At 41.4% G+C, this 72,089-nt stretch overlaps 1 protein-coding gene across 1 annotated transcript; it reads left to right on the forward strand.

Moving 5' to 3' along the window:
* Positions 1-12,720: 12,720 nt before the first annotated feature.
* On the forward strand, positions 12,721-52,715 carry LOC122931770 (oocyte zinc finger protein XlCOF6-like). The gene is made up of 2 exons (XM_044285830.1): positions 12,721-13,779; positions 51,669-52,715. The coding sequence occupies exons 1-2, from the start codon at positions 12,721-12,723 to the stop codon at positions 52,713-52,715; spliced, it is 2,106 nt and encodes a 701-aa protein (XP_044141765.1).
* The last annotated feature ends 19,374 nt before the right edge of the window (positions 52,716-72,089 follow it).

Raw genomic sequence — 72,089 nt, forward strand, 5'->3', positions numbered from 1 at the left:
GTGACAGACTGATGGGGTTGGTTTTCAGGCGCCATCTGTGCGCTTTCTGCAGAAGACTGGGTGGGAGATAATGTGAACGTGCTGGATCCACTGTCGGCCACCCAATTGACTAATGCCTGTACCTGCTCAGGCCTTACCATCCTTAGAACGGCATTGGGCCCCACCATATATCGCTGTAAATTCTGGCGGCTACTGGGACCTGAGGTAGTTGGTACACTAGGACGTGTGGATGTGGCAGAACGGCCACGTCCTCTCCCAGCACCAGAGGGTCCACTAACACCACCACGACCATGTCCACGTCCGCGTCCCTTACTAGATGTTTTCCTCATTGTTATGGTTCACCACAACAACAAAAATATTATTTGGCCCAATGTATTGTATTCAAATTCAGCGGGATATAAATTTGAGGCCTAGTATTTAGGCGCTGGGTGACCGGTATGGATTTAGTGACAGAATTGGACTTGGAAATGCACAGTAGCGTGTGTGTGAAGTTATTCTGAATGACCCTATGTGCACCTTGAATATTATATACCCTTTTAGGGATAGATTTCAAATAGCTCTGATATAGCAGAAACCACTAAATTATGAAATTGCTAAATTGGGAATTGTATTTCAACCCAGAACAAAAAATGTGCTTTGACGGACACTAAATAACTTGCCCAGCCACAACAGTACAGCGGTAACGACAGATTTAGCGGGATATAAATTTGAGGCCTAGTATTTAGGCGCTGGGTGACCGGTATGGATTTAGTGACAGAATTAGACTGGGATATGGCCAAAAAATAACCACACTATTGCTGGTTAAATGCACTTGGTGACGGGCGCAGCTTGCCCCTGATGTAGTATATGACCAAAAAATGAACAGACTATTGCTGGTTAAATGCACTTGGTGTCACAGCTTGACCAACCACACTACTGAGGGTTAAATGCACTTGGTGACGGGCGCAGCTTGCCCCTGATGTAGTATATGGCCAAAAAATGAACAGACTATTGCTGGTTAAATGCACTTGGTGTGATAGCTTGACCAACCACACTACTGAGGGTTAAATGCACTTGGTGACAGGCGCAGCTTGCCCCTGATGTAGTATATGGCCAAAAAATGAACAGACTATTGCTGGTTAAATGCACTTGGTGACGGGCGCAGCTTGCCCCTGATTTAGTATATGGCCAAAAAATGAACAGACTATTGCTGGTTAAATGCACTTGGTGTCACAGCTTGACCAACCACACTATTGAGGGTTAAATGCACTTGGTGACGGGCGCAGCTTGCCCCTGATGTAGTATATGGCCAAAAAATGAACAGACTATTGCTGGTTAAATGCACTTGGTGACGGGCGCAGCTTGCCCCTGATTTAGTATATGGCCAAAAAATGAACAGACTATTGCTGGTTAAATGCACTTGGTGTCACAGCTTGACCAACCACACTACTGAGGGTTAAATGCACTTGGTGACGGGCGCAGCTTGCCCCTGATGTAGTATATGGCTAAAAAATGAACAGACTATTGCTGGTTAAATGCACTTGGTGACGGGCGCAGCTTGCCCCTGATGTAGTATATGGCCAAAAAATGAACAGACTATTGCTGGTTAAATGCACTTGATGTGACAGCTTGACCAACCACACTACTGAGGGTTAAATGCACTTGGTGACGGGCGCAGCTTGCCCCTGATGTAATATATGGCCAAAAAATAAACAGACTATTGCTGGTTAAATGCACTTGGTGTGACAGCTTCACCCTGATGTAGGCTTTAGCCAAAAAACAACCACACCATTGAGGGTTAAATGCACTTGGTCGCAGCTTGTGCTGGCGCACCACAAGACACAAAATGGCCGCCGATCACCCCAGAAAAATGTGACTGACAAACGGTCTGGGCAGCCTAAAAACAGTGAGCAATTGAGTATCAGCAGCTCAATGATGCACAGCTGCAGATCGATCAATAATCAAGTACTTTGGAGGAGTTAATCTGCCTAATCTCGCCCTACTGTCGCAGCCGCAACCTCTCCCTACGCTAATCAGAGCAGAGTGACGGGCGGCGCTATGTGACTCCAGCTTAAATAGAGGCTGGGTCACATGGTGCTCTGGCCAATCACAGCCATGCCAATAGTAGGCATGGCTGTGATGGCCTCTTGTGGCAAGTAGTATGACGCTTGTTGATTGGCTGCTTTGCAGCCTTTCAAAAAGCGCCAAGAAAGCGTCACAAAAGCGCCAAGAAAGCGACGAACACCGAACCCGAACCCGGACTTTTACGAAAATGTCCGGGTTCGGGTCCGTGTCACGGACACCCCAAAATTCGGTACGAACCCGAACTATACAGTTCGAGTTCGCTCATCCCTACTCATAATTTTTTTTGTTTTTCTGTTGATAGAGCTACATGAGGACTTGTTTTTGTAGGACTTACATTACTGCCATTTTGGGCTATATGCAATTTTAAATCATTTATAGAGCATTTTTGGATAGTGGAATAAAAAAAAGCAGTATCTTGGTATTTTATTTTGATGGTTCACCCCGTAGGATTAAAGAGTGATCATTTTATTTTATAGTTTATTATGCCTTAGCAATACCAATTATGTATAGTACCTTTCTTTCTTTTATCTTACAAAAAATATATGGTTTTGGAACAAAAAAAATATTTTTCCCATCTCTTTTTTTTTAAATAGATCATTAAATTTTATTGATGATTGTCTAATATATATGGGTATCTTAATAACAGTAAATACCCATATAAAGTTGTCATAGATAGTTTATTTCACTTAGAATCATTCCTCCTCTAGATTAAATCTATAAAAAAATAATGTCTTTTGCATAATAAAAGTCGTACAACCTGTTATACTGGATATAATATGGAGTATTTCATATATGTGATTCATAGATGGAGAGTCATGTGGATGCATGTTTGGGATGTAAAATGCTCATTGTTTAAACTGATTCTCATATGAAAAGGTCTCGGAGTCTCCCAGGAGTCTCTTACAGATGCTAAATAGGAGTGTGAACAATAGGTCTCTACCCTGCAAATACAATGTGTAAATGAAGGACCATCTCAGGAGGCCAGAACATGCTAAACTAGTTGATGAGGAGGAGGCACCATTATTCTTCCATTGTATATTGTAATGAGGGAAGCGAGGTCTGATGATATAATGTTTCATTGATTATGAAGGCGGGACTGGGCGTCTCCGGGGGGAAGAGGAGGAGCAGATAGCTATAGCCACCAAAGGGGTATAAAAGACCCAAGCATGGCTCAGAAAGCTAGAATTCACCAAGGGAATTTACTTGTATCACTGTTTTGCTGAGGAGAAGACACTGACTAGAGTTCAAGTCTTAAGTGTGTGGAGGGTCCCTGTCTGGTAAGTATCTCTGAACTGACTGTAAATGGCATGAATTGTAAGATATTGTAAATTTGTAATCTGTGTTTTTTATGAGGAACAGTGGAGCTGAAGTATTAACAGAATGGGCTGATAATGTGCCAGGTTCATGTGTTGAGTACATCAAGTTCATCTCATCTACCAACATGAGCACAAAAAAAGTAATCATTTTGTGCCTTGCTCCGGTCAGTGTCTCATGTTGGCAGAATTATCATGACTTTTCATGGCCTTTCATGTTCTTGTTTTAGCCAATTCTTGCCTCAATTTATTAACATTCTAGTTGCAGATATTAGTTGACCATTATTCCAGCTCCAGTCTGCTATAAATGTAGCCATTTCTATCTTTACTTTGAAGTCTTAAGATGTAGGTTAACTTTTTAATGTGTCACAAAATCCTCTGGACACTTTACTTGATAGCAGTTATACCCAATTTGGTTTCATCTTCTTTTTACTGCACATATTTCTTTTCTTTATACACATTGTGGGGGTTTAGCTCTATCTCCAGGGTCTCACAGAATTCTCGCTGACAACTGTGTTGATTGTCCAAAGAGTGCATTTATTTTTGACACCTTTGACGCCAGCACCAACAAACACTGTACAAAATGAAAACCTGCCTGTCTGAGCTCTACCTAAACATATAACATAAATCCCTGATTCGCCTATACAGAGCGCAGTTCACACACTGTCTCTGGGGCGGCTTTCTCAGCCAGTAGTCCACCAGCCCCCAGGCTGTAGCACGGTCAGTCCAGACTCATGGTCTCTCAGCGTTGTCCAGCTGAGACTACACTCACAGAGCCCCAAGCAGGACTGGGTTTCACAAAAACTCTGTCTCCTTCCCCAGACTGGGAGACACACCCAAGTCCAGCATCAGGATTAAATGCTATCCCTGGACATGGGCATATTCCAAAATCCCGGACTGGAGCATGGGGAACAGGAACCCACCCAACATTTTGCTGGTTTCCAGTAAAAGCCCGCCCTGGACTAGCTGGAGCCAGCTAAGCTAAGTAGCTTGGTGTCCACCAACTAGCTTAGTGGCCACCTATATCTAGGGCCTTTACTCCACCAAGGCCAGGCCCCTTGGTGACACACTCCTGGTGCGAACAACACCCCTTTTTCATGCTTCCCGGGGATTTACTGCACCCATCGCTATTCACATTGCCACAACATTTATAGCAGTCTGAAAGTCTGGGTTTCAAATATAGCTGTTTGTGGCAAAATCATAAGCTTCAGGTGTAATCTGAAGGTCTACAGGAAATGTAGGACACAAAAGCTTTTTTTGCTTACAGTTTTCTTATTAATTAGGTGGCATTTATCTCAGCATGCTGAAATTCTGTTGCTGTTTTCTGGTATTTTTAAATCTCTTTCACTGTAAGGAGAAAAAATATGACAGAAAAGTGGCATAAACTATCCACTGTTGGATAGTAGGAGGATCCACAGATCTGTGAAGAGTTGGTATTAAAAGCTTGTCAGCAGATAGGAGCCAAATGCTCAGTTGTGTTTTCAAGGCTTAAAGTGTGGATAGAAGCTCATAACCTGTGTTGAGCGAGCATGCTCAGCCGAACTGCTGAGCATCGCTATGCTTGGGATTAGAGATGGCCTTGTGGTTCACCCGGCGGTCGTTTCGCGATGAATTTCGCGTGTTTGCGATTCGCCAAACATGCGAACATATGGAGAAATTTGCGCCCCCGCCATATTCTTTTACATTGTGAAGAACTTTGACCCATGACACATCCATCAGGTGGTACTGGACAGCCAATTGAGACATTTCAGCACACGGACATACCCCCTACCTGATCTGGCCGCCATTTTACATTCAGTGTTTTGCCAGTGTATGGAGAAGTTGCTGTGTGGAGCAGGGACAGGCTGTTAGGGACACCAAATGCTAGCTAATAGGGCCACAAAAGTCCTTTTAAGCACTAGTATAGGTGTGCTATCGATATGTGTGATACACAGAGGGGTGCGATATACTTATAATATACTTTTATAATGAGTCAAAAACAGATAGATCTATATAGTGATCACCTGGAAGTCAGGGGCCTGGGGGCTAGGGGCTTACTAGGGCCATTTTTATATAGGGTAAGGTTCCGGACAGGGTCGCTGTTATCAGGGCGGGTGGTCTGTGGTTAGGCTATCAGGGCCAGAATAGCACCCCCCTGTAGGGCAATATCAGGGACAGTTCTTTGCCCCCCCCTGTACTTCAATACCACATCATCATCTAGCCCAGGGATAGATGTTTTTTTTATTTCCCTCCTGGATTCATGAATGTGCACTGGAACCCCCCGGATTGTGGTAGGACATATAGTTTCTGATTTGGTGCCGCCGAGCATCCGATTTAGTGCCGCCGAGCACTTGTTATTGCCTACCACAGCTATGCTTTTTGCTTAACTTTAATAATTAAATTTATTTTCATTTTGAAGGATATCTTTTCCATTCACACGTCCGCAAAATGGGTCCGCATCCTCTGTCCGCACTACCGCATCTGTGCTTCCGTTTCCGCAAAAAAATAGAACATGTCGTATTCTTGTCTGCAATTGGAGACAAGATTAGGCATTTTTTATTATAGTGCCGGCGATGTGCGGTCCACAAATTGCAGAATGCACATTGCTGGTGTCCGTGTTTTGCGGATTCGCAAAACACTTACAGACCTGTGAATGAACCCTCATAGTAAAATTATTAAAGGTTACGTTTTATCTTCATGTAAATTCTAATGGATTGCCTTCCTTGTACAATGTTATAATATAGTTTCTATATTAGAAAGTATATTATAGCGCATTTGAATTGTGTGGCAGTTGTGTGCCGTTCTGCTGCGATACTGCAGGTATATAAAGGGACAAGCATTATTGAAACACATTTTTTCTACTGGTGTGATATACCAGTCCCCCCCAAAAAAAAAACTGATTGAAGTGGGTGTTATATACAAATATACTTTCTTTATAGTGTATTTGGGTACTGTATAGTGCATTTGCGCATGCGCGTACGTAAACATTATAACAAGATGTAACAAGAGTAATAGTATTGTCATAAGACTATGAGACAAATAGATAGCGCCGTTCATCTTGTTGGGGTGCTAGTAAGTGGGGCACACTGCTCAAAAGAGTCCACACACTGAGTATCACTTAGCCTATAATAGCCTGTGCTAACACTGAGGTGTACATCTTCTAGCACTTTATCTGCGGTAATATAAGCTTGCTAGGGTGTATCTAAGGACTATTGCCCTGCTTGCAATGACTCATAAACAGCTCCATCTATTGATTTCATAGTCTTTTGACAAGACTATGAATCCAATAGATGGCGCTGTTCATGAGTCGTGTAGATCGCAAATATTCTAATCGTGAATTTTTATTGCAAATTTTCCACGCAAAAGGCAACCCTAATAATCTTGTCATAAGACTATAAAACCAATAGATTACGCTGTTCATAGAAACATAGAATGTGTCGGCAGATAAGAACTATTTGGCCCCTCTAGTCTGCCCAATATACTAAGTACTATGAATAGCCCCTGGCCCTATCTTATATGAAGGATGGCCTTATGCCTATCCTATGCATGCTTAAACTCCTTCACTGTATTTGCAGCTACCACTTCTGCAGGAAGGCTATTCCATGCATCCACTACTCTCTCAGTAAAGTAATACTTCCTGATATTACTTTTAAACCTTTGCCCCTCTAATTTAAACTATGTCCTCTTGTAGCAGTTTTTCTTCTTTTAAATATTCTCTCCTCGTTTACCTTGTTGATTCCCTTTATGTATTTAGCAGTTTCTATCATCTCCCCTCTGTCTCGTCTTTCTTCCAAGCTATACATGTTAAGGTCTTTAATCTTTCCTGGCAAGTTTTATCCTGCAATCCATGTACCAGTTTAGTAGCTCTTCTCTGAACTGTCTCCAAAGTATCAATATCCTTCTGTAGATATGGTCTCTATTACTAAGCACAATACTCCAAATGAGATCTCACTAGTGCTCTGTAGAGTGGCATGAGCACCTCCCTCTTTCTACTGGTAATGCCTCTCCCTATACACCCCAGCATTCTGCTAGCATTTCCTGCTGCTCTATGACATTGTCTGCCTACCTTTAAGTCTTTTGAAATAATGACCCCTAAATCCCTTTCCTCAGATACTGAGGTTAGGACTCTATTGCTGATTTTATATTCTGCTTTTGGGTTTTTACCCCCCAGGTGCATTATCTTGCACTTATCAAAATTAAATTTTAATTGCCAGATGTTTGACCATTCCTCTAGTTTTCCTAAATCCTTTTCTATTTGGTGTATCCCTCCATGAACATCAACCATGTTACAAATCTTTGTGTTATAAGCAAAAAGACACACCTTACCATCGAGGCCTTCTGCAATTTCGCTGATAAAGATATTAAACAATATGGGTCCCAGAACAGATCCCTGAGGTACCCCACTGGTAACAAGACCATGGTCTGAATATACTCCATTGACTACAACCCTCTGTTGTCTGTCCCTCAGCCATTGCCTAATCCATTCAACAATATGGGGATCCAAGCCCAAAGACTGCAATTTATTGATAAGCCTTCTATGTAAGACAGTATCAAAAGCCTTACTAAAGTCTAGATAAGCGACGTCTACTGCACCTCCGCCATCTATTATTTTAGTCACCCAATCAAAAAATCAATAAGATTAGTTTGACATGATCTCCCTGAATTAAACCCATGCTGTTTTTCATCTTTCAATCCCTGGGATTTTAGATGTTCCACAATCCTCTCCTTAAGTATGGTTTCCATTAATTTCCCCACTATTGATGTCAGGCTTACTGGCCTATAGTTGCACGATTCCTCCCTACTACCTTTCTTTCAACATTTTCTAATTTCCAATCTTCTGGGACGACTCCTGTTACCAGTGATTGATTAAATAAATCTGTTAATGGTTTTGCTAGTTCACCGCTAAGCTCTTTTAATAGCTTTAGGTGTATCCCATCAGGCCCCTGTGACTTATTTGTATTAATTTTAGACAGCTGACTTAGAACCTGTTCCTCTGTAAAGACACATGCATCAAAAGGTTCATTAGTCTTCCTTCCTTCCTTTGTAAAAACGGAACAGAAGTATTCATTGAGGCAGTCAGCTAGTTCTTTATCTTCTTCCATATAACTTCCTTCTTTTGTTTTTAATTTGGTAATTCCTTGTTTTAGTTTCCTTTTTTCATTTATGTATCTGAAGAATGTCTTATCGCCTTTTTTCACTGACTGAGCTAATTTCTCTTCTGCCTGTGTTTTAGAAGCTCTTATAACTTGCTTGGCCTCTCTATGCCTAATCTTATGAATTTGCCTGTCATGCTTGTTTTGGTTTTCTTTATAATTACTTAATCCTGTCTTTTTGTTTTTAATGATTTTGGCCACTTCTGCTGAGTACCACAGTGGTCTCTTCCTTTTTTTGCTTTTACTGACAAGCCTAATGCAATTATCTGTTGCCTTCAATAGTGCCACTTTTAAGTAGTCCCATTTCTCCTGGACTCCATTAAAACTGTTCCAATCTGACAGGGACTCGTATACCACTAATCTAATTTTAGAAAAGTAATATTTTCTAAAATCTGAAACTTTTGTTTTTGTGTGGTGTGACTCACTGTGACTTGCTTATAGTAAATCACACTGGCTGGTCAACACTAGATCCAAGGTTTCCCCTACAGTAATATCAGATGCCAAATTCTCATTTGTGAATACTAAATCTAAAATAGTCTCCTTCCGGGTTGGCTCCTCAACTACTTGCTGTAGAGATAATCCCAGTAGGGAATTTAGAATATCTGTACTCCTGGCAGAACTAGCTATTTTGGTTTTCCAGTTTACATCATGAAGATTAAAGTCTCTTATAATGATAACTTCCACTTTTAATGTCATTTTAGCTATTTCCTCAACTAGTCATCTAATTCTTTGACTTGGCTAAGTGGTCTATATATCACACCTACACAAGTTATCTTATCATTATGGAGCTGCAAGGTAAACTAAACTGACTCTAAATTGGTCTCGCTAACTTGTATTAAATTCGATTTTATGCTATCTTTCACATACAGGGCCACCCCTCCCCCTTCTTGCCTTCTCTGTCTTTCCTATATGGAGAGAACCCTGGTATTGTTATATCCCAGTCATTACTCTCATTGAACCATGTCTCAATAACAGCCACTAAATCTATATTCTAAGATGCCAGATGTTCATTGATCTTATTCCCTAAACTGCAAGCATTTCTTAACCTATGTGCTACTGGCATCTTCTGGCATTGTTCCAGGGGGCAGTCAGACTGCTGGATATTCATGAGTCATGAACAGCGCCTTCTATTGGTTTCATAGTCTTATGACAAAACTATTACTCTTGTCATAAGACTATGAAACCAATAGATGGCGCTGTTCATGATTAGTGTAGATAGCAAATTTTACATGCAAACAAGGCAGATTCTTCCCATTTGCATGACCTTCCCATATGCCCATGTTTATGCAAATTAGTTTTTAAATGAAAAAAACTGTATAGAAAGGTTATTGAATATTATATAAGGACAATCAGAAAAATGTGCCTCCCTAATGATATTGATCTAGGTGCGCAGGTCAACCCAAGGCATCCAACAGATCTGAAGTAACTTTGAGGCTTACTGGCTCTCAGTCAGATGAGAGGTGGTTTGGAATGTCTCATAGTGCACAAGGCTGCTATTGTAAAGTATGGTGACTAAGCCTGTCATCTGTCTCATGTATAGATTAATGACTTGCATATACCTGGCTTTTGGCATATAGCCTTTGTGTGGTTGTTTATTGTATGTAGTAGATAATAGGAGTCCAAGACGCATCCAGCTATCCTCTTAATGCTGTTTCCAAACCATTTTGATGTGGTTTCTATCAATGTCTAACCTTTTTTTTTAACTAGACACCCTCTTCTCTTTCGAGCAGGGGGTGCCTGGGGTTCTTTATTTGACTTCCATTGTGCTCAGGTGCTCGGTAGAACACATAAGCATGCCATTGTGTTCGGTCAGAGCACCCGAGTGCTCGGTCAACACTACTCATAGCAAAACTGAATATCAGGTTAAGAATTATACTTAATTTTAATCTACACATGGTCCCAAAAGACATTTGAAGGGTTTTTATAGGCTCTAACTTACTAAGATTAATTTTAAAGTTAGAAACCTTACCCAATATATGAAAAGGATTTAGAACATAGAAAATAACAGAAGAAGGGGCAGTGATTAATAGTAATAAATGATCTATAAATGCCGCAGTGAGTAATAGGACCAACTCTTAATCTAGAAATTTTAGGAGATTCTTGATTTTTTTTTTTTTAATGAGGCTTTCCATAACTAGTATAAATAAGGGGGCAGCCTGGCCAAGTGCCATTGTGAATATGGAATGTATCAGACAGCGTAGTAGTGTAAAGAAACAGATGAGATAAATGCAGGGGACAAGAGAATGTCTCTAATACTCTCCACAGGAAAATTCCATCCACTCTGTCTAATGCTTTTCCAGCATCTGTATTAGATGTCCCTCTCCCTGCTCTGAACCAATAAGAGCTTTTAATACTTAATGCAGGTTGTATTTAATACAGTGAGGGGGTGAGATGTTATTATGGAGACATTTGGGAAAGCTGGAGTCTTGGGCAGAGAAATTGCAAATAAAGTTATATATGGAAAATATAGAAGATTGTGAACTTGGTAGAAATGAAGTATTTCTACTATTATATTTTCACTAATAAGCTAATGGGTGAAGCTAACAAGTAAACATGACTTTAACAACTGATGACAGGCAGCTGCTTCCTATTCTGCATATGTTAGGGTGGGTTAACATTAGTGTTAGGGATTCCGTTATGGCTTTCCGTTATAACATGGTTATAACAGAAAATAATGGAATCCATAAGACGGAAGGACGGATCCGTTTTTCTGCCCATAGACTTGTATTATGACGGAATGCAAAACGAAAGCCTTTAAAGGGCATTCCGTTTGCTCTCTGTCCTAATAGAAGTTTTTGGGAATCAAAACAGATCCGTCTGGGTCCCGTTATGCAAGACGGAAAATAAAATCCTGTTGACTATAATTTAAGATGTCTGTATTGCTTCTATGTCCCTCACCATACTTAGCTGTTATCTATGATGCTTATGGACATATTGAGACATATAGGGGGAATGTATCATTTGCAGTGTGTTAAATGTCTGTTCACTGTTCACTATTGTATTTCATGTGAGCTTGTTACAGGATATTTTGATTCCACTATACTATTGCTAAAACTAATAAACATAATAAATATATTTTTTTAATTTTATTTTTTTCTGAACTAAAAAGGGGCAGGATGTTTGTATGGGTGTACGTAGTGTAATTACTATTGCTAATACTAGTAACTATCGCAATAACTTTTTTTTTTATATTTGTTTTCTTATTTTTTTAATTATTTATTTATTTATTTGTATATTATTTTTAAGTGAATTAACCGATTTCTGCCACAGTCAAGTCAGGAAAAGGTTCATTCCCAACATGTAGGCTGACATTTCATTTTAAAGCCAACATAATACATAATAAAAAGCGCTTCCTCAATGTAATATGTGCTTGTAGCAGAGTGCTTCAAGTATGTATTACAAGCACGCCGCTCCTGCTGGCCACGGCACATCTTCCTGTGACTGCAGCTGTCTAATGACAGCCGGTAACAGTGATCTGCGGTGGCATGGGCCGCTGGGAGATGGCGATGTAACCCAACGCTTTTATACGTCACGTTACAGATAAATGCATAGCGCCGCGATGTATAAAGTCGTGCGGCGGTAGGAAAGTTGTTAAAGTATCACTTAACATAAATAAGGAACAAAAGTGGTCTAATCTGTAATGTTTACCTACTTTTTACTCCTCGTCTTAAAGAGGGACTTTCATCAAATGTCTGAAAATTTGACGAAATGTTATATGTGCCCAAATTTTTTGCCACAAAATTGGTGTAGAAAATGTCACAAATGTTCCTCATATTGTTTGTAAATTTTTAAGATGTTTTCTCTGGTAAGAAATAACTTTGATAACTAGAAGAGGTAGACTACAGTTTCTATGCACCCGAAGACTCCTAACTGGCACATTGTACCAACAGCTAATTGTGCTAAATAAAATCTGGTAACAACCTTTCTTTAATCAGCAATTTTTACCTATGTTTAAAATGATGAATAGTGTTTCTAATTTACTGTAGATAGATTTTACTTGCTACTTCATGCTACTCAAATAGTTCTTACACCTTTGCACTTTGTGATTTACTATGAAAATAAAATATCTCATCTTAAAAATATGATTGCTTTTTTCTAGGTGAAGACTGGGTGAGAGGCTTCCATAGACGTCTAATTTTACCTCCGTCTTATGAACGAGAAGATAATTAATCACAGATTGTCACTAGTAAATTAGAAATAAACTGGGTGAAATGTCTGCATGTTCTCAACATGGGAAACATTTTGAACATAAATCGTACCTTTATATGCGGAAGAGAATTCGTAAGGATGAAAGGTCATTTCCATGTTCAGAATGTGAGAAATTTTTTATTACAAATGCAGATCTTGTGGAACATCAGAGAATTCACACAGGAGAGAAGCCATATTCATGTCCAGAATGTGGGAAGAGTTTTAAGCTTAAGAAACATATTGTGAAACATCTGGAAACTCACACAGGAGAGAAGCCAAATTGCTGTTCAAAATGTGGAAAACAATTTGCCAAAAAATCTAATCTTGTTCAACATTTCAGAACCCACACAGGAGAGAAGCCATTTTCATGTGCAGAATGTGGGAAGGGTTTTAGTAACAAATCACATCTTAATGTACATCTGAGAACTCACACAGGAGAGAAACCGTTTTCATGTCCTGAATGTGGGAAACGGTTTACTAGAAAATCACATATTGATATACATCTGAGAACTCACACAGGAGAGAAGCCATATTCATGTACTGAATGTGAGAAGTGTTTTACTATGAAATCAAATCTTAATAAACATCAGAGAATTCACACAGGAGAGAAGCCATTTTCATGTCCTGAATGTGAGAAGTGTTTTAGTATGAAATCAATTCTTATTGAACATCAGAAAACTCACACAGGAGAGAAGCTATATTCATGTCCTGAATGTGGGAAATGTTTTATTGTGAAGTCACATCTTGATCGACACCAGAGAACTCACACAGGAGAGAAGCCATATTCATGTCCTGAATGTGGGAAATGTTTTAATGTGAAGTCACATCTTGATCGACACCAGAGAACTCACACAGGAGAGAAACCATATTCATGCCCTGAATGTGAGAAACGTTTTATTGAGAAATCAAATCTTGATCAACATCAGAGAATTCACACAGGAGAGAAGCCATATTCATGTCCTGAATGTAAGAAGTGTTTTACCGAGAAATCAAGTCTTGTTAAACATCTGAGAATTCACACAGGAGAGAAGCCATATTCATGTCCTGAATGTGATAAGTGTTTTACTGAGAAATCACATCTTGTTAGACATCAGAGTACTCACAAAGGACAGTAGCAAGTTTCATGTACCGAATGTGAGAAATGTTTTAACCAGAAATTAAGTCTTGTGAAACATCAGAGAAATCACACAGGAGACTGATAAATAGAATGTGGGAAATGTTTTAGGCTAGGGCTACACGACGACATTTGTCGCACCCATGTCACGCGGCAATTTTTATAATAATAGTCTATGGTGTCGCACTGCAACATGTGACATGCTGCAATGGCGACATGACAGTCGCAAAAAACCTATCCAAAATTGATTTTTCTGCGACTATTGCGTCACAGTATGTTGCATGTTGCATTGTGACGCCATAGACTATCAGTATAAAAATTGTGGTGTGACATCAATGCCTAAGTGTAGTTGTGCCCTATATGTTGCTTGACTTATTGTCGCGTGACACATGTCGCCGTATAACCCTAGCCTTAGTGATAAAACAAATCTTGTGAATCATCTAAGAATTAATGGGTAGGAATCAACGTGTCTAATGTCTAAAAAAAATAGCCATATATCAAATGGCACAGGAGAAAACTTATCTATTTTTTCTTTCAACATCTTATTTGTTTTATTGACTTCCTAAAAATGTACATATCGGGATTCCAGTTCATCTTCCATAAATAATAATTCGTTTTTAAATTGCTTCACCTTGTCTAATTGTATCTTATTTTCTTATTTGGCCTGTTCCAGCATTTCTGGTAAGGAAAACAGATATTCTATTATAGCTCTAGCGAAAGCAGAAATATCTAAAGTAGTATTGGTTTCTTTCACCTCCATGTCCAGAATGTCCGATATACAGGGCACATGACGAGAAGATCTCTGAACTGATGTTTTTACTGCTTTAACTGTAACAAAAATTACTAGTGTAAACATGTAATTAAAACTGCAGTTCACAAACATTCCACTAAAAATCTATCTGTGAACCGACCATTAAGGCAGTTTCATCCAGTGTTTTTATCTAATTATTCATTTTCTAAAGCATGTTGTTGGCGTTTTGAAATTTCATGGCAAAAAATAACTTTTGTCTAGAACTTTTGCTACAAAATAATAAAAAGGAGAATGTATACTACATTTTTTGTGATGCTTTCCTTAATTTTCACAGCTTTTTGAGTTAATGGTATTGTTTCTAGAATGTACAGATGTGTCCACACTTAACTACTCACTTATCTCAACATATCATGATATGTTTGTCACGAAATATCTTCCTCAACCAATTCAAGAATTGTAACTAAATTACCATATTTTTCGCTTTATAAGACACACTTTTTCCCCCCCAAAAGTGGGGGAGAATGGCCATGCGTCTTATAAAGCGAATACTTCGCTGACCGCTATGCTGCACAGCGCGGCCAGCGAAGTATCAGTGTGGCGGGAGGAGGCGGGGACACTCATGGCGGGGCTCGGTGCAGTGACTCTACTCTAATACACCGGGCCCCGCAACTGTTAAATACATTCAATCTGATCTTTATTTAATTGTATATGCCCTGACGGTACTTACTGTAGTACCGTAGGTATAGCATTAAAAAGGCGCAAACCGGCATCTCCTTCGGTCATGCGCCGCCTGCCGCAGCTCCCTCCTCATGCGCCGCCTTCCTGCTTATCTCACATTATGAATGAACAGGCAGGCGATGCATGACAGAGGGAGCTGGGGCAGGTGGCGCATGACCGAAGGAGATGCCGGTCTGCGCCGTCATAATGCTATACCTACGGTACTACAGTAAGTACCGTCAGAGCATATACAATTAAAAAAAGATCAGATTGAATGTATTTAATAGTTGCGGGGCCCGCTGTATTAGAGTAGAGTCACTGTACCGGGCCCCGCCATGAGTGTCCCCGCCTCCTCCCTCTACACTGATGCATCTGATGGGGGATCTGTAGATGACACTTATGGGGATCTGTGGATGACATAAGTGTCATCCACAGAGCCCTATAAGTATCATCCACTGATCCCCCCTCAGTGTAATCCACAGATCCCCCCTCAGTGTCATTCACAGATCCCCCTCAGTGTCATCCACAGATCCCCCATAACAGTGCATCATCCACCGATCCCCCCATAACAGTGTGCGTCATCCACAGATCCCCCCATAACAGTGTGCGTCATCCACAGATCCCCCATAACAGTGCGTCATCCACAGATCCCCCATAGCAGTGCGTCATCCACAGATCCCCCCCATAACAGTGCGTCATTCACATATCCCCCCATAACAGCGCGTCATCCACAGATCCCCATAATAGCGCGTCATTCACAGATCCCCATAACAGTGCGTCATCCACAGATCCCCCATAACAGTGTGTCATCCACAGATTCCCCATAACAGTGCGTCATCCACAGACCACCATTAGTTCAAAACCTACCAAAAGCACACCTTTTGGTTCAAAATATTTTTTTCTTATTTTCCTCCTCAAAAACCTAGGTGCGTCTTATCATCAGGTGCGTCTTATAAAGCGAAAAATACGGTAGTTACATTGCATACAGCTACTCGGGCAGCAGGTGGCGCATTGTGTCACTAGCTTACAGTGTATACCTGAACATCGAATCAAGACCTTGTAAAGTTTTATGAATTTACAACTGTAAAATTTATAATAGGCTTACATCACATTTTTGGTTTTATGTTTAATGTTGAATGTTGTTGTTAAATGTTGTTAAAAAAAAATACACATGTTTAATAGATCCCTCTATTTTATTATGCAATGATTGCTCTAATATTCGAACTGTGCCATTATTCATGACAAATCTATATTTTGTTTACTATGATTTAGATACACTTGGATGTATGTATATCGCAATGTATTTAATTTTATCATGTGTTATATAGTGTTGAGCGAGCATGCTCGGCCAAACTGCTGTTCGGCTCGAGCATCGCTATGCTCGGCACATTGCAGTGCTCGGCTGAATACTGCGGGTGCTCCAGTACAATTTAATACAAGGAAAGTCAATGGTAGACCCGAGCATCAAACCAGGCACAACCTGCTCTGAAGAAGAGAGGGTGTCTGGTTCACAAAAAAAGGTTAGAAATTGGTTAGCATCCCACAAGTAGCACATATACAATTTACCTAATACCACCCTTACACTGTCTTTCCCACTTAACTCTTTCCTTCTAAACACATTCACATTCCTCACACCCCATAATACTTCTTTCAAACTTGCCATAAACATCCACAGCACTCTTTCTCTCTCACCTTTAAATCCTAACCCAAACATCGTTACCTCAAAGGTCAAACACGTCACTCCAGTCAATTCTTTTTATAACTTTCCTAACTTCTTAAATAATTCTCTTGCATACAAACAATTCCAAAAAGATGTACTATGTTCTCCTTCCCTCTACATTCATGTCTTGGACAGTCCTCACTCCTTACAAGTCTTCTCTTCTTCTGGAATTCTCTCACTAGTAGCTCTCCATGTAACGTCTGCCACACTATCTCACTCTGCCTGTTTTTCATACCATTCATTTTCACCTTTTTCCATACCTTTTTCACATCACATCCTCTCACCTGATTTATATCACATTCAATTGTTGTCCCTCAATCATTCTTGTCACAATTTTTTTTATCCTTTAACACTCTAACCTCCTCGTCACACAACTCAAACTTTGTCAGAAGCTTCACAACCCATACATACTATTAAGGACTTTCAAAAGCAATTGGCTTACGCATCTCTTTTACCCCACTTTAATCTAAACAGATAATTCCCAAATAAATATCTGCACATACAGGCATACTTACTATCATTCTCAATAGCTCTCAGAATAATATTTATTATATTCACACCAAAATAAATTTCTACGTTTGGAAAACCCAAACCTCCCTTCTCTATCTTCTTTACTAAGACTTCTCTCCTTTCTCTCTCTGACCTAGAATTCCCAAAAAAAGACAAACAATATCCGATTTAGCTGTCTCACGCACATGTATCCCGGAGGGAAAAGATATGCTATGTACAACAAAATTGGCAATACTATACTCTTAATTACTAAAATCTTTCCAAAATAGACAAAACTACGCATTTTCAAAAAGTTTCTGTTTTTTCTCTACTCTTTCCTTCACATTATTCCAAATTTCACCCCAAGCACCTTAATTGGTCCAGTCACCACATTCACACCTATATGCACACTCAAGTCCCTACCTTCAAAACTTTTACACTCCCTTTTATCCCAATTCACTCTGAAAGCTGACGCTCGGCAAAAAATTTAAACAAATAACTTAACTCTTCTAATAGCACATTCAGAATTACATACAACACATATATCATCCATATAATTAGGGTTGAGCGAACCCAAACTGTAAAGATTGGGTTCGTACCGAACTTTAGGATTTTTGCACTTGGGACACGAACCCAAACTTTTCTGTAAAAGTTTGGGTTCGGTGATCGGCGAGTTAATGGAGCTTTTTGAAACGCTGCAGAGCAGTGAATCAACAAGCGTTTAACTTGTGTGCCCTTAGTAGCCATCACAGCCATGCCTACTAATGGCATGGCTGTGATTGGCCAGTGCAGAATGTGACCCAGCCTCTATATAAGCTGGAGTCACGTAGCGCTGCACATCAGTCTGCTGTGCTTAGTGTAGGGATAGTATACTGCTGCTGTGAGGGAGAGAATAGGACAGAATCTTTAATCTGAAGTGCTTGTTAACTCAGATATCTACCTAGATTTTGTTTTGTGGGTGCACTGCACAATCTTTTTACCCTGCCTTGAGCCCAGTGACCCAGAAAAATAACTTATATCCGTCTGTTAGTTAGGTGGGCGGCGGCGGCCATTTTATGCAAGTTTATGCACCAGCAGTTTATGCACTAGCACAGCATATGTGCATTTGTGACAGTCAAATAGAAGCTTGAAATACTGCAATTATAATCTGGGTTAAAAAAAATCAGCCATTTTTGGCAACCCTACATCTGTGGCCTTTGCAGCATTTGTGTAACGGTCACGTACACACACACACACAGAGGGAAGGATAGTGACCACTGCGCTCCACCCTCACCCCTGGCCCTGCCTACTTGCCTCACAAGTCCTGATGACAGGGGACAACTGGACGGCAGTCCCTAACTTAGGATATGTGCAGGAAGGACAGACAAGACAAATAACGGATAGTGAATGGACTGGGTCAAAACCAAGAGGACAACGCAGTACAGAGGGATAAGCAAAAAATGGTCAGGAGAAGCCAGGGTCATAAATACCAGGAGAGTCAAGAAGTACCAAAGGAGTCCGCAAAGAATAGTCAGGTGGAAGCCGAGGTCAAAATACCAGGAGGGATGCGCAGCACAGGAGGAGCAGGCAAAGGCTCGCCAGGGAACAGGATTAGGTAAGAATACAGGTATCCAACAAACGCCAGGAACCTAAATTAACAGGCAACCTGTGGCCAGCAGGCTGCCTGTATTTATAGTGGGGAGTGAGGGTCATGTGACGTGGCCAGCGTCACATGACCGACAGACCGACCAGTTGAGCACCGAGTGATCAGCTCGGCGCTCAAGGCAGACCTAGGAGCAGGGAGCCTCCCAGCTAGCAAAGCCGCCCTGGGAACGAGGTCAAACACAGATCCTCGCTCCCGAAGCTAAGCAGCATGTCTGCGGCTGATGGGAGACCGAGTGTGCCTTCGGCACCCCGTTACAATTTGCCTGTGTGAAATTTCAGCTTGAAATATTGCAATAATTTTTGGGTTTAACCACTTCAACCCCGCTAGCTGAAACCCCCTTCATGACCATACCACTTTTTACACTTCTGCACTACACTACTTTCACCATTTATCGCTCGGTCATGCAACTTACCACCCAAATGAATTTTACCTCCTTTTCTTCTCACTAATAGAGCTTTCATTTGGTGGTATTTCATTGCTGCTGACATTTTTACTTTTTTTGTTATTAATCAAAATTTAACGTTTTTTTGCAAAAAATGACATTTTTCACTTTCAGCTGTAAAATTTTGCAAAAAAAACGACATCCATATATACATTTTTTGCTAAATTTATTGTTCTACATGTCTTTGATAAAAAAAAAATGTTTGGGCAAAAAAAAAATGGTTTGGGTAAAAGTTATAGTGTTTACAAACTATGGTACAAAAATGTGAATTTCCGCTTTTTGAAGCAGCTCTGACTTTCTGAGCACCTGACATGTTTCCTGAGGTTCTACAATGCCCAAACAGTAGAAAAACCCCACAAATGACCCCATTTCGGAAAGTAGACACCCTAAGGTATTCGCTGATGGGCATAGTGAGTTCATAGAACTTTTTATTTTTTGTCACAAGTTAGCGGAAAATGATGATTTTTTTTTTCTTTTTTCCTTACAAAGTCTCATATTCCACTAACTTGCGACAAAAAATAAAAAATTCTAGGAACTCGCCATGCCCCTCACGAAATACCTTGGGGTGTCTTCTTTCCAAAATGGGGTCACTTGTGGGGTAGTTATACTGCCCTGGCAATTTAGGGGCCCAAATGTGTGAGAAGTACTTTGCAATCAAAATGTGTAAAAAATGGCCTGCGAAATCCGAAAGGTGCACTTTGGAATATGTGCCCCTTTGCCCACCTTGGCTGCAAAAAAGTGTCACACATCTGGTATCTCCGTACTCAGGAGAAGTTGGGGAATGTGTTTTGGGGTGTCATTTTACATATAACCATGCTGGGTGAGAGAAATATCTTGGCAAAATAAAACTTTTCCAATTTTTTTATACAAAGTTGGCATTTGACCAAGATATTTTTCTCACCCGGCATGGGTATATGTAAAATGACACCCCAAAACACATTCCCCAACTTCTCCTGAGTACGGCGATACCAGATGTGTGACACTTTTTTGCAGCCAAGGTGGGCAAAGGGGCCCAAATTCCTTTTAGGAGGGCATTTTTAGACATTTGGATCCCAGACTTCTTCTCACACTTTAGGGCCCCTAAAAAGCCAGGGCAGTATAAATACCCCACATGTGACCCCATTTTGGAAATAAGACACCCCAAGGTATTCAATGAGGGGCATGGCGAGTTCATAGAAAAAAATTTTTGGGCACAAGTTAGCGGAAATTGATATATATTTTTTTTCTCACAAAGTCTCCCTTTCCGCTAACTTGGGATAAAAATGTAAATCTTTCATGGAATCAATATGCCCCTCACGGAATACCTTGGGATGTCTTCTTTCCGAAATGGGGTCACATGTGGGGTATTTATACTGCCCTGGCATTTTAGGGGCCCTAAAGCATGAGAAGAAGTCTGGAATATAAATGTCTAAAAAATGTTACGCATTTGGATTCCGTGAGGGGTATGGTGAGTTCATGTGAGATTTTATTTTTTGACACAAGTTAGTGGAATATGAGACTTTGTAAGAAAAAAATAAAATAAAAAAAAATTCCGCTAACTTGGGCCAAAAAAATGTCTGAATGGAGCCTTACGGGGGGGGGGGGGGGTGATCAATGACAGGGGGGTGATCAATGACAGGGGGGTGATCACCCATATAGACTCCCTGATCACCCCCCTGTAAGGCTCCATTCAGACGTCCGTATGATTTTTACGGATCCACTGATACATGGATCGGATCCGCAAAACACATACGGACGTCTGAATGGAGCCTTACAGGGGGGTGATCAATGACAGGGGGGTGATCAATGACAGGGAAGTGATCAGGAAGTCTATATGCGTGATCACCCCCTTGTCATTGATCACCCCCCTGTAAGGCTCCATTCAGACGTCCGTATGCGTTTTGCGGATCCGATCCATGTATCAGTGGATCCGTAAAAATCATACGGACGTCTGAATGGAGCCTTACAGGGGGGTGATCAATGACAGGGGGGTGATCAGGGAATCTATATGGTGATCACCTCCCTGTCATTGATCACCCCCCTGTAAGGCTGCATTCAGACGTCCGTATGTGTTTTGCGGATCCGATCTATGTATCCATGGATCCGTAAAAATCATACGGACGTCTGAATGGAGCCTTACAGGGGGGTGATCAATGACAGGGGGGTGATCAATGACAGGGAAGTGATCAGGAAGTCTATATGCGTGATCACCCCCTTGTCATTGATCACCCCCCTGTAAGGCTCCATTCAGATGTCCGTATGTGTTTTGCGGATCCGATCCATGTATCAGTGGATCCGTAAAAATCATACGGACGTCTGAATGGAACCTTACAGGGGGGTGATCAATGACAGGGGGGTGATCAATGACAGGGAAGTGATGAGGAAGTCTATATGCGTGATCACCCCCTTGTCATTGATCACCCCCCTGTAAGGCTCCATTCAGACGTCCGTATGTGTTTTGCGGATCCGATCCATGTATCCGTAAAAATCATACGGACGTCTCAATGGAGCCTTACAGGGGGGTGATCAATGACAGGGGGGGGGGGGTGATCAATGACAGGGAAGTGATCAGGAAGTCTATATGCGTGATCACCCCCTTGTCATTGATCACCCCCCTGTAAGGCTCCATTCAGACGTCCGTATGTGTTTTGCGGATCCGATCCATGTATCCGTGGATCCGTAAAAATCATACGGACCTCTGAATGGAGCCTTACAGAGGGGTGATCAATGACAGGGGGGTGATCAATGACAGGGGGGTGATTAGGGAGTCTATATGGGGTGATCAGTGGTTCATAAAGGGTTAATAAGTGACAGGGGGGGGGGTGTAGTGTAGTGTGGTGTTTGGTGCGACTTTACTGAGCTGCCTGTGTCCTCTGGTGGTCGATCCTAACAAAAGGGACCACCAGAGGACCAGGTAGCAGGTATATTAGACGCTGTTATCAAAACAGCGTCTAATATACCTGTTAGGGGTTAAAAAAAATCACATCTCCATCTCGCCGCTGGCAGGCTGGAGATCCACTCGCTTACCTTCCGTTCCTGTGAGCGCGCGCGCCTGTGTGCGCGCGTTCACAGGAAATCTCGGCTATCGCGAGATGACGCGCCGATGCGTCCAGGAGGAGTAAATCAACCACCTCCCGGATGCATCGGTGCGTTAGGCGGTCGGGAGGTGGTTAAAAAAACACCCATTTTAGGCAATACCCTCCATCTGGGGCCTATGCTGCATTAGTCAGTGTGCAATTTTTGGGCAAAATACTAAATTTTACAGCCCTTGCTGCATCTGTCAGTGTGAAATTCAAGCTTTATATACTGCTGTCATATTCTGTTATAAAAAAAAAAACATTCAGGGCAAAATACTAATTTTATGGCGTTTGCTGCATCTGTCATTGTAAAATACAGGCTTGAAATACAGCAATCATTTTCTGGTTTCAAAAAAGCACCCATTTTTGGCAATACCCTCCATCTTGGGCCTAAGCAGGTTTTGTCAGTGTAAAATTTAAGCTTGAAATATTTCAATAATTTTCTGGGTTTAAAAAAACACCCATTTTCGGCAAAGTACCTAATATTGCAGCCTTTGCTGCATCTGTCAGTGTGAAATACACACGTTAGATACTGTTGTTCTATTCTGTTATTAAAAAAACATCCATTTTGGGCAAGATCCTAAATTTGAGAAATATGAGGAGAGCTTCAAATAAGGGACGTGGCCCCGGTCGTGGTGCTGCTGGTGGAGCTCCTGTTGCAGGGAAAGGACATGGTCGATCTGTGCCAGCTACACGCACAAGTGAAACACCTTCCTCAGGTGCGAATAGGCGACAGAGTCTTCAGTGGTATTTGGTCGGGCCTAATGCGGCTCTACGAATGATGATGCCAGAACAAGTACAGACGATAGTAGATTGTTGGAAGAACGAGTGAAACGTTTTCAAGAAATCTACAGTACGTCCAGTTGCCTTGATTTATTCTTTACAGATAGATAGTAGATTGGGTTGCTGACAGTGCCTCCAGTTCCTTTACATTGTCTCCCACCTAGTCTCCTGCTGAAAGATTAGAGTTGGCACCTGTAGCCGATGTCCATCAGTCTTTCACCTCACCCCCTTGCAAATCAGCCAAGCAGTCTGAGTCCCAAGTCATGCAGCAGTCTCTTCTGCTTTTTTTTTTTTTTAAACTCTTTTATTGAGCAGAATCAGAATGTACATAAACATGGATACATTTTAAAGGTGGAGTCAACAGGTCTCCAATGAGAACATTGAGCTTACAATGGATAGATTATCATAAGATATAAGGTCAACAAGTCACATTTTAAGTTTGGTCTAAAAGGCAAAAAATATGCATTCAAGATAATAGATCTAAGGTGTCTTAGTCAAGGGTCTGAGGCGGACTAGGTGTAGTATCTCCGAAAGCTGCGACATAGGAAAGATGGGAAAAAGCATAATCAACAGCCTCACGAGCAAGTAGCTCAGGTATTGATAGGGTTATTTAGTATTTTGAGAGCATTAGGTCTTGTATCCTCTGAAGGATTTCCATCCCTTCCATGTCTTATCAAAAGTATGATGTGATCTCATCTCCCAGGCAGATAGCTCTTTGAGTCTGTAAATCTGGTCTATTTTAAGGTAGCATTGTTCAATGGATGGGACTTCCGAGGACAACCATAGGGTCGGAATCAGGAGTTTGGCTGCACTTAGTAAGTACTTAAACAGTCTCAGGTTAGAGGATTGTGGTCCTTGGGGGAATAAACCCAGGAGGGTGGTTTCGGGAGAGGGGGGAAATGTGGTTCCACATATTCGGTTTCCAATTTAAAAAATTTCCTCCCACCACTGCAATATTCTAGGGCAGCTCCACCAAATATGAAAGTATGTACCCCTATCCATCGAGCATCTCCAACACAGGTCTGACGCCGAAGTGGTGTAAAGACAGGTCTTGTCAGGGGTTTTATACCACCTCGTGGTTATTTTGTATCCGTTCTCCTGAATCTTCACACACCTTGACGCTAAATGTGGGGAGATGTAGATACTTTGAATCTCGTCCCTATGAAAGGTTTTGTTTAAATCTTTTCCCCAAAGGCGGATAAAAGCAGGAACTAGCAAGTTTGGGGGGTTTCTCAATTTTTTGTAGAGTTGGGAAATGCCAACACTACAAAATGGATTTTGTAGGTTTGGGAGGCAAGGCTCTCAAACCATGTAAGGGGCCTAATTAAAGTGTCTAGTTGTCCATGTTGAGCCATATATGCTCTAAGAAAATAGATCAGATTGAAGCGTGTGCGGGCAACATCTAAGAGTTTATACATTTTGTCTACGGAAACTAGAACTCCATCCTGGTAAAGATCTATAATCTTCATTTCTGCAAGTTTAACATTAGGTGGAATGCTGTCCCTTAAGGCCTGGGGGGTCAAATTGAATACATCTGTTACATTTGGCCCATTTGGCCCATTTGGCCCAGCAAGAAGGCTTTAAATGAGGACCCAAGTAAAGTCTACTCTATTGCAACCCACCATTTGTGTGGGGGGCACCTCAACCAATCTACTACTCTCGCCAGAAGGACCGCTCTGCCATATAGTTTGGGATCAGGTAGTGATATTCCTCCTTTCTCTTTTGGATAGGATAAGGCCTTATATGACATCCTCGCTTTCTTCCCAGACCAAATGAAGGATCTAAAAGAGAGTGCAGGGTGGCATAATAGGTAGAGGGTATCACAATTGGAAATGTTTGTTGAAGGTAGGTCAGTTTAGGTATGATTAAAGACATCAGGATATTTTTTCTCCCAAACCATGAAAGGACAGGGATATCCAATAAAGTGAGATCAGCCGTAATTTTCTTTAAGAGAGGGAGGTAATTTAAGTTAAAGAGCTGGTTTGGGTCAGTGCAGATCTTTACTCCTAAGTACGTTAAATGAGGGGAGGACCAATTGAAAGGTGAATTTTGTTCTAGATGCCTTTTTAGAGTATTTGAGATACCAGTGGAGATTATAAGTGATTTATTATGGTTGATTTTGAGGTTAGAGTGGGAGCCGAAAATTTCTAGGTGTTTATAAATCTTGGGGAGTGCTGTAGCTGGGTTGCTCACCATTATCAACATGTCATCAGCAAACGCGGCTATTTTGTGTTGTTGGTCTCCCAAAGTTATCCCCTGGATATCCCTGTCCAACCTAACGGTCTGCAAAAAAGGCTCTAATGTCAGAACAAAGAGGAGGGGCGACAGGGGGCAACCTTGTCGGGTGCTATTACTTATCTGGAATGAGGCTGACAAGGTGTCATTGACCGTTATGGAGGCCGAGGCATTCAAATACATGGCTTTAATTGCCTGGACAAAGGTATTAGGAAAATTGCTAGAGCGTAAGACTGAGTATATAAAAGGACCAACTGACCCTATCAAAGGCCTTCTCAGCATCTGTGCTGAGAAGAATCAAGGGCAGGGCACGCTTTTTGATGTGATATAGGATGTTAAGCACTCTGGCAGTGTTATCCTTGCCTTTTCTGTTCTTAACAAAACCTACTTGGTCCCTACGGATCAGGGTCGGAAGGATCTTTGCCAGTCTGTTACCTAGTAATTTAGCTAAGAGCTTTAGATCTCTGTTGAAGAGGGTAAATGGGTCTAAAGTTGGAGAAAATAGTGTGATCTTTTCCTTCTTTTGGGATCAATGTAATATGGGCTTTGGTCATATCTCTGGTTAGAGGAGTACCCTGCAGAGTAGCGTTGAAAATAGGTAATAGGTGGGGAATTAGTACCTCATGGAAGGTAGTGTAATAAGGGATAGATAGTCCATCAGGGCCTGGGCATTTACCCTTGGGGGAATTTCTAATGACTCCCAGGAGTTCCTCTGGTGTGAAGGGGGTAGAGAGCTTCTGCCTGTCTTGTTCTGTTAGCTTCGGGAGATCTAAGCCTTCTAAGAAGGGCTTATGTAAAGGGGCAGCTTCTGGGACTTCAGTGGCCTGATGTAAGAGATGTAGGTTGTAAAGGGATTCGTAGAAGTCTCTAAAAAGGGAGGCTATTCGGGCAGAGTCAAATGTCAAGGGACCCTCTGGGGTTTTCCTTTTGTGAACATAGTTATTAAGTTTCCTACTCTTAAGCCTTTGCATCATGAATCTGGAAGCCTTATTACCATGCGCAAAGATCTTCTGTTGGGAGTGCAGAAAATACTTTGCAGATGATGCGTTTAGAAGATTTTTAAGAGAGGCCCTGCAAGCAGATAACTCTTCTAAATGGGATTGGAGTAGAGAGCTTTTGTGCACGCTTTCTAGAAACCGTATTTTCTCGTGTAAGTCATCTATCTGCCTCATTCTCTCTTTTTTAATATGGGCACCCAGACTTATGCAATGACTCCTGATGAAAGCCTTATGAGTAGTGATGAGCGGCAGGGGCAATATTCGAATTTGCGATATTTCGCGAATATTTGGGCGAATATTCGCCATATATTCAAGAATTCGCGAATTCATGATCTCCAGGCATTATTTTCTTGATTGTGAAAATTTGCATAAAATTTGCATGCAAAAAATCGAATATTCGCAATTACGAATATTTTTTGCGATATTCAAAATATTCACGAATTCTCGAAGTGCTGATATTCGCGATTAAAATTCGAAATTCGAATATTCGTGATCAACACTACTTATGAGCATCCCATATTGTTTGCGGTGTGACATCTGAAGTGCAATTAGGTGACAAAATAGTCCTCCAAGAGGCGCTTTAGACGGGATTTAGTGTCCAAAAGGCCCAATAGCTGTTCATTTAAGCGCCAATTTCTAGTAGGACAGCGATTTGGAGGGGTCGAGATGTTTATAAAGATCGGAGCGTGGTCTGATATGACAATGGACCCTATATCAGCTCTGAAACAATGTTGGAGATGCTCTAGACAGAAATAGATGGTCTAAACGCTGGTATGAGCCGTGTACCTGGGAGAAGAAGGTGTAATCCCTAGCGTTGGGTCGTAGTGTACGCAAACATCTATAAGATGATTTCTGGCCAAGTAATGTAGTAGAGAGCGGAGGGCTTTCTGAGACTGGGCTGATCTATGTGAAGAGGAGTCTAGAAACGGGTTCAGGATTAGATTGAAATCCCCTCCAAGGACGACAATTCCTTCTTTAAAAGAGTATATCACAGCCAAAAAATTGTGAATTTCACCAGACAATGTAACAGACAAAATAGTGAAATTTATTAACCTGTCCACTAGGTAGAGCAGGGGTATATCACAGCCAAAAATTTGTGAATTTTACCTGTCAATGTAACAGACAAATTAGTGAAATGTATTAACCTGTCCACTAGGTAGAGCAGGGGTATATCACAGCCAAAAATTGGTGAATTTCACCCGACAATGTAACAGACAAATTTGTGAAATTTATTAACCTGTCTACTAGGTAGAGCAGTGGTATATCATAGCCAAAAATGTGTGAATTTCACCCGACAATGTAACAGACAAAATAGTGAAATTTTTTAACCTGTCCACTAGGTAGAGCAGGGGTATATCACAGCCAAAATTGGCCAATTTTATCCGACAATGTACCAGACAAATTAGTGAAATTTATTAACCTGTCCACTAGGTAGAGCAGGGGTATATCACAGTCAAAATTTGTGAATTTTATCCGACAATGTACCAGACAAATTAGTGAAATTTATTAACCTGTCCACTAGGTAAAGCAGGGGTATATCACAGCCAGAAATTGGTGAATTTTACCCGACAATGTAACAGACAAAATAGTAAAATTTATTAACCTGTCCACTAGGTAGAGCAGGGGTATATCACAGCCAAAAATTAGTGAATTTCACCTGACAATGTAACAGACAAATTAGTGAAATTTATTAACCTGTCCACTAGGTAGAGCAAGGGTATATCACAGCCAAAAATTGGTGAATTTAACCCGACAATGTAACAGACAAATTTGTGAAAATTATTAACCTGTCTACTAGATGGAGCAAGGGTTTATAACAGCCAATAATTGGTGAATTTCACCCGAGGATGTAACAGACAAATTAGTGAAATTTATTAACCTGTCCACTATTTAGAGCAGGGTTATATCACAGCCAAAAATTGGTGAATTTCACCTGACAATGTAACAGACAAATTAGTGAAATGTATTAACCTGTCCACTAGGTAGAGCAGGAGTATATCATATCCAAAAATTGGTGAAATTCACCGTCCACTAGGTAGAGCAGGGGTATATCACAGCAAAATATTGGTGAATTTCACACGACAATGTAAAAGACAAATTAGTGAAATTTATTAACCTGTCCACTAGGTATAGCAAGGGTATAGCATAGCCAAAAATTGGTGAATTTCACCCGACAATGTAACAGACAAAATAGTGAAATTTATTAACCTGTCTACTAGGTAGAGCAGTGGTATATCACAGCCAAAAATTTGTGAATTTCACCTGTCAATATAACAGACAAATTAGTGAAATTTATTAACCTGTCCACCAGGTATAGCAGGGGTATATATAACAGTCTCTCTAACGCTTGTATTTCACTGTGATAAATGCAGCAAAGGCTGCAAATTTAGTATCTTGCCCAAAATGGGTGTTTTTTTTAATAACAGAATATAACAGCAGTTTCGAACGCTTGTATTTCACTGTGACATATGCAGCAAAGGCCCTAGATGTAGGGTATTGCCAAAAATAGGTGTTTTTTTAGACCCAGAATATTATTGCATTATTTCAAGCTTGTATTTCACTGTGACAAATGCAGCAAAGGCCGCAGATGTAGGGTATTACCAAAAATGTGTGTGTTTTTAAACCCAGAATATTATTGCAGTATTTTAAGCTTGTATTTCACAGTGACAAATGCAGCAAAGGCCCCAGATGTAGGGTATTGCCAAAAATAGGTGTTTTTTTAAACCCAGAATATTATTGCAGTATTTCAAGCTTGTAAAATTGTGCACTGCACCAACAAAACAAAATCGCTGTAGATCGCTGAGTTATGCTACATGCACACGACCGTGCTGTTTTTTGCGGTCCGCAAACCGCAGATCCGCAAAACACGGAAGCCGCCCGCGTGTCTTCCGCAATTTGTGGAACGGAACAGGCGGCCCATTGTAGACATGCCTATTCTTGTCCGCAAAATGGACAAGAATAGGACAGGCTATATTTTTTTTGCGGGGCCACGGAATGGTGCAACGGATGCGGACAGCATATTTTGCGGCCCCATTGAAGTGAATGGGTCCGCATCCGAGCCGCAAAAACGGCGGTTTTGATGCGGACCAAAACAACGGTCGTGTGCATGAGGCCTTAACAAGCACTTCTGATAAAAGATTCTTTCCTATTCTTTACCTCACAACAGCAGTATCCTATCCCTACACTAATCAGAGAAGAGTGACGTGCAGCGCTACGTGACTCCAGCTTATATAGAGGCTGGGTCACATGCTGCACTGGCCAATCACAGCCTTGCCATTAGTAGGCATGGCTGTGATGGCTTCTAAGGGCACACGAGTTAAATGCTTGTTGATTGGCTGCTCTGCAGCCTTTCAAAAAGTGCTATTAACTCGCCGAACACCGAACCCAAACTTTTACTGAAAAGTTTGGGTTTTGGCGCGGGGTTCAAAAATTCTAAAGTACGTTGCGAACCTGAACTTTACAGTTCGGGTTCGCTTGCCCTAATGACAACTTTATATGAGTATTTTTTTAAAGGTGTCAGGCCTTTACTTTTCAGTTGAAACTAGCCTTAGACGGTCACTGGATAACAATTTTACTGCAGGCCAGTGGAGTACAGACCCCTAAAAGTATACATTCACCACACAGAAAAAAACAAGTGTTTGTTTGACTTTGAGATTAAGACAAAATGGGATGAAGTTAAAATGGTTTTGGAAATACGAGGCTTCCTCCCAGTTACTGCTTTGTGGGAAATGATAGATATGAAGCTGGTTTATCACAGTCTGCTGATTTCTGGAAGAAACAGGGCATAGTATTAATTATATTAATGGACGAACATCGGCCGGGATGTTTCGCAAACGTGAATACGCATTCGCGATCAAATGTTCGCGAACTGAACGCGGCACGGCAGCATGCGGCGAGAGGCAGCTGGACTAAAAGTACGACATGCAGTACTTTTAGTCTAGCTGCCTCTCGCCCCGTGCGCTGCTGTGCTGCCGCCAGAACTCCGCCCCCTCCCCCATTATAGTCAATGGGGACGGAGCGGCAGTCCGGGGGCACACGTGAACTAGCGGCATGACAAATCCGACAGGCTGTTCACCCGCCGGAACAGCCTGACGGACTCCTCTGCCGCTAGTATGAAACTAGCCTTAGACGGTCACTGGATAACAATTTTACTGCAGGCCAGTGGAGTGCAGACTCCTAAAAGTATACATTCACCGCACAGAAAAGAACAAGTGATTATGTGGCTGGAGGTACATTAGACGATCAGTGGATAACAATTTTACTGCAGGCCAGTGGAGTTCACATTCACCGCGCAGAAAAAAAACTATTGTTTGTTTGACTTTGTGATTGAGACAAAATGGGATAAGGTTAAGATGTTACTAGCAGTTCCCAATTTTTCACTTTCGCAAGGGGTAACAGGACAAAATTCACCCCAGGTTATGTTCCCCATTTTCTCCCTATTTAGGAAACACACTATATATATATATATATGTATATATATATATTATATAAAAAGTCTACACACCTTTAATGTGATCTATAAACTGTACAACTCAATTGAAAAACAAACAAATCTTTTAGGTGGAGGGAAGAAAAAATATAAAAATAAAATAATATGGTTGCATAAGTGTGCAAACCCTTAAACTAATACTTTGTTGAAGCTCCTTTTGATTTTATTACAGCACTCGTCTTTTTGGGTATGAGTCTATCAGCATGGCACATTTTGAATTGGCAAGATTTGCCTACTCTTCTTTGCAAAACACTCCAAATCTGTCAGATTGCGAGGGCATCTCCTGTGCACAGCCCTCTTCAGATCACCCCACAGATTTTCAATCGGATTTAGGTCTGGGCTCTGGCTGGGCCATTCCAAAACTTTAATCTACTTCTGGTGAAGCCATTCCTTTGTTGATTTGGATGTATGCTTTGGGTCGTTGTCATGCTATAAGATGAAGTTCCTCTTCATGTTCAGCTTTCTAGCAGAAGCCTGAAGGTTTTGTGCCAATATTGACTGTGGGGATGGTGTTCTTTTGGTGATGTGCAGTGTTATTTTTGCGCCAAACATATCTTTTGGAATTATGGCCAAAAAGTTCAACCTTGGTTTCATCAGACCAAAGCACCTTTTCCCACATGCTTTTGGGAGACTTTAGATGAGTTTTTGCAAAATGTAGCCTGGCTTGGATGTTTTTCTTCGTAAGAAAGGGCTTTCATCTTGCCACTCTACCCCATAGTCCAGACATATGAAGAATACGGGAGATTGTTGTCACATGTACCACACAGCCAGTACTTGCCAGATATTCGTGCAGCTCCTTTAATGTTGCTGTAGGCCTCTTGGTAGCCTCCCAGACCAGTTTTCTTCTCGTCTTTTCATAAAATTTGGAGGGACGTCCAGTTCTTGGTAATGTCACTGCTGTGCCATATTTTCTCTACTTTATGATGACTGTCTTCACTGTGTTCCATGGTATATCTAATGCCTTGGAAATACTTTTGTACCCTTCCTCTGACTGATATCTTTTAACAGTGAGATCTCTCTGATGCTTTGGAAGCTCTCTGTGGACCATGTCTTTTGCTCTGGGGTGCGACTAAGAAAATTTCAGGAAAGACCAACTAGAGCAGCTGAACTTTATTTGGGGTTAATCAGAGGCACTTTAAATGATGGCAGGTGTATGCAGAATCCTATTTAACATGATTTTGAATGTGATTGCTTAATTCTGAACACAGCTACATCCCCAGTTATAAGAGGGTGTGTACACTTATGCAACCATATTATTATTATTATTTTTTTGTTTTCTTCCCTCCACCTAAAAGATTTCAGTTTGTTTTTCAATTGAGTTGTACAGTTTATAGGTCACATTAAAGGTGGAAAAAGTTCTGAAAGGATTTATCTTTGTCTCATTTTTTTTTACATCACAGAAACCTGACATTTTAACAGGGGTGTGTACACTTTTTATATCCACTGTATATATATATATATATATATATATATACAGTATAGAGAGAAAATGGGGAAGGTAAACTGGGGTGCATTTTGTCCTGTTACCCCTTGTGAAAGTGAAAAATTGGGAACTGCTGATCGGTCAAAATGCTCACTACACACCTTAAATTATTCAATATACATGTTATGGATACAGTATTTACATATTTACCCTCCTGGCGGGGGCTGGTGACATCCTCCTCCTCATCAGGACATGTTGGGGGGGAAACCAGGTCCTGGGAGGGTCCGGCTTCTTCAGCCTCCAACTCAACCATTTTGCCAATGTCAGGTGGGGGTGGCACATGCATGCTTAGAGGGTCCAGCCTGCTCTCCGTCCTCCTCCTCGGAGACCACCACCACCTCCAGATTGTCTGTCTGCGGAATGCCTGTGGCGGACGGAGGGAACGGGAACACCTGTCATCACACAATGTTCAGAATTTAGAAAAACAAGTCAGAACTCATAACAAATGCAAATTAAGTGAGGGATGTATCTAAAGTAATGACGGACGGGGGCTTTTACTGGAATACAGAATGATGATTGCAGTTTATGTACTGTCAGACAGTGACAGGTAGAGTGCGCTTCTTCTTGACGCTGACATCGACCTGTAAGGCTAAATTCATACTTGAATTATTTGGTCAATTTTGGCCCTGTGACAAAAAAATTATCGAACCGGACGAATTGAATTTTTGAAAAATTCACTCATCTCTATTTACAAGCTATAGCCATTGTGTGGCATTCCATTACTAGAGTTGAGAATAGACTTCCAATATCACTAAAGAATGCTCCAATCGATATCTGTGAAATTGCAGTTTCTGCTTTGTCTCTGTCTGAATGGATTAACTCTGGGATACTTTCTACAGTCATGTGAAAAAATTAGGACACCCTTTGAAAGCATGTGGTTTTTTGTAACATTTTTAATAAAAGGTTATTTCATCTCCGTTTCAACAATACAGAGAGATTAAAGTAATCCAACTAAACAAAGAAAACTGAAGAAAAGTCTTTTCAAGATCTTCTGTAAATGTCATTCTACAAAAATGCCTATTCTAACTGAGGAAAAAGATAGGACACCCTTGCCCCTAATAGCGAGTGTTACCTCCTTTGGCTGAAATAACTGCAGTGAGACAGTTCTTGTAGCCATCTACCAGTCTTCGACATCGGTCTGAGGAAATTTTACCCCACTCCTCAATGCAGAACTTTTTCAGCTGTGAGATGTTTGAGGGGTTTCTTTCACGTACAGCCCTTTTCAAGTCACCCCACAGCATCTCAATGGGATTCAAATCTGGACTTTGACTTGGCCATTCCAGGACTCTCCATTTCTTCTTTTTCAGCCAATCTTTGGTTGATTTACTAGTATGTTTTGGGTCATTGTCATGTTGCATGGTCCAGTTCCGCTTCAGCTTTAATTTTCTAACTGATGGTCTCACATGTTCTTCAAGCACCTTCTGATACACAGTAGAATTCATCGTGGATTCTATGATGGTGAGCTGACCAGGTCCTGCTGCAGCAAAGCAGCCCCAAACCATGACACTTCCACCTCCATGCTTCACAGTTGGTATGAGGTTCTTTTCTTGGAATGCTGTGTTTGGTTTACGCCAAACATGTCCTCTGCTGTTGTGTCCAAATAATTAAATTTTGGACTCATCTGTCCAAAGAACATTATTCCAGAAGTCCTGGTCTTTGTCAACTTTATCTCTGGCAAATGTCAGTCTGGCCTCGATGTTTCTCTTGGAAAGCAAAGGTTTCCTCCTTGCACACCTCCCATGCAAGTTAAACTTGTACAGTCTCTTTCTGATTGTAGAGGCATGTACTTCTACATCAACAGTAGCCAGAGCCTGCTGTAGTTCTCGAGATGACACTTTAGGGTTTTTGGAGACCTCTTTTAGCATCTTGCGGTCTGCTCTTGGGGTGAACTTGCTGGGGCGACCAGTCCTGGGCATGTTGGCAGTTGTTTTGAAAGCCCTCCACTTGTAGACTATCTTCCGGACAGTGGAATGGCTGATTTCAAAATCTTTTGAGATCTTTTTAAATCCCTTCCCAGACTCATAGGCTGCTACAATCTTTTTTCTGAAGTCCTCTGACAGCTCTTTTGCTCTCACCATGGTGCTCACTCTCACTTCAACAGTCAGAAGCACACCAAACTAAATGTCTGAGGTTTAAATAGGGCAAGCCTCATTCAACATGCAGAGTAACGATCTACTAATTATGTGCACCTGGTGTGATATACCTGTGTGAGATCTGAGCCAATTTAAGAGGGAATACATGTGAGGGTGTCCTATCTTTTTCCTCAGTTAGAATAGGCATTTTTGTAGAATGACATTTACAGAAGATCTTGAAAAGACCTTTCTTCAGTTTTCTTTGTTTAGTTGGATTACTTTAATCTCTCTGTATTGTTGAAACGGAGATGAAATAACCTTTTATTAAAAATGTTACAAAAAACCACATGCTTTCAAAGGGTGTCCTAATTTTTTCACATGACTGTATATCACAACTTTGGCCTAACCATTCTTTCACAGATTTCACATATTTAAGAGAAAAGTTCCACATTTCAAACAAGGATTTCTATACATTTCCACAAATACAGCATTTATTACTTTCCCAAAGGAACTTTGTTTCCTCTTGGTCAACCTTAGAGTTACATGACTGATCCCTCAGACAGAGGCATATCGAATGGATATCTATTACTAAAAATTACCACAACCAATCCTCTTTTACATATTAAAGATATTTGGAATGCAAATCTCAATGTACAGGTATCAGACAATAAATAGAAAGAGGCCTTCACCTCTATTTCCAAACTCACTAAATGTGTAGGTCATGTGGAAAGCTCTAGGAAAATATTATACAGGTGTTATAATACTTCTCATTCATCAATAAGATTTCCATGATTTTCCCACAAGCTGCTGGAGATATAACTCTCAATGGGATCTTACTTCACTATGTGGTGGGAATGTCCAGCAATTGTGGCCCTATGGTCTTATGTATTTAAATTACTACTAACCTATACAAAATTACAATTCCGATGAAACCTGATCTTGCCCTTTTGTCTATTGGCATTGTGCTTCATGGTAACAAATCGATTTAACCTGAAATAGTGTAAAAAAAAACAAATAGAATCATACTTACCTGATCCATATGCTCATGACGGGCCATCCACCGCTATCTTGCTTGAAAATCTTGCACTAAATCCTGTGATTCGCTCATCACTAATTGTAATGTTCATCGAAATCTCACGTACATTGTGTCCTATTAATACTACACCTTCAACTCCACCCCTCGAGATTCTGAAAGGTATATTCCTGGTGTGATCACAACCTTATATTCTTTTTTTACTGTAATGTAACTACAGATTGTGATTATATTTTTAATTATGTTATGTAAATGTAATAAAAACTGTTATTCAAAAAAAGATTCAAATATAGAGGTTCAACTAGCTGAAAAGACATAGTTTGTTGGGGGTATAGAAAACGGTGGAGGAAATTTGAAGAAGACATTAAAGAAGCCAGGAAATGCTGCCATAACATGGATCATATTTCCTACACAGAAGAAAAAAAAATGTAGCCTAAGGCCTTATGCAATTTGCGGTCCCTAAATGCATGGACAACATCTGTGTGGCGGCCGGGACGTATCATCTTGAATGGGTCCGTGATACGGAGGCACTGAAAGAAACACCATGGAAGTACTCCGTGGAGTTCTGTGCTTCCGTTCTGCACCGCAGCTCTGGATTGCGGACCCATTCAAGTGAATGGGTCCGCATCCGTGATGCGAGGAGCACATGGCTGGTGCCCGCATATTGCGGATGAGTACATTAGGCCTAAAAGTAAGGTTGCACAGACAGAGCAGATAACTTTTAAGTTTGACTTTTGCTCTTTTTTCACCAACCCTAAGGCCTCATGCACATGACCGTTGTTTCATTCCGTGTCCGTTGTTCCATTTTTCGTGATTTTCTGCGGACCTATTGACTTTCAATGGGTCCATTGAAAACGTGACTAATGCACTGTTTGTCATCCGCGTCCGTGATCCGTGGTTCCAGTCCGTCAAAAAAATATAACCTGTCCTATTTTTTTCATGGAAAACGGTTCCCGGGCCCATTCAAGTCAATGGGTCAGTGAAAAAACACGGAGTCACACAAGATTGTCATCTGCGTCCGCGTTTTTTTCCCTATCATTTGCATGGCAAACTTGACTTTTTTTTACTTTCCTTCTTGTCTGGTGATCCTCCAAAAATAAAGGAAGACACACGGAAACAAAAACGGAAACGGATCACGGAACAACGGAACCCCATTTTGCGGAACCGAACACAACAACGGTCGTGTGCATGAGGCCTTACAGTGTTATCTGGGTGAAGAAAATTTGCATCTGAATGACTGGAGTAGTAGTCATTGTGAGGCTAATGTCCAGGTGAGGATCTCTCACTATTGTTGTGTGGACAATCACACGTCTCTGTGAATGTGGTAGACGATACACAAGGCGCGGCCTCATCTACACATTCTTGTGTGTCAATGTTTGAATATTTGTGAAACTTTTTTATTACATTTGTCTCAATGACATTAAGTTTATTTTTTATTTATTAGATAGATCACATAAATAAATGATGCAGCCTAGTTTGGTATATAAGGACAGAAAAATCCCAAATAAATCTAAAAAAACATCCTGCACAATGTAATAAATGAATATGCGAATGTACATTATCTAAAGAAAAATCACAGTATCACAATAGATGCACGCATTACATATGAACTTAGCCCGCTTTCTGTAAAAAATAGAGAAGGAGGTCCAGCTTCCAAAAAAGATGATGTTCTTTGTTCCAATACAAGCAAAATTTTAAAAAATCCAACATAGTGGACAGGTCTACGCGTTTCGGATACTCTAATACTAATCCTTATTCATGACAAGTTTGTTACTGAATGGCTAAGATCTTAAATAGCTAAGTTCCTGACAATCACTGATGATTGCGATCAGCAAGAATGAACATACAAAGTCACGCCTCCTGTTGAAATGCCAAGTGAAAGTGAAAGTAAAAAGTTGGATGCATCAAAGATAATGTTAACTCTAAAAATACAGTATGAAAAGGAATCAGTAGTGCAGGATTAGATCGAGTTTGCGGTTTAATCCTGTTGGGACACGGGAGCCCATGCAAACAATCCAATAGGACTTCCTATTAATGAGTTCTTGTTTGTAGTCCCCACCTCTGGTGGGAGGATTAACTCTTTCCAGAGCTTGAACCTGGAGACCTGTGGTATTGCCCTGATGAAAAACCGCGAAGTGAAGACTGGCTGCTGAGACATTTCTCACTTTTGTATGTGGAATGTCCGAGAGATGTTTACAAATTCTCACTTTTAAGCTATTTGTAGTACAGCCAACATAGTGAAGACTGCATATAGAACAGGTAATGCAGGAAACCACATAGCCAGTGTTGCAATTAACATATTGGTTAATATTAAAGGTATTATGCGTAGCTGTAGAATAAATAGAGGAACCCATTTTTATGTAATTGCAGCATGTACAAATGTGGTGGCCGCATTTAAATGTACCCTTATGTTTTAACGAAGTACATTTATCTTTAGTGTTTTTTTTCACTGTCAGAAAAAAGGCTGGGACTGATTTTTTGTGCTATGGGGGGCGCAGGGCGAGCAATGCATCTAACACCAGCCGAGATGATGTCAGACCACTGCTCGTCACAATTTAAAACAGATAAATGTTTTCTGACGATGCCACAAATTTGTGGAAATTCTGTGCTGTAGTTGGTGATAAACAAAGGGACATTTTGTACAGTTGTGTTCTGTTGCCTGTTCTGACGTATTTTTTGATCATGTCGTGTTGTCTCCGGAAAAAACAGTTTGTCTCTGGATTTTTTGGACGTGCTTGCCTTGGCAAGATTCAGGGTCCAAGGGGGATATTTAAGCTCCATGAGTCTCTTGACTACAAGCTCCATCTCCATTTTAAATGTATCCTCTCTGGAACAATTCCGCTTGGCCCCAATAAATTCTAATTTTGGAATATTGTGGAGCACATGCGGAGGATGACAGGATGTAGCCATGAGAGTGGTATTACCAGCCATATCCTTGCGGAACGTGCTGGAATAAACCTGTTGTGCGACATGATCACCCTCCAAAGACAGATCGAGAAAGGCAATGGCGGGAGTGCCATGTAGAATAGTGAACTTCAAATGACATAGATTATTATTGAGAAAGGTCCCAAAAGAGGGCACGGCCGCCGAATCGCCCGACCATACAAACAGCAGGTCCTCAATATAACAGCCGTCCCATCTCAGGGAGCCACTCCAAGGATTGTTCGGTGAAAATAATGAATGGCACTCCCATCATGCCATATAAATGTTTGCCATGGAGGGCGAGAATTTCGCCCCTATAGAAAACCCCTGTCAATTGCAAGAAATAGCACTGGGCAAACATGAAAACATTATGTTTAAGCAGAAACCACACGACTCGACACATGTAATCTTGGAAAGCTGGGGAAAAGTCAGAATAAACATTCAAGAACCAACCCAGGGAGACCATAGCTAGATCATGAGGAATCACTGTGTAAAAGGATGTGATATCTGCTGTGGTCCAAGAGAAGTGTTGTTCCCATTTAAAATTGCCTGCAATACCGCTCGGGAATCCTGTAAATAGCCAGGCATGGAATGAACCAACGGCTGCAGGATACTATCTACCCAGGAGAATAATCTCTCAGTAAAGGAGCCCACTTTCTGATATGATAAAATCTGAGACTTTCAGTTGATATATTTTGGTTAATGTTGAGCGAACCAAAGTCCCCAAGGTGGACTTCGATCCGAATTTCAGGATAAATTCGATTAGTCACAAAGCTGAATTCCCTCGTGCTTCATGGTATCGAATTGTAAAGAAAAGACTAAAAAAGTAATACTTATACAGTATACCATACTGATCCATTTGCTAGAGACGGGTCAGCCGCCATCTTTCTTGAAGATCTTGCAAAAATTTTGATCAAAACAAATCTGTGCCTGTCTACCAGCGCCAAAGTGGTCATAGTGAGGCAGGACCTAGTTTAAACCTATCTGTGCCATTGGGCATCTACATTCAGGAGAGCATGACTGACTTAGACCACCTTGGCGGGCACAGATGTGTTTCGATCAAAATTAGTGTTGAGCTAATGGAAGCTGATGAAGTGGATCCGAAGTTCAGGAAAAGTTAAATTCTCTGTAAAGCCAAATTTCCTTGTGCTTCGTGGTAACAAATTGATTTTCCCTGAAATGTTGGTAAAAATAAAATAAAAAATACTTACCTTATCCATTTTAGCGATAAGAGGTCACCGCAGTGATCTTGCTTGAAGATTGTAGCATGACGTCACCACGCTGGCTGACATGATAATGATTTTGTGCTGGATCTTCAAACAAAATGGCCATTGTGGCCTTTTTGTGATCAAATGGATGAGGTAAGAAATTTTTTAATTGGAAAACACTAAAATAATTTAATATTCAACTCAGATTACATAATCAGCGATAAACGTGACATCTGTGGGGTTCAATTATGGGGGATAGCACAATCGCCCTTCCTCGTCATTGCATAGAAATGCGGTTTGTAAAATTCAGTGAAGCGGGCAATTCAAATTTTAGAGAACTTCACTCCTCTCTAATCAAAATATATTGTCTGAGAGTCTGAGATTTTATTATATCAGAATGAGGACTTAGTCCATATGTAAGGTTTGCCTCTATTGTGTTATTTTCTGTGACTTTTTTTTATATAAGGACACAGCATTTTTTATTTTACCAACTGAATATTTAAATGCGATAACTTATATACTGTATTAGTTTCCATAACTTCTATTACTCCTACATTTTTTGAAGGGACAGCTTTAAAAACAGCAATTCTGCATTATTATTTTTTTTTGGGGGGGGTTTATAGTGTGGTATTAGTGACAGAATTACTTTTTTCTGTTGGTCATTTTGAAACAAAAATAACAAACTTATATTGCTTTTTTTTACATTTTTCTATATGCAAAAAAATAAAAAAATTATATTGCGCCTTTCAAAGACCTCATAACATTTTTTGTTTTTCTGTTGATAGAGCTACATGAGGACTTGTTTTTGTAGGACTTGCATTGCTGCCATTCCGAGCTATATTCAAATTTTTATCATTTATAGAGCATTTCCTTCTGTGCCCTGCCGTGTGCCCGAACAGTGGTTTACGACCACATATGGGCTGAAACTACAGAATCAGGGCCATAAATATTGAGTTTGGTTTGGCTGTTAACCCTTGCTTTGTAACTGGAAAAAAATTATAAAAATGGGAAATCTGAAATCTGATTTTTTTTTTGTTAAATTTGGTATTTTTTATAAATAAAAATTAATTTTTTTGACTTCATTTTACCAGTGTCATGAAGTACAATATGTGACGAAAAAACTGTATCAGAATGGCCTGGATAAGTCAAAGCGTTTTAAAGTTATCAGCACTTAGGCCCCTTTCACACGGGCGAGTATTCCCGCATTGCACCCGCACTGAATACCGACCCATTCATTTCTATGGGGCTGTGCGTTGCGTGAAAATCGCAGCATGCTCTATATTCTGCGTTTTTCACGTAACGCAGGCCCCATAGAAATGAATGGGGTTGCGTGAAAATCGCAAGCACCCGCAAGCGAGTGTGGATGCGGTGCGATTTTCACGCACGGTTGCTAGGAGACGATCGGGATGGAGACCCGATTATTATTATTTTCCCTTATCACATGGTTATAAGGGAAAAGAATTGCATTCTGAATACAGAATGCATAGTAAAATAGCGCTGGAGGGGTTAAAAAATAAAATAAAAATTTAACTCACCTTAGTCCACTTGTTCGCGTAGCCCGGCATCTCCTTCTGTCTTCATCTTAGCTTTTTGTAGCAACAAGGACCTTTGGTGACATCAGTCATCACATGATCCATCACCATGGTAAAAGGTCATGTGATGAAACATGTGATGACCGGAGTGATGTCATCACAGGTCCTGTTCATGTAATTAATGCTCACCCCAGGTCCTGTTCAGCAAAGGAGACAGAAGGAGATGCCGGGCTACGCGATCAAGTGGACTAAGATGAGTTAAATCATTTGTTTATTTTTTTTAACCCCTCCAGCGCTATTTTACTATGCATTCTGTATTCAGAATGCTATTATTTTCCCTTATAACCATGTTATAAGGGAAAATAATACAATCTACAGAACACCGATCCCAAGCCTGAACTTCTGTGAAGAAGTTCGGGTTTGGGTACCAAACATGCGCACCTGCACATTTTCCCGCAACGCCCATGTGAAAGGGGCCTTAAAGTGACACTGGTCAGATTTGCAAAAAATGGCCAAGTCCTTAAGGTGAAATAGGGTTGAGTCCTTAAGGGGTTAAAGTCTCAATCAAACTCTGAATCAATTCATATTCCATGTTTCTTTACGTCTGAGTTTAAAGAGTGTTGATCCAAATCTAAACATGTTCTAAGTCCACATCTCTGGGTGTTTGGTTATAAGAAACTTAATCCAAGTTTGAACCAGTTCCAAGTCTATATCTTTATAAGTCTCGGTTTCACTAACCTTGATCAAAGTCTGAACAAGTTGTAAGTCCATGTCTCTGTGTCTCCGTTCCAGAAGGCGTAAATAGAGTCTGAACAAGTTCCAAGCCCATGGTTTCAATCTTAGTTTGACTCTTGCTTTTTTGCTTGTTTTCTAGTTTAATTAGTGGTTCCACAAATTCTGTAAGACCTCATAGCATTTTTTGTTTTTCTGTTGATAGAGCTACATGAGGACTTGTTTTTGTAGGACTTGCATTGCTACCATTCCGAGCTATATTCAAATTTTTATTATTTATAGAGCATTTTTGGATGGTGGAATAAAAAAAACCCCTGTATCTTGGTATTTTATTCAGATCGTTCACCACGTAGGAATAAAATGTGATCATTTAATTTTATAGTTTATTATGCATTAGCAACACCAATTATGTATAGTACCTTTCTTTCTTTTATCTTACCAAAAATATATGTTTTATAAGAAAAAAAATAATAATTCCCAACTCTTTTTTTAATAGATCATTACATTTTATTGATGATAGTCTAATATCTTAGTCTATATAGTCTATATATCTTAATAACAATAAATACCCATATAATGTTGTCATAGATAGTTTATTCCACTTAGAGTCATTCATCCTCTAGATGAAATCTATAAAAAATAATGTCCATTGCATAATAAAAGTCGTACAACCCATTATACTGGATATAATATGGAGTATTTCATATATGTGATTTATAGATGGAGAGTCATGTGGATGCATGTCTGGAATGTATCTCATCAGGATGTAAAATGCTCATTGTTTACACTGATTCTCATATGAAAAGGTCTCGGAGTATCCCAGGAATCTCTTACAGATGCTAAAAGGTCTCTACCCTGCAAATACAATGTGTAAATGAAGGACCATCTCAGGAGGCCAGAAAATGCTAAACTGGTTGATATGGAGGTGGCACCATTATTCTTCCATTGTATATGGTGATGATAGAAGCCAGATCTGATGATGAAAGGTTTTATTGATAATGAAGGTGGGGCTGGGCGTTTCTTGGGGGAAGAGGAGGAGCAGATAGCTATAGCCACCAAAGGGGTATAAAAGACCCAAGCATGGCTCAGAAAGCTAGAATTCACCAAGGGAATTTACTTGGATCACCGACCTGCTGAGGTGAAGACACTGACTGGAGATCAAGTCTTAGTTGTGTGGAGGGTCCCTGTCTGGTAAGTATCTCCGAACTGACTGTAAATGGAAGGAATTATAACATATTGCAATCTGTGTTGTGTTTGAGGTACAGTGGAGCAGAAGTATTAACATGTTTGTGCCTAGAATGATTCTGATAATGTGTCGGGTTGTTAGGAGTACATCTCATCTACCAACGTGAGCGCAAAGAAATAATTATTTTGTGCCTTGCTCCGGTCAGTGTCTCATGTTGGCAGAATTGTCATGACTTTTTTCATGTTCTGGTTTTAGCCAATTCCTGTCTCAATTTATTAAAATTCTGATTACAGATATTTGATGCACATTATTCCAGCTCCAGTCTGCTATACATGTAGCCATTTCTATCTTTACTTTGTAGTCTTAAGGTGTTGGTTAACTTTTTCAAATGTTTCACAAAATCCTCTGCACACTCCACTTGATAGCAGTTATAACCACTTTGGTTTCATTCGTTTTTACTGCGCAAATTTATTTTCTTTATACACATTTATAGTAGCCTGTAAGTTTGGGTTCAAATATAGCTGTTTGTGGCAAAATCATAAGCTTCAGGTGAAATCTGAAGGTCTATAGGAAATGTAGGACACAAAAGCTTTTTTTGCTTACAGTTTGCTTAGTAATCAGGTGGCATTTTTTCTTGCTTTTTAAAAAAAAATCTCAGCATGCTGAAATTCTGTTGCTGTTTTCAGGTATTTTTAAATCTCTTTCACTGTATAGAGCCAAAATATGCCAGAAAAGTGGCATGAACCATTCACTGTTGGATGGTAGGAGGATCCTCAGATCTGTAAAGAGTTAGTATTAAAAGCTTGTCAGCAGATAGGAGCCAATTACTCAGTTGTGTTTTCAAGGCCTAAAGTGTGGAGAGAAAGCTTATAACAAAACTGAATATCAGGTGAAGAATTATACTTAGTTTTAATCTACACTTGGTCCCAAAGGACATTTGAAGGGTTTTTATAGGCTCTAACTTACTAAGATTAATTTTAACGTTAGGAACCTTACCCAATATATGAAAAGGATTTAGAACATAGAAAATAGCAGAAGAAGGGGCAGTGATTAATAGTAAAAAATCATCTATAAATGCTGCAGTGGATTGAGCGAAGGGACCAACTTTTAATCTAGAAATTTTTGGATATTTTTGAATTTTTTTGAATGAGGCATTCCATAACTAGTATAAATAAGGGAGCAGCCCAGCCAAGTGCCATTGTGAATATGGAATGTATCAGACAGCGTAGGGTTTGTGGGTTATAGTAGTGTGAAGAAACAGATTAGATAAATGCAGGGGACAATGGAACGTCTCTTATACTCCCCACTATCCCATCCACTCTGTCTAATGCTTTCCCAGCATCTGTATTAGATGTCCCTCTCCCTGCTCTGAACCAATAAGAGCTTTTGATCCTCTATGCAGGTTGTGTTTAATACAGTGAGGGGTGAGGTGTTATTATGGAGACATTTGGGAAAGCTGGAGTCTTGGGCAGAGAAATTGCAAGTGAAGTTTTATATGGAAATATAGAAGATTTTGAACTTGGTAGAAATGAAGTATTTCTACTATTATATTTTCACTAATAAGCTAATGGGTGAAGCTACCGAGTAAACATGACTTTAACAACTGATGACAGGCAGCTGCTTCCTATTCTGCATATGTTACTTCCAACCCAAGCTTTGTATTAGATAGATACCAGTTTATCTAAATGGCTGCCGTGTAAACAATATTTCTAGATGTCTGTATTGCTTTTATGTCCCTCACCACACTTAGCTGTTTTCTATGGTCCTTATAGACATATTCAGACATATAGGGGGAATTAAACATTTGCGGTGTGTTAAATGTCTGTTCACTGTTCACCATTGTATTCCGTGTGAGCTTGTTACAGGATAGTTTGATAGTTTATCTAGAGCCATATTTCAGTTTGGCAGCGCAAATCCACCTCCATTGTTTGTGTATTGGCCTCTATGAGGAAGGACACATACTTTTCTATAAAACTTTAAAAGATTCTTAAATAAAGGATGATGACGTACCGGTATGTCCTACTCATGACGTACCGGTATGTCCTAACTTTAAAACTACATGCGGCGCGGCGGGGGTTAATCGGAACAGGATGTCCACTGAAATCATTCAGCGGGCATCCTGTCACAACGCCAGGGGGATGTGAACCCCCCGCATCGCCGATTGCAGCAAATTGCTGCGGTTTGCGGCTTTACCTGAGGTTTGCTGTAGGGGGGACCCGATGTAGGGGGGACCCGATGTTTGCTGGGGCTGTAGGGGGGACCCGATGGCATGGAAGGCAGCGCGATGCCTTCCTTAGGCATCAGCGCTGCCTTCCGGTGATGAGCCTGTGAGATCCAGCCCCCTGGATCTCACAGGCCGGAAGCTGTATGAGTAATACACACAGTATTACTCATACTGCCAATGCATTCCAATACAGAAGTATTGGAATGCATTGTAAAAGGGGATTAGACCCCCAAAAGTTCAAGTCCCAAAGTGGGACAAAAAATAAAGTGAAAAAAATTTGAAAAAATAAAGTTTTCCCCCCCAAAAATGTAAAGTTTCAAGTAAAAATAAACAAAAACTTAATTTTCCCCAAATAAAGTTAAAAAAAAGGTAAAAAATAGGGGGAAAAATAAGTATACATATTACATATCGCCGTGTCCGTATTGACCGGCTCTATAAAGATATCACATGATCTAACCCCTCAGATGAACACCGTAAAAAGTAAAAAATAAAAACAGTGCTAAATAAACTGTTTTTTGTCACCTTACATCACAAAAAGTACAACAGCAAGCGATAAAAAAGGCATTTGCCCACCAATATAGCACCTATCTAACCATCACCTAATCCCGCAAAAAATGAGCCCCTACCTGAGACAATCGCTCAAAAAATAAAAAAAAAACATGGCTCAGAATATGGAAACGCTAAAACATCATTTTTTTTATTTTTTATTTTTTAAATAAAAAAAAAGTATACATTAGGTATTGCCCTGTCCGTATCGACCGGCTCTATAAAAATATCACAAGACCTAACCCCTAGGATGAACATCGTAAAAAATTAAAAATAAAAACTGTGCTAAATAAACCACCTGTTACCTTACATCACAAAAAGTGTAATAGCAAGCAATCAAAAAGTTACACGCACCCCAAAATAGTGCCAATAAAACCATCATCTCATCCTGCAAAAATCATACCCTACCCAACACTAAAACGTGATTTTTTTTGCTTCAAAAATGAAATCATTGTGTAAAACTTAAATAAAAAGATAGTATACATATTAGGTATCGTAGCATCTGTAATAACTTGCTCTATGAAAATATCACATGACCTAACCCCTCGGGTGAATACCATAAAAAAATATAAATGGTGTAAAAAAGCAATTTTTTGTCACCTTACATCACAAAAAGTGTAATAGCAAGCGATCCAAAAAATCACACGCACCCAAAATAGTGCCAATAAAACTCATCCCGCAAAAATTATACCCTACCCAAGGTAATCGCCCCAAAACTGAAAAAATGATGGCTCTCAGTCTAACACTAAAACATGATTTTTTTTTGCTTCAAAAATGAAATAATTGTGTAAAACTTACAAAAAAAAAAGAAATATTAGGTATCGCAGCGTCCGTGACAACCTGGTCTATAAAAATATCACATGATCTAACCTGTCAGACAAATTTTGTGAATAATAAAAAATAAAAATGGCTCCAAAACAGCTATTTCTTGTTACCTTGCCTCACAAAAAGTGTAATATACAGCAACCAAAAATCATATGTACACTAAACTAGTACCAACAATACTGCCACCCTATCCCGTAGTTTCTAAAATGGGGTCACTTTTTTGGAGTTTCTACTCTAAGGGTGCATCAGGGGGCTTCAAATAGGATATGGTGTCAAAAAAAAAAAGTTCAGCAAAACCTGCCTTCCAAAAACCGTATGGCATTCATTTCCTTCTGTGCCCTGCCGTGTGCCCGAACAGTGGTTTACGACCACATATGGGCTGAAACTACAGAATCAGGGCCATAAATATTGAGTTTGGTTTGGCTGTTAACCCTTGCTTTGTAACTGGAAAAAAAATATTAAAATGGGAAATCTGAAATCTGAATATTTTTTGTTAAATTTGGTATTTTTTATAAATAAAAATTAATTTTTTTGACTTCATTTCACCAGTGTCATGAAGTACAATATGTGACGAAAAAACTGTATCAGAATGGCCTGGATAAGTCAAAGCGTTTTAAAGTTATCAGCACTTAGGCCCCTTTCACACGGGCGAGTATTCCCGCATTGCACCCGCACTGAATACCGACCCATTCATTTCTATGGGGCTGTGCGTTGCGTGAAAATCGCAGCATGCTCTATATTCTGCGTTTTTCACGTAACGCAGGCCCCATAGAAATGGGGTTGCGTGAAAATCGCATGCATCCGCAAGCAAGTGCGGATGCGGTGCGATTTTCACGCACGGTTGCTAGGAGACGATCGGGATGGAGACCCAATCATTATTATTTTCCCTTATAACATGGTTATAAGTGAAAAAATAGCATTCTGAATACAGAATGCATAGTAAAATAGCGCTGGAGGGGTTAAAAATAAAAATAAATTTAACTCACCTTAGTCCACTTGTTCGCTTAGCCCGGCATCTCCTTCTGTCTTCATCTTAGCTTTTTGTAGCAACAAGGACCTTTGGTGACGTCACAGTCATCACATGATCCATCACCATGGTAAAAGATCATGTGATGGAACATGTGATGACCAGAGTGATGTCATCACAGGTCCTGTTCATGTAATTAATGCTCACCCCAGGTCCTGTTCAGCAAAGGAGACAGAAGGAGATGCCGGGCTACGCGATCAAGTGGACTAAGATGAGTTAAATCGTTTATTTTTTTTAACCCCTCCAGCGCTATTGTACTATGCATTCTGTATTCAGAATGCTATTATTTTCCCTTATAACCATGTTATAAGGGAAAATAATACAATCTACAGAACACCGATCCCAAGCCCGAACTTCTGTGAAGAAGTTCGGGTTTGGGTACCAAACATGCACACCCGCACATTTTCCCGCAACGCCCGTGTGAAAGGGGCCTTAAAGTGACACTGGTCAGATTTGAAAAAAATGGCCAAGTCCTTAAGGTGAAATAGGGTTGAGTCCTTAAGGGGTTAAAGTCTTAATCAAACTCTAAATCAATTCATATTCCATGTTTCTTTACGTCTGAGTTTAAAGAGTGTTGATCCAAGTCTAAACATGTTCTAAGTCCACATCTCTGGGTGTTTGGCTATAAGAAACTTAATCCAAGTTTGAACTAGTTCCAAGTCTATATCTTTATAAGTCTCGGTTTCACTAACCATGTCTCTGTGTCTCCGTTCCAGAAGGCGTAAATAGAGTCTGAACAAGTTCCAAGCCCATGGTTTCAATCTTAGTTTGACTCTTGCTTTATTGCTTGTTTTCTAGTTTAATTAGTGGTTCCACAAATTCTGTAAGGCCTCATGCACGCGCCCGTTGTTTGTCTCTGCTTCCGTTCCGCCGATTTTAGCGTTTCAGATGCGGACACATTTATTTCTATGGAGCCGTTGAAAATGCGGATAGTGAACCGTTTGCCATCCGCGTCCGTGATCCGTGGTTCCAGTCCGTCAAAAAAATATGACCTGTCCTATTCTTGTCCGTGGAAAACGGTTCGCAGACCCATTCAAGTCAACGGGACCGCTAAAAAACGCAGGAGGCACACAAGATTGTCACCTGCGTCTGGGCCGTTTTATTCCTATCATTTGCATTGCAAACCTGTCTTACACTTTTTTTTACCTTCATTTATGTCTGGTGGTCCTCCAAAAATAAAGGAAGACACACGAAAACAAAAACTGGATTACGGAACAACGGAACCCCATTTTGCAGAACGGAACACAACAACGGTTGTGTGCATGAGGCATAACACTGTGGTTCTGGTGTCAGTTTTAAATATCTCTTTATTTTGTAAGAATGCGCCAAATTTATAAAATGGTGCATAATAATAACATATTTGACTCAAGTTTAATGTGCTATATGCCTATGTCAGTAAAAGTATATGGGGGGGTAGGGTGTTGATTGATGGAGTTCTGACATTTTTGTGACTTTAACCACTTAATTACTGGAGTGTTTACCCCCCTTCCTTACCAGGCCAGTTGTAGCAAGAGCCAGCCTACTTGTATTTGATATTATTTTTCTCGGGACACCTTAAAACTTTCTTTTCTGCAATTAGATGATGGATATAATATTGAAATAAAAAGTAGGAAAAACTGAAAATTATAAAAAAACATTTTTTTTTCCTTTCCTATCACTTTTTTCCCTAACTATTACTAAAGGTTTCAAGACAAAATATTTCTAAAACCATTACCATACTATTGTACTCTGAAAATAAGTGCTATTTATGTAATTTATCTACTGGCTGGGCTCGCCACAAGACTTTAAAAGACTGGGGCACATTTTGGATTTTGGCAGCCTATTCTTCAATTGCTGGTTCCACAGCATCGTACTGCCCAAAAATATTTGTACGGCACCAAAACGCTATATAAGCCCATTATAAGTGACTTTTTTTTATGTTATTCCCCTACGATATTCATCTTGGGGAAATTTGGACATTTTACTTTTATTTTTATTTTTTTACATTTATACGTGCGTTTGTATATTTGACTGCAGAAAAAAAACCAAAAACTGCTATCCGAAATATAGCTAAAACAAATACCTAGATTTTTTAAATAAACAAATGTGTGTATGTTTGTATATTTTACACATGCAAATTCCACTATACTATTGCTAAAACTAATTATATAATAAATATATATTTTATTCTTTTAATGAAAGAAAAAGGGGCAGGATGTTTGTATGGGTGTGTACGTAGTCTAATTACTATTGCTAATACTAGTAACTATTGCTATATCTTTAACATTTTTTATTATTATTATTATTTATTTATTTATTTAATAGTATATATTTTTTTTTTTTAAGTGAATTAACCCCTTTTTGCCACAGTAAAGGCAGAAAAGGGTTAATTCCCAGCCTGCAGGCTGACATTTCTTTTTAAAGCCAGCAGGCTGCGCTCTTAAATAAGAAAAAGCACTGCATATTGGCTTTCAACTTCCTCAATGTAATACACGCTTGAAGCAGAGTGCTACAAGCATTTATTAGGCCTCTTTCACACAAAGGTTTTTCCTTTCCAGTTATGGGACATTTTTTGCACTCCGTATATGGCCCGTGTACGGAACCATTCATTTCAATGGTTCCGCAACAAAACCGTAATGTACTCTATATGCATTCCATTTCCGTATTTCCTTTCCGTTAAAAGATTGAACATGTCCTATTATTGCTTTCAAATCACATTTCGTGGCTTCATCCAAGTCAACGGGTCCGCAAAAAAAATGGAAATGCATCCGTATGTCTTCCATATCCGTTCCATTTTTGCTGAACCATCTATTGAAAATTCAATGCCCAGCCCAATTTTTTCTATGTAATTACTGTATACTGTATATGCCATACGGAAAAACGGAACAAATAAATGGAAATACAACAGAAATAAAAAACAACAATTGATCCGGTGAAAAACGGACCGCAAAACACTAAAAAAGCCATATGGTTGTGTGAAAGAGGTCTTGCAAGCACACCGCTCCTGCTGCCCACGGCACATCTTCCTGTAACCGCAGCTGTCTAATGTCAGTGCGGTCACAGTGATCTGCGGCGGCACGGGCCGCCCAGAGATCGAGTTGTAACCTGATGCTTTCATACGTCAGGTTACAGATAAAAGCCTACCGCCATGACGTATAAAGTCATGCGGCGGTAGGAAAGTGGTTACAGTATCACTCAACATAAATAAGGCACAAAAGTGTTCTAATCTGTAATGTTGACCTACCTTTTACTCCTCGTCTGAAAGAGGGACTTCCATTAAATGTCTGAAAATTAAAAAAAAGGTTATATGTGGCCATATTTTTATGCCACAAAACTAGCGTAGAAAATGTCACAAATATTCCTCCTATTACTTGTAAAATTTTAAGATGTTTTTTCTGGTAAGAAATAACTTTGATAACTAGAAGAGGAAGACTCCAGTTTCTATGCACCTGAATACTCCTAACTGGCACATTGTACCAACAGCTAATTGTGCTAAATAAAATCTGGTAACAACCTTTCTTTAATCAGCAATTTTTACCCATTTTTAAAATGATGAGTAGTGTTTCTAATTTAGATATATATTACTGATATAAAAAATGTTGACTTCATGCTACTGAATAGTTCTTACACCTTTGCACTTAATGTGATTTAACAATTCATGTTATAAATACGATTTCTCTTTTCTAGGTGAAGACTGGGTGAAATGTCTGCACGTTCTCAATGTGGGAAACATTTTGAAAATAAATCATACTTTTATATGCAGAAGAGAATTCATAAGGATGAAAGGTCATTTCCATGTTCAGGATGTGAGAAAACTTTTATTACAAAAGTAGATCTTGTTGAACATCAGAGAATTCACACAGGAAATAAGCCATTTTCATGTGCAGAATGTGGGAAGATTTTTAGTCGCAAATCAAATCTTAATGTACATCTGAGAACCCACACAGGAGAGAAACCATTTTTATGTCCTGAATGTGGGAAACGGTTTACTATGAAATCACATATGGATATACATCTTAGAACTCACACAGGAGAGAAGCCATATTCATGTCCTGAATGTGATAAGTGTTTTAGTGAGAAATCACATCTTGTTAAACATCAGAGAAGTCACACAGGAGAAAGGCCATTTTCATGTCCTGAATGTGAAAAGTGTTTTACTATGAAATCAAATCTTATTGAACATCAGAAAACTCACACAGGAGAAAAGCCATATTCATGTCCTGAATGTGGAAAATGTTTTTATGTGAAATCACATCTTGATCGACATCAGAGAACTCACACAGGAGAGAAGCAATATTCATGTCCTGAATGTGGAAAATGTTTTAATCAGAAATCACATCTTGACAAACATCAGATAACTCACACAGGAGAGAAACCATTTACATGTCCTGAATGTGGAAAATGTTTTTATTATAAATCAAATCTTGAACAACATCAGAGAATTCACACAGGAGAAAAGCCATATTCCTGTTCTGAATGTGATAAGTGTTTTATTGAGAAATCAAATCTTGTTCAGCATCTCAGAATCCACACAGGAGAGAAGCCATTTTCATGTGCAGAATGTGGGAAGTATTTTAGTCACAAATCACATCTTAATGTACATCTGAGAAGTCACACAGGAGAGAAACCATTTTCATGTCCTGAATGTGGGAAACGGTTTACTATGAAATCACATATTGATATACATCTGAGAACTCACACAGGAGAGAAGCCATATTCATGTCCTGAATGTGATAAGTGTTTTAGTGACAAATCACATCTTGTTAAACATCAGAAGTTACATATGAGAGATAACATATTCATGTCCTGAATGTGAGAAGTGTTTTACTGAGAAATCACGTCTTGCTAAACATCAGAGAATTTACAAAGGAGAGGAGCCATTTTCATGTCCTGAATGTGAGAAGTGTTTTTACTGAGAAATCAAGAGTTACTAGACATCAGAGTATTCACATAGGAGAGTAGCAAGTTTCATGTCCCGAATGTGAGAAATGTGTTAATCAGAAATCAAGTCCTATGAAACATCAGAGAAATCACGCAGGAGACTGATAAATAGAATGTGGGTAATGTTTTAGGCTAGGGCTACACGACGACATTTTGTCACACCCATGTCGTGCAACAATTTTTATAATGATAGTCTATGGTTTAACACTGCACCATGCGACATGCTGCGACTGCGACATGACAGTCAGAAAAAACCTATCCAAAAAGGATTTTTCTGCTACTGTTGCTTTGCAGTCGTACCATGTTGCTTGACGCATTTCGCAGTGCGACACCATAGACTATCATTATAAAGATTGTGGTGCGACATCAATTGTGCTCTACTGTATGTGTCGCGTGACTTATTGTCACCGTGTAGCCCTAGCCTTAATCGTAAAACAAATCTTGTGAATCATCTAAGAATTAATGGGTAAGAATCAACATGTCTAACGTCTAAAAAAATAGCCATATATCAAATGACACAGGAGAGAACTTACGTTAGCTTCATTGTAGGATCTCCTACCTCAGGCTGTGTTCTGATTATCTACTTTTTCTTTCAACTTATTATTTGTTTTATTGACTTGCAAAAAATGTACATATAAGGATTCCAGTTCATCTTCCATAAATAATAATTTATGTTTAAATTCCTTCACCTTGTCTAATTGTATCTTATTTACTTAGTTGGCCCGTTCCAGCTTTTCTGGTAAGGAAAACAACAGCTATTTTATTATAGCTTTAGCGAAAGCAGAAATATCTAAAGTAGGGTGTGTATTGGTTTCTTTCTCCTTCATCTCCAGAATGTTCAACATACAGGGCACATGACGAGAAGATCTCTTACTTCTGGTCTTTTTCTATAGACTCTCAGCTGATGTTTTTACTGCTTTAACTGTAACACAAATTACTAGTGTAAACATGTAATTAAAACTGCAGTTCACAAAAATTCCACTAAAAAACTAGCTGTAAAAAGACCATTAAGGTAGTTTCATCCACAGTGTTTTTATCTAATTATTCATTTTCTAAAGCATGTTGTTGGTGTTTTGAAATGTCATGGCAAAAAATAACTTTTACCAAGAACTTTACAAGATAATAAAAAAAGGAGAACGTATACTACATTTTTTGTAAGGCTTTCCCTAATTTGCACTTAGATCTTTTGAGTTCATGGTATTGTTTCTAGAATGTACAGATGTGTCCACACTTAACTACTCACTTATCTCAACATATCATGTTATGTTTGTCACAAAATGTCTTCCTCAACCAATTCCAAAATTGTAGCTAAATTAGTTAAATTGCAATACAGCTGCTCGGGCAGCCGTGGTCCTGGGCACGGTGAAACTGCCTGCTGCCAGAGCACAAGAAACACACTCATCCACGATACCTAGCTTAATGTCCCAGTTTTCAGACGGCGCAGGACACCACCCTCAAAGTCAGACCAGTGCGACCAAGTGGTCAATTGGATTGCAGCAGATAATGCTTCCAGTCGGTTAAGCATCACCCTGTCTTCCACAAAGTCCAGTCTCAGTAGCCAAGAGTCTGGTCAACAGAATCCTCACCCTGATACTCCTTTCACCCACCAAGGAGAGTATTGGCAAACAAGTGATCCCACACTTGGATATACCGAGGAGCTCTTTTCATCGCCATTCCTTAATTTGGGCCTCTCGCCAAGCCCGCTTGAACAGGAACATGAGGATATCTTGTGCCCTGATTCCCAAACCCTGGAGCATCCACACTCAGAAGAAGATGACGGTGGGGAACGACAATTAGTGTTTCACGAGGTGGATGATGAGACACAGTTGCCAATAAGTCAACTGCAATTAGTGTCTCAAGAGGTTCATTATGAGGATGAGACACAGTTGTCAATAAATAAGGTTGTTGTTAGGTCAACAAATCAGGGGGATGACCAGAGTGAGGAAGTGGAAGAAGAGGTGCTGGCCAATGAAATCACTGACCCAACCTGGGAAGGTGGCAAGCCAAGCGAGGACAGCAGTACAGAGGGAGTGGGATCTACAGCACCGCAACAGGCTGGAAGAGGCAGTTGGGTGGCAAAAGGGAGAAGGCGGGCCACTCCAAACAGGTCTGCATCTGTTCCCCGGAGTACCCCCTTGCGGCAATCTCCCTTTCCAAGGGGTAGGTGTTCTGCAGTCTGGCACCTTTTTGAGCAAAGTGCGGATGATAAAAGAATTGTCATTTGCAACCTGTGCCGTACCAAAATGAGCAGGAGTGTGAACACTAGCAACTTCACCACCAGCAGCATGATCCGCCACATGGCATCCAAGCACCCTAATAGATGGGCCCAACTGACTGGTTCCACAACCAGTGACTGCGAGTCACACCACTGCCTCCTCTTCCCCTGTGTTATGTGCTGGCCAATCCTCTGTACAAGACGCAGGCCCTGATGCCTCCTGCCATGCACCAGGACCTTGGCAGGCACCATCAGCTAGCACACCCACTTCTGTGTCCCAGGGCAGCCTACAGATGTCTATACCCCAGGCCTTTGAACGAAAAGCGCAAATACCCAGACACCCACTCACAGACCGTAGCACTAAATGCGAACCTTTCCAAATTGCTGGCCCTGGAAATGTTGCCATTTAGGCTTGCGGACACTGAAACTTTCTGCAGCCTGATGGCGGCGGCTGTCCCTGCGGTACTCTGTCCATAGCTGCTAATATTTTTCACGGTGTGCAGTCCCAGCCTAACACCAGCATGTGCCCTGTAACATCACCCGTGCCCTGACCAACGCAGTTATTGGGAAGGTCCTACTTAACGACTGACAGATGGACAAGTGCTTTTGGCCATGGAAGCTACATTTCCCTGACGGCACACTGGGTGAACTGTTGTGGAAGCCCTGGAGCGAGTCGTACCCTGGGATGGCACAGGTGCAACCGACACCAAGGATTGCGAGCTCTACTTCCATCAGGGTTTCCTCCACCACCTACGTTAGTGGCTGCAACCTCCCCTTCTCCTCCTCCACCACTTCCACCTCTGAATTATCATCTTGCAGCACCAGTCAGCCATCAGTCAAGTAGCTGGAAGCAGTGTAGCACTGCAGTAGGGAAGCGGCAACAGGATGTGCTTAAACTGATATGCTTAAGTGACAAACATTACACCACCGCAGAGCTGTGGCAGGGAATAGGGGACCAGACTGAGCTATGGCTCTTACCACTCAACCTACAACCAGGCATGGTTGTGTCTGATAATGGCCGTAACTTGATGGCAGCCTTGGAGCTCGGCAAGCTCACACACATACCATGCCTAGCCCACGTGTTCAACTTAGGGGGTTCAGCGCTTTCTCAAAACCTACCCCTATTTGCCTGAGCTACTGGTGAAGGTGCGTCACGTGTGTGCCCATTTCTGTAAGTCATTGACAGCTTCCGCCGGTCCTGGCAACGCTGCAGCAGCGCTTGCAATTGCCAACTCACCGACTATTGTGCGACATGAGCACGCGCTGGAACTCCACGTTCCACATGTTGGCAAGACTTTGTGAGCAGCAGAGGGTAGTAGTGGAATACCAACTGCAACATGGTCGTCACCTTTTCAGTCAGCTTCCACTCTTCACAAGCGACAAGTGGGCATTGATGTCTGACCTCTGTGAGTTTTTATGCAACTTTGAGGAATCAACACAGATGGTGAGCGGCGATAACAATATTATCAGTGTAACCATCCCACTTCTGTGTCTACTCAAACGATCACTGCTCACAATTAAGGTGGACGCTTTGCATGTGGAAGAGGTGGACATGGGGGAAGACAGTACACAGGGTGATAGCCAGACCACCCTCAGTTTGTCTTCTCAGCGTGAATTGGATGATGAGGAGGAGCAGGAGACGGTTGCCTCCACTACAGCAGGTAGCACCCATGGAAGTTTTATTCTATCTGTTCAGCGTGGATGGGTAGAAGAGGAGAAAGAGGATGAGGAGAATCAGAGTCATCCTTCTGATGAGGACAGCGAAGTCTTGTCTGTTGGGACTCTGGCACACATGGCTGACTTTATGATAGGCTGCCTTTCCCGTGACACTCGCGTTATACGCATTTTGGCCAACACCAATTGCTGGTTGTTCACCCTTCTCGACCCCTGCTACAAGAGAACTTCTCATCTCTCATTTCTGTGGTGGAGAGGATGAGCAAAATGGTGTAATACCAGAAGGTCCTCGTGGAAAAATTGCTCCAAAAATTTCCAGCTTACAACGCTGGCTGCAGCGTACGTAGTTCCTTGGCCAACCGAGGACGGGAGACAAGGGGAATATACAGAGGCAGGGCAACACTCTCCAAGGCCTGTAACATTTTTATGACACCCCGCCAGCACTTGAACCTGATGCGCGGGCTAGTGTCACAAGGAGGGAACATTTTTGGAAGATGGTGAAGGAGTAGGTAGCAGACCGTGTCAGCGTCCTCAGTGATCCCTGTGTGCCTTACAACTATTGAGTGTCCAAGCTGGACATGTGGCACTAACTGTCGCTCTACTCCTTGGAGGTGCTTGCCTGCCCTGCTGCTAGAGTTTTGTCAGAGCGTGTATTTTGCGCTGCTGGGTGCATAATAACTGATAAGAGCATCCGCCTGTCAACTGAAAATGCTGACAGGTTGACTCTTATCAAAATGAACAAGGCCTGGATTGACCATGACTTCTCGACTCCACCAGAGGAAAGCTGCTGAACATAAAGGCACTCTAAATGTGGCATTTATGGTGCATTGAATACACTGTATTCCCATGCACCCCTTCCACCACTAGAAAGGGTAAATGGTTTAGTTTTCCTTTTCTTGCCCTTCTCCTCCTCCTCCTCCATCATATCAACATGCTTTTTAGGCTGCCCTCACTCCTAATGTTTTAGAGGGTCAGCTCAGCAGCAGTCCCTCACCCATAATGTTTTAGAGGGTCACCAGCAGGCCCTTAACCTTAATGTTTTAGAGGGTCAGCTCAGCAGCAAAACCTCACCCCTAAATTTTTAGATGGTCAGCTCGCAGCAGACCCTCGACCACAAAATATTTTAGATGGTCAGCTCGACAGCAGGCCCTCGCCCACAATTTTTTTTAGATGGTCAGCTCGGCAGCAGGCCCTCGCCGACAACATTCTTTAGATAGTCAGCTCAGCAGCAAGCCCTCGCCCATAATTTTTTCCATGGTAAGATCAGCCGCAGACCCTCGCCCCTAATGTTTGAGATGGTCATCTCAGCAGCAGGCCCTCGCCCTTAATGTTTTATATGGTCAGATCAGCAACAGGCACTCTCCCCTAATGTTTTCAGAGGGTCAACTCAGCAGAAGACCCTCACTCCTAATGTTTTAGATGGTCAGCTCAGCATCAGAAACTTACCCCTAATGTTTTAGATGGTCAGATCAGCAGCAAGCCCTCACCCCTAATGTGTTAGAGGGTCACCAGCAGGCCCTTGCTCCTAATGTTTTTGAGGGTCACCAGCAGGCCATCAATCATAATTTTTCAAGGGTGTGTATGATGCCCTCCTTTATGTGTAATAAAGGTTGTATTGGAGTGCCGGTTCCTTGTAATTTTTGGCAGCCCTTTAACTTAGTGCATAGGCTTCATGAGTGTAGGAGTCCCAATACCTGAACAATTGAAACACAATGTGAATGAGGCCCTCTTTAATGTGATATACAGGTTGTATCGAAGTGCCTCTTCCTTGTAATTTTTGGCAGCACCTACACTTTATATACAAGTAAATATACAGGAAAGAATGTTTCATAACAATTTTTCCTCTAAAATCGATTTTATCTTCGGTTTGGTGCGTATTCTTGTCAGTCTGTAAAAGTGGCGTACTACTCGGACAACATCGTTCCCAGCAGCGACCTGGGAGTCCAAGATGCATCCAGACATCCTCCCCACGCTGTTCCCAAACCATTTCAGTGGTGCTTCCATCAATTTATGACCTTTTACTATGAACCAGACACCCTCCCCTCTTCAGAGCAGGGGGTGCCTGGTTTAATGCTCGGGTTCTCCCATTGACTTCCATTGTGCTCGGGTGCTCGGTAGTTTACCCAAGCATCCCGAGGTGTTCTACTCGAGCACCCGAGCACTTTGGTGCTTGACCAACACTAGTGTAGAATCAATAGCAAAAATTTAAATATTTTTATCTAATGCACTTGGTAACAGACGAACTGAGCATCAATCAGGTTCACCTCTGCCCCGCTGTTGATAAACACCTCAATTCCAACAGTTTTTTTTACTTTAGTGCCAACTCAGCAGTCAGGAAAAATCAGGTACTACCAGGAAAATGCACATTTTCTGACTCTCCTCTCACCCCTCCAAGAGTCAGATGGGAATTAAATGTCCCCTTTTTTTTTTACACTGAATGTATGTAAATACTCTGATAAAATGTCCCTCCTGTCTGCAGAAAAACCATACTCCCTTCTTACAACCAGTACGTCTAAAAGTGGATCCAGGAGTAGCTCCCCCTAACTGCATGGGTTCATCCCTAAACTCAGGAGTATATTTACCCAAAGTGTCAGAGGAGGACAATACATCATGTGATATATGTACTGAGAGTGGGGCCCCTAGATCTCTTTCTGAGGCATCTATCAATATGTATGTCAAGAGACATAGCAGCCTCCAGTGACACAGGAGTTTCATAAAAGGCCAAAGCGTCCTTCAGCCTCCCTGATAACCCCTGACAAAACTGGCTACAGAGAGCTGGATCATTCCACTCAGTATTCGTAGCCCACCTCCTAAACTCAGAGCAATAAATCTTAGCAGAACGATCTCCCTGATGAAGGCAACACAGATTATTTTCGGATAGGGATGTCCAATCCGGATTGTCATAGATAAGACCCAAAGCTTCGAAAAATGTATCCACCGACCAGATCGCAGTTTCTCTGGTCGGTGGATTAATTTTTCAAGCTTTGTGTTTAATCTCTGACGATCCGGATCTGACATCCCTGGCCTAAACCAAGCTGTGTTGCCTTTGTCAGGGAATTTGTTTTGCAGAGAAAAAGCCCATGAATGTGCTTCCCCCTTAAACAATGAAATAACCACACCGACTGTTTCTCATCCCCGGATGAGTGTGGACATAGCCTAAAATACAGTTTGCATGCCCCCCTAAACTAAATGAAATTATTATGTCCCCTAGAGAATCTGTTCGGTAGGGCTCCAGATAGGCCTGGTCACCACCACCACCACCAGGACCCACAGCCTGTGGTCTCTGAATCTGTGAGACGGTCGTGCGGAGGTCAGCTACTTCCAAAGACAGCCCTTGCTACTGTCCTTCCAGTACAGCAATTGGATCCATGGTTGAAGTCAAACAAACAAAATAAAATAATGGTTTTGGTGATTTATAATGTCACACTCTACCGTGGGAGGGAAACCCCACACCGAACATAGGAGGGAAAGGGGAAAGGAATTAAGGTCTGGAAACTAGAGAAGGAAGATGGACACCTCCTATTTAAAACCCTAATCAAAGCCCTGACTGACTACTAGTATGAACAGACCTCAGAGGTAAGTAAGTTCATTCACAGGAATACCAAAAGTCCTATCTAGCCCTAAAGGACTCTGGTACTAATAACAGGAATGAGACAACCTGTTCCTCCAAAAGAAAGGATGAACGAGAGTGTCCCTGAGGCCTAATACAAAACAACATGAAAATACAACACATAGAAAAGCCAAAATACAAAGGGAAAGGTAACACTTAACTTCCAAGAAGCTATTGCAGCACCAGGAACTCAGCCGAGATCCAAAAACCAGCTATCCACAGGTCCAACTGAAGCTATCAACTGCACAGCATTGTGAGAGAAACAACTATAAATAGTGAAAGTTAGATGACCACAAAAGCAACACCTAAGGGTGTGTCCAGTACAAGAAACCACACAGACGCCTATTGATCCACAAGGTAAACATGTCAAATCAAACCACATGTTGCCAGTCTCAAAGATCTCCTGCCACTCACTGTCGCAGGGACGTCCATATGTCTCGGTACGTCCGTGACAGGTACGAACTTTGACAAGAGTGGCTCCATGACACGGTGTGTAGTGTTACATCAGCTATATTAGCAGCTTTGGTAGGAACAGCGATAAGGGTGGCCATATGACACAGTAGGTAGTTTTGTGGAAGCAGCATTAAAACAGACAGGACAATTGCCACACAGTCTACACTCAGCTACTAGCATGGATTAACATAGCAATCAATGTGAACTCTCTCCCTATAGTCACTCTCTCTCAAGCATCCTTGCTGTCTCTCTCCCTCAAAAATTCTCTGTTCCTCCACAATTCTGTCCCTGTTCTGTCTCTCCCGCTCTAAAATTGTCTTACACTCTCAGATTTGATTCACTAATAAAACTGTCCTTACTGCAAGTCTGTCCCTATGCAGTACACAGATCACTCAACATGGCCGCGGCCGGGAGCAGCCTTTTAAAGAACTATGATGTCATAGGAGCTGGAAAACTGCAGATTAGCTGGCTGTACTGCATTGTGGACAAGTTCTATTTTTCAGCCTTTTGTCCTCCCCACCCACAAACACTGTGAATCACATATAGACACCATTTTATGAAAAATGGTTCCTTTACACAAGCCACGAGAAAGTTTGGATTTGTTACCAACCAAACTTTTCAGCAGAGAAGAGGAGTATGCAGATAACGGAGTGGAACTGAGGGAGGGGTGAATTCTGTTATCTAGTGGCAAATTTTACATTGCCAAGTTTTCCTGTTTCGCTCAGTCTTAAAATTCCCTCTAGAGATAAAGGCTTTAATGTTAAGGAACATATCTGAGCAGGAGGTCAGGTGGGTAAGATGAAAAAAGAGAGATAAGAATTTCCTTGCTGGGCGCAGGGGTTTGAGAGTGTTTTAGGAAGTGCAGGAAAATAGAGGTGATAGTTGTGGGAGGCAGAAACATTGTTTGCAGTGAATATTTTCTTAGTTACAATTCTGGTATAATTTAGGAAGTTTGCATTTTGGATGAAGACCAATGGTTTAGAAGAACTGAAGCCTTACATTTACACTACTAAGATCACAACCAAGTGTAAACAATAGATGAGGGGGTCGGAATGGGGTGAAGGGTGAATAGTCAGAGCAAATGGGTAATAAAAACATAGAAATAGAGACTGGAAAGCTGACATAACCAGTAAGGGCTCATGCACAAGAACATATTTTCTTTCCATGTCCGATCTATTTTTTTGTGGACCGAATGCGGAACCATTCATTTCAATGGGTCCGCAAAAAAACGGAAGTTACTCCATGTGCATTCAGTTTCCTTATGTCTGTATTTCTGTTCCACAAAAAAGAAGAACATGCACATTACGGACAAAGATATGACTGTTCTATTAGGGGCCAGTTATTCCGTTCCGCAAAGTACGGAATGCACACAGACATCATCCACAGTTTTCGCGGATCCGTTTTTTGCGGACTGCAAAATACATATAGCTATGTGCATGAGCCCTAAATATGAGGCCTGGACACTTAGTTTATAGGAAAGTTGTGTGAAGTTGTGATGCTGAATGCAGGCAGAACTGCTTCAAGTCCTAATGTAAAAAACATTATGTCAATCTAGCCTTAGTGCAGTCACATGACCATATTTTTGGCCTGCATCTGATGAACATTTTTTGCGCATCCATTTATTTTAATGGGGGCTAAAACGATGCGGACAACACTGTGTGCTGCCTACATCCACAGCAGACAGTATTACCCATGATAGGATTAAATACACAGTATAGGAAACAGGATCGCACATGATAGGATTAGATACACAGTTGAGCAGACAGTATCACACATGATAGGATTAGATACATACAGTAGCTGAGCAGACTGTATCACACATCGTAGGATTAGATACACAGCTCAGCGCACAGTATCACATATCATAGAATTAGATACACAGTTTAGCAGACAGTATCACACAGGATAGGATTAGATACACAGCTCAGCAGGCAGTATCACACATGATAGGATTAGATACACAGCTCAAAAGACAGTATCACACAGGATAGGATTAGATACACAGCTCAGCAGACTGTATCACACAGGATAGGATTAGATACACAGCTCAGCAGACAGTATCACATATGATAGAATTAGATACACAGTTTAGCAGACAGTATCACACAGGATAGGATTAGATACACTGCTCAGCAGACAATATCACACAGGATAGGATTAGATACACAGTTTAGCAGACAGTATCACACAGGATAGGATTAGATACACAGCTCAGCAGACAGTATCACATATGATAGGATTAGATACAGAGCTCAGCAGACAGTATCACACAGGATAGGATTAGATACACAGCTCAGCAGACAGTATCACATATGATAGGATTAGATACACAGCTCAGCAGACAGTATCACACAGGATAGGATTAGATACACAGATCAGCAGTCAGTATCACACAGGATAGGATTAGATACAGAGCTCAGCAGTCAGTATCACACTGGATAGGATTGGATACACAGCTCAGCAGACAGTATCACATATGATAGGATTAGATACACAGCTCAGCAGACAGTATCACACAGGATAGGATTAGATACACAGATCAGCAGTCAGTATCACACAGGATAGGATTAGGTACACAGCTCAGCAGACAGTATCACACATGATAGGATTAGATACATAGCACAGCAGACAGTATCACACATGATAGGATTAGATACACAGCTCAGCAGACTGTATCACACATAATACGATTAGACACACAGCTTAGCAGACAGTATCACACATGATAGGATTAGATACATAGATAAGCAGACAGTATCACACATAATAGGAATATATCTATAGTTCAGCAGACAGAAATTGACTGGGAAACTGAAACTTGTATATCTCATAAAGGAAACAGGTTCTTGGCAATAACCAAAGACAATTAATTTTCCCAACTGGTTCATGACCCGACTAGAGGGACGGCCATACTGGACTTAGTATTAACCAATAGACCTGACAGAGCAACAGATATGCAGGTTGGGGGACACCTGGGAAATAGTGACCACAAAGTAATAACCTTCCAATTGTCATTCAAAAGAGCGTTTCTACAGGGAGGAACAAAAATACCAAACTTCAAAAAAGCAAAATTTAGCCAACTAAGAGAGGCCATAGGCCTAAATAACTGGGACAAAGTCCTCAAAAGGAAAAATACAGCTATAAAATTGGATATTTTTTAAAACATTATGAAATCTAATTGTGAGAGGTACATACCTTTAAAGGAACAAAAGGTTAACCCCTTCCCGACCGCAATCTGTATATATACGTGATAGCTGCACATGCCCCGCATACCACGTATATAAACGTTCTGGCAGCTCTTTGCCCCTGCCGTGCTGCTGTCACGGACAGCATACAGTGCAGTAATGCCGGCAAGGGACCAATCAGAGTGGCCCCTTGCCGACAATCGATCCGATTGGTTAGTCTATGCAGACTAACCAATCCGAAAAAATGCTGGTTTCATGCTCTGATCTGCGCTCTGCAGATCAGAGCATGAAATCAGGTAGGGTCCTCGTAATACCCCCCCATCTGTGCCCCCAATCTGTGGCTGTGCCCCCATCTGTGCCCCTCCAAGCCCCCCTTGTGTCCGCCTGCAGCTCATCTAGAGGCAGCTGCCCTGATGCGGTCTGCCCCCTCCCCGCCCCATGCATTCATTCTCTAGCCGCCCCTCCTGCCCCAGCCTCCCTCAATATTGTCGGCCGTACCCCCCGATCTCCCCCCCTTTCCAGCGCTGCCCCCGATCCCCCTGCTGTGTGTGATGGCGGCGGCTCCATTACTGAGCCGCCGCCATCAGCAGAGAGTGTCAGCTCTATGCTGACACTCTCCTGTAACCCCATAGATGCCGCGGTTGCGGCATCCATGGGGTTAATAGAGGGAGGGAGCTCCCTCTCTCAACCATCGGGGCTGCAGCGCTGTGATTGCAGCACCCGATGATTGCCATGGCAAAGGCGTCCAGTGCTGCCACCTACAGGACATCTCGAAGTATTATACTTTGAAATGCAAGAGCATTGCAAAGTATAGTACAACTATCAGCCCCACTGGATCTTCAAGATCCAAGAGGGAACTGATAAAAAAAGTAAAAATAATAAAAGTAAAAATAAATAAATAAATAAAAATGTAAATAAAAAAAAGAAATTGCCTTTTCCTATAAAAAATGAAAAAATAAAATAAAATACACATATTAGGTGTCACCGCGTCCGTAACGACCGTCTCTATAAATATATCACATGATAGACCCCGTCCGATAAACACCATAAAAATAAAATTTAAAAAACTGTGCCAAAAAAGCTATTTTTGTCACCTTACATCAAAAAAGTCCAACAGCAAGCGATCAAAAAGGCTTATGACCCCCAAAATAGTACCAATCAAACCGTCACCTCGTCCCGCAAAAAATGATACCCTATTTAAGACAATCGCCCAAAAAATAAAAAAGCTATGGCTCTCAGACTATAGAAATGCTATTATTGTGTAAAACTTAAATAAATAAGAAAAAGTATACATATTAGGTATTGCCACGTCCGTAACGATCTTCTCTATAAAACTATCACATAACCTAACTCCTCAGATGAACGCTGTAAAAATAAATAAATCAAAACTGTTCCAAAACAGCCAATTTTTGGGTCACCTTGCCCCATAAAGTGTAATAATGAATGATCAAAAAATCCTATGTACCCAAAAATGGTACCAATAAAAACCTCAACACTTTCTGCAAAAAACAAGCCCCTGCACAAGACGATCGGCAGAAAAATAAAAAACATATGGCATTCAGAAAACCAATCCAGCACAATCTGCCTTCCAAAAACCGTATGGCATTCCTTTCCTTCTGCGCCCTGCCGTGTGCCCGTACAGCAGTTTACGACCACATGTGGGGTGTTTATGTAAACCGCGGAATCAGGGTAATAAATATTGAGTTTTGTTTGGCTGTTAACTCTCAATGTGTTAAAGAAAAAAATATATAAAATGGAAAATCTGCCAAAAAAGTGAAATTTAGAAATTTCATCTCCATTTTCCTTTAATTCTTGTGAAACGCCTAAAGGGTTAACAAAGTTTGTAAAATCAGTTTTGAGTAACTTGAGGGGTGTAGTTTCTACAATAGGGACATTTATGAGGGTTTCCACTATGTAAGCCCCACAAAGTGACTTCAGACCGGAACTGGTCCTTAAAAAGTGGGTTTTGGAAATTTTCGTAAAAATTGTAAGAATTGCTTCTAAACTTCTAAGCCTTCTAACGTCCTGAAAAAATAAAATGACATTTCCAAAATGATGCCAACATAAAGTAGACATATGGGGAATGTTAAGTAATAAATATTTTATTAGGTATGACTTTCTGTTTTGAAAGCAGAGAAATTTAACTTTGGAAAATTGTGAATTTATCAATTTTTTTGGTAAATTTGGGATTTTTTCATAAATAAAGGTGAAATATATTGACTCAAATATAAGACTATCATGAAGTACAATGTGTCACGAAAGCTATTACCACATAAAGTGACGCATGTCAGATTTGTAAATTTTGACCTGGACACTAAGGCTTCAATGACCCTTGGTCATAAAAGGGTTAAGGAACAAGAAGAAACCAATGTGGATAAATAGAACTGTAAAGAAAGCAATAAATGACAAAAAGAAAGCATTTAAATCACTAAAACAGGACGGTAACGCGGAAGCACTGAAAAACTATAAGGACAAAAATTGAATATGCAAAAAACAAATAAAAGCAGCTAAACTAGAGACAGAGAGATTAATTGCCAAAGAGAGCAAAAGTGACCCTAAAATGTTCTTCAATTATATAAATGGTAAGAAGTATAAAACTGAATGTGTTGGCCCTCTACAGAGTAATGAGGGGAGAGTTACAGAGAGCGAGGAGGAGAAAGCAAAGCTATTAAATATTTTATTCTCCACTGTAGAAAATAAACTGTCAGATGAAATGCAGAATGTAAAAGTTGATTCCCCAATAAAAGTGCCCTGTTTGACCCAGGAAAAAGTACAGCAGCGTCTTTAAAAGACTAAAATAGACAAATTGCCAGGACCAGATGGCATACACCCCCTTATCCTAAGAGAACTAAATGTCATAGCCATACCCTTTTTTCTGATATTTAAGGACTTTATACTGACAGGGAGTTTTCTACAGGATTGGCGCATAGCAAAGATGGTTCCAATATTCAAAAAAGGTCCAAAAACAGAGCCTGGAAACTATAGGCTGCTAAGGTTAACATCTGTCGTGGGAAAACTGTTTGAAAGTTTTCTAAGAGATGCTATCTTGGAGTATGTCAATGAAAATAAGCAAATAACGCCATATCAGCATGGCTTCATGAGGGATCGATCATGTCAAACAAATATAATCAGTTTCTATGAGGAGGTAAGTTCTAGACTTGACAGTGGCGAATTAATGAATGTTGTATATCTGGACTTCTCCAAAGCATTTGACACTATAACACATAAAAGGTTAGTATATAAAATGAGAATGCTCGGACTAGGAGAAAATGTCTGTATATGGGTAAGTAACTGGCTTAGTAATAGAAAACAGAGGGTAGGTATTAATGGTACACACTCAGATTGGGTCACTGTCACTAGTGGGGTACTACAGGGGTCAGTATTGGGCCCTATTCTCTTTAATATATTTATTAATGATCTTGTAGAAGGCTTGCACAGAAAAATATAAATTTTTGCAGATGACACTAAACTATGTAAAGTAATTAACACGGAAGAGGACAGTATACTTAGTGATGGATGAACATTGGGCGGGACGGTTCGCGAACGCGCGGTTCGCAATCAAATGCTCGCGAACCACTCGTTTGTGGCAGGCCTATTCACTTTAATGGCAGGCTAACCTGAGAAACCTTTAGGTCATATTTCCAGCCACCAAATACTTACTAGATGTGCACAAATAGTCCCACAACATGGACAGTGACATGCCAGAGGGGGATCAATGGCTAAAATTTCCACAAAAAATATGTATTTTAATCAGGGGCCATTTTTAAGCATCCTAAAGGGAAACTCTCAAAAATCTGCCCTGTTGGAGCCTAGAAGAAATTTATTTTAGGCCACGGGCATTCACCTGACAGAAAAGAAAAAGTGATTATGTGGTTGAAGGTACAATAGGTGGTTACCGGCTAAAATTTTTCCTGTAGGCCAGTACAGGTCCCAAAAATTAGGCATTCACCTGACAGGAAAGAACTAGTGATTATGTGTCTGGAGGTACATTAGGCGGTCAGTGGGTAAAAGTTTTACTGTAGGCCACTGGAGTAGAGGACCCAAAAAGTAGGCATTCACCTGACAGAAAAGGCCTTTTATGCCGCTGTATATACATAAGACAAGGACCATTCTTTGTTCTGGGTGGATATGTGTGGGCTGGCATGAGGAAATTCAATTACACGTGGTCATCAAAGGTGTTAAATTCCTTCGAGATCCATGCCTCATTCATTTTTAGAAATATGAGGTAGTCCTCACTGTCGTGAGCTAGGCGAGTGCGCTTATCGGTCACGATCCCCCTTGCTGCGCTGAACATCCGTTCAGATGGGACACTCGATGAGGGGCAAAAGTTCCATGGCAAATTGTGCCAGCTCTGGCTTCTCAGAGCGTCCAGATTGGAAGTTAACCCGATGTAGTCGGACACCTGTCGGTCTAGGCGTTCCCTGAGGCTGGATCCGGAAAGCGGCTCTCGATAGGTTGGCTGCAAGAATGTTCTTATATACGAAGTGACAAACACATCTTCAAACCGCCTTCTTCTTGCAGGCGCGGTAGGATTGGTACCCACACCTGTTTCGCTGTGGGTGGAAATTCCTCTGCCAGCGCCCGCAACAGCAGAATGCAGAATCTCTCGCAGCAAGGCCTGGAAATCCTGCATTCTGACAGCCCTCTGTGATGCTGGAAACATGTCCGCCATTTTGTGTTTGTACCGGAGGTCTAAGTACTTTGCCACCCATTACTGGTCCTTGCCCTTTATGCTTTTTATACGGGGGTCCCTCTTCAAACACTGGAGCATGAAGGCCCCCATTTGGACTAAATTGGAAGCGGTGGAGCGCCATGGCTCCTGCTCATCACCCAGGAGAATGTCGTCCTCGGTCTCCTGCCCCCAGCCACGGACAACACCAGGGATCTGTGAGAAGTTTAATGTCCCCCTCAAAGCCTGCTCTTCCTGCTACTCCTCCTCCCCCTAGCCACCATCCTCCTCTGACTCCTCTTCAGACTCCTGCTGACTTGTCTCAGATGGCGTAGCCCCCCCTGGGAATTCATTCAGCATTGCGACTTCCTCATCTTCCAGCTCCTGCTCCTCGACGGCTTGATCAATGACACGACACAATGGATGCTCCAGAAAGAAGGCGTAAGGTATGATGTCACTGATGGCACCCTGGCTGTGACTGACCAGTTTGATGATCTCATCAAATGGCCGCAGAAGTCTGCATGCGTCGCGCATGAGCAGCCACTGGCGCGGTGAAAAGAGACCAAGCTCCCCAGAACCTGTCCTGCTGCAAAGTTCGTACAGGTAGTCATTAACGGCACGCTGCTGCTGAAGCAGCCTATCAAGCATATACAAGGTGGAGTTCCAGCGCGTTGGTCTGTCACAAATCAGATGTCTGACGGGCAGGTGGTGTAGCCGCTGAATGTCATCAAGGCGAGCCATGGCCTTGTAAGATCTAAAATGACCAGAGATTTTCCTGGCCTGCCGCAAGACGTCCTGGACCCGGGGTATTTGGCAATGAATTGCTGCACGACTAAGTTCAGGACGTGTGCCATGCATGGCACGTTTGTCATTTTGCCATGTTTTAATGTGCTCAGCATATTGGCACTGTTGTCGCACACCACTTTACCAACTGTAAAATTGAGCGGGGTTAGCCACTGATCGACCTGTAACCGCAGAGCTGAAAGCAGTGCCAGACCGGTGTGGCTCTTGGCTTCCAGGCATAGCAGCCGCAGCACAACATGGCAACGTCTCACCTGACACGTTGAATAGGTTCTGGGGAGCTTGTGGGGGTGCTGTCACGGCTGTTTAAGGGTAACCAGAGCATACACAGTAAGAAGAGCTACTGACCGGACCCAAACTAGGGAAGAGAAAGGGTGACCCCTGTCAGACCCTCAACACTCTTCCTATGCTGCTAAAGCACATGCCCGGATCCAAATGGTGGAACGAGGCATGCCCGCGTACCTTAGACTGATGAGCCCTGTAACCCCTACAATAGTGGAAGGGGTACGGCCACCGATGCCCTGCTCAGAATATGGAGGGAACCGTGGCCACCTCAGATCCAGTCAGGAAATCACCAGGTACACAACAAAGTCTGCACACTTAGCTGATGGAGCTGCAGCCGCAGAGAAGACGGATCCAAGGGCCGCTGGCAATATCCGGAGTGCTTGCAGCAGCAGAACACAGGTCCAGAGAACTAGTAGCTTAAGAAGTGAAGATACTCAAGGCAGAGCTACAACTGAAAAGAGAAATATAATCCACGCCCTGCAATAGGAGGAGGGGTGATTTAAAGGCAGGGAAATCAAACGCAGGAGAGACAGCTGGGAGTAAAGACCTCATCACAGGGGTGGAGAAACAGAACAGTGAGAACACCTCCAAACTCTAAGTGACATCATCACAGGGGTGGAGACACAGAGCTGTGAGAACGTCTCAAAGCTCTGGTAGTGACAGTACCCCCCCCTCTACGGGTGGACTCCGGACACCCAGGACCCACCTTCCCAGGATGAGCCCTATGAAATGCCCTGATAAGGCGAGTGGCTTTAATGTCCGACATCGGAACCCACATCCTCAATTCTGGAAACCTCAAACTCCAGATTGCCATCAACCAAAATCGGAGGAGGAGGCAAAGAGGAGGGTACCGTGGGCTGGACATATGGTTTTAAGAGAGATCTGTGAAATACATTATGTATCTTCCAAACCCGTGAAAGATCAAGACGGAAGGCAACAGGATTGATGACTGACAAAATTTTATAAGGCCCAATAAACTTGGGACCCAATTTCCAGGAGGGAACCTTCAGTTTAATATTTCTTGTAGACAACCACACCAGATCACCCACATTCAGGTCCAGACCAGGCACACGTCTCTTATCAGCCACACGCTTATACTTCTCACTCATCTTTCTGAGATTACTCTGAATCTTTTGCCAAATGGTAGACAAAGACGAGGAAAATCTCTCCTCCTCAGGTAAACCAGAAAGAGCCCCTCCCGAGAATGTCCCAAACTGCGGATGGAACCCATATGCACCAAAAAATGGTGACTTATCAGAAGATTCCTGACGACGGTTGTTCAAAGCAAACTCAGCAAGAGGGAGAAATGAACACCAATCCTCCTGGTTCTCTGCCACAAAACAGCGCAAATATGTCTCCAGATTCTGATTGAAGCGCTCAGTCTGACCATTCGACTGCGGGTGAAAAGCAGAAGAGAAGGACAGCCGAACCCCCAGGCGAGAACAGAAAGCCTTCCAGAACCTGGACACAAACTGCGTGCCTCTATCGGAAACAATATCAGAGGGAATGCCGTGCAATTTAACAATATGGTCGACAAAAGCTTGCGCCAACGTTTTAGCATTGGGTAAACCAGGGAAAGGAACGAAATGAGCCATCTTGCTAAAACGGTCCACGACCACCAGGATCACCGACTTCCCCGAGGAACGAGGAAGATCCGTGATAAAGTCCATGGACAGGTGTGTCCAAGGACGGGAAGGTATGGGTAACGGGAGAAGGGAACCTGAAGGTCGTGAACGAGGGACCTTAGCGCGAGCGCACGTCTCACAAGCAGCCACAAAACCCTCCACAGACTTACGAAGAGCCGGCCACCAAAATCTCCGAGCAATGAGATCTACCGTGGCTCTACTCCCGGGGTGACCAGCAAGAACCGTATCATGATGTTCCTTAAAGAGTTTGTGACGTAGCTCAGGAGGCACGAACAACTTCCCGGAGGGACAACGGGCAGGTGCCTCAGTCTGGGCAGCCTGGACCTCGGCCTCCAAATCGGAATATAGAGCAGAAACAACTACCCCCTCCGCCAAAATGGGACCCGGGTCCTCGGAGTTTCCTCCTCCCGGAAAACAGCGAGAGAGAGCATCAGCCTTCACATTCTTGATCCCAGGGCGGAAAGTAACAACAAAATTGAATCTGGAGAAGAACAGAGACCATCTGGCCTGTCTCGGATTCATACGCCTGGCCGACTCCAAGTACGCCAGATTCTTATGATCGGTAAAAACGGTGATAGGGTGCCTGGCCCCCTCCAACCAATGGCGCCATTCCTCGAAAGCCAACTTGATGGCCAACAACTCCCTATCTCCCACATCATAGTTTCTCTCTGCCGGGGAGAGTTTTCTAGAGAAAAAGGCACAAGG

This window comes from Bufo gargarizans, chromosome 3, assembly GCF_014858855.1.
Source record: "Bufo gargarizans isolate SCDJY-AF-19 chromosome 3, ASM1485885v1, whole genome shotgun sequence".
In the NCBI taxonomy this organism is placed as follows: Eukaryota; Metazoa; Chordata; class Amphibia; order Anura; family Bufonidae; genus Bufo; species Bufo gargarizans.

Bases quoted from the DNA above. Each gene is read 5' to 3' on its own strand.
- LOC122931770 (XM_044285830.1), top strand. From the start codon at position 12,721: ATGTCTGCATGTTCTCAACATGGGAAACATTTTGAACATAAATCGTAC. The intron at 13,780-51,668 runs GTTAGACATCAG...TTTTATATGCAG, and splicing joins TTACTGAGAAATCACATCTT to AAGAGAATTCATAAGGATGA.